Here is a 72089-nt window from a genome sequence, read left to right as displayed (position 1 = left end):
AAAGTTCTCTGCCTCAAAGACAGCACTCTACCAAGTGTCACGACGCAGCTGCACACGCCACATGACAATAGGCGGAGTGAGTGAATCTAAGTAGACACTGGCCCTGTCAAAGCGGATCCCATGTCTAGAGTATTTGTGGCTGGTGCTACACATTTCTATGTGATTAGCCATTTCGCTGATCTATCATTTGTGGAAAGGTCGCTTCTGAAAAACAGCCACATAGCTCAGTGGGTCTCACCTGGTAAAATAAAAATAGTTTATGGAGTTCGTTCTGCCTCAACGCGTGTTTTCATAACGCCATTTGGATATGGCACGATGGATGTAATAGGGAACACGTTTTATAACGCGGATGCTAAGTGGATATAACGCGATTGAGTCAACAGAACCACGTCGCGCGAGTAGGAATGTGCGGTTGTTCGGCTGCCTGGGCACAGCGTCACACGAGGCATTGGGATGCTGCTGGATGCTTCCTGATGCTCCCCACGCGCCTCAGTCTTTGTTCAGCCGACACACGCATCTCACGCTGTTATCACGGACTGTGCTTTACCCTGTATTAGTCATTGTAACGAGGGAGTTTACACAACGCGGTGTTATTCAGCAACGCAACTACCGCGTTATAGAACACTGCAGTAAATATTGTCGCGGTGTGGAAGGAGCAATGAACGTCATCTTGTGGCATGGAAAGGCATCGCAGCCCTAGCGAGCAGCCAGAGACAAAGCCTGCACGCACGGCAAAGTTGTGATTGACCCGGGGACTATTAGCAAGTGACACGTATGGACTAATGGTTACTCTAAATGACGATGTTGACGTTGGTTAACGTGCTACAAATATGCTAAACGCACATCGCATTAGTTCTGGCAAATAGCGTACGTTTTATAAAAGTTATAATCGTTTAAAATGGTTAATTTGTATATCATGCCAAGTGAGTAATTTGCGTGTGGACCCTGACAGCGGCACTCAATGTCCAACTCTTGCGAATGCTCTCAGGGGATCTTTACCGTGCGCTGCGTTCACTCACTCAGCCCCAATCTCCCTGTCGTGAACTCACCACTCACCCACTCACTCACCTCACCCTTCAACTCACTCACCCTCCTCACCTATTAATTCTCCTCATTAACTCACTCACCCTGCAATCCACTCCCTCACCCCCCCGCTCCATCACCCGGCACTCACCGCCTGTCCGTGACCACCTCTCCCGTGCCTACAACCACAAACACCACCACCACCTCTCCCGTGCCTCCAACTACAAACACCACCACCACCTCTCCCGTGCCTACAACCACAAACACCACCACCACCTCTCCCGTGCCTACAACCACAAACACCACCACCACCTCTCCCGTGCCTACAACCACAAACACCACCACCACCTCTCCCGTGCCTACAACCACAAACACCACCACCACCTCTCCCGTGCCTACAACCACAAACACCACCACCACCTCTCCCGTGCCTACAACCACAAACACCACCACCACCTCTCCCGTGCCTACAACCACAAACACCACCACCACCTCTCCCGTGCCTACAACCACAAACACCACCACCACCACCTCCTGCTGCTGCTGCTGTCGCGGTCTCCGCGTGGCGCCGCGGGCCCAGGGGGAGGCCTCGCGGCCCAAGAGCGGCGCCACGGCACCCCCCTCCCGCTCCTGGCCCCTCCCCCTCGTCCCTCCTGGCCCCTCCCCCTCGTCCCTCCTGGCCCCTCCCCCTCGTCCATCCTGGCCCCTCCCCCCCGCCTCCCTCCGCCCCCCACCCTGCGCGGCCCCGCCGCCCATTGCAAGAATGGCGGGAAGCGGACGCGGGGCCGACCGCGCGCCGCCTCTCGCGTGATTGGCTCGCTTCGCGTCACGTGGGGAAGGCGGAAGGGGAGTATGGGGGAGGAGCTGCACGGTTAGGGGCGGTGCCGTGGAGTCACGTGGTGAGCAATGATTGACAATAAGTGGGCAGGGATGGCTGGTACGTCATAGTGTACGTCACATCCGGTATTGACGTTGGTATAAATATCACGCCCCTTCGTGACGTGTCTCACACTTCCTTCCGTCCCGCGTGCCGTCAACACGAGCTGAGCATGGTGCTGCTGATCGTTGGCGTTCTGGTCTTGGCCATGCTTGGGATGGAGATCTTCATTTATCGTCGTTTTACGCTTTCCATCTCAGACTTTTGCCGCGAGACCATGACGCTGCAAACGGAGAGGATGAGCCTGCAGAATGTGGAGCTCTGTCAGAAGAACAAGATGCTCCGTCTGGAGCTACAGCAGCAGCAGGAGGAGTTGATGGAGAACCGAGAGACTCTCCAGAGAGAGAACAGGAGCCTGGTTCAACAGCTTAAAGAGTGCCAGTTGGAGCTGGAGTCCACGAGAGTGCCTTGCAGGGAGAGCAAGTCTCTCCATGCGGATTTTCTCCGAGACTGCAATGCAGCACAGCGGCAAATGTCGCTGCGCTGTGAAAACAAAGATCTCCGGAGGTCGCTGCACGCCCACCTGACGGAGTTGACATTCCTGGATCCGCAGAGAGGCCAGGAACAGTTTAGGCTACGCGGGAAGCTGGTGCGTCACGAGGACATGTGGCATGGGGAAAAGAGGCTGCATGAAGAGAACCTTCATCTCAGTAGCCAGCTGAAAGAATTGAAATGCACCGTGTCTCAAATGTACCATGATGCCACCGATGCCCCTTCCACCGCCGCTGCCACAGCTTCCACCACCACTTCTGCCACCACCGCCACCAAGCCCAAGAAGAAGAAGAAGAGATTTATCCATTGGGTGCGAAAATTGCTGACGCGCAAGTCGGCCAATGTAAAAACATTGGGGAAATTGTGAAAATGACACCGCCCCAATTAAAACATTACTCAGAAAGACAAACATACCCCATAGAACATCAACATACCATTGGGGAAAGTGCTGTACAATATATATGTATCTATATTTAACTTTCTTTGCATCGTATGTAGTCAACCATACCAATGGAAGGTGCTGTTAGCGAATAATACAACTTATCGGTTCCATTCCTGAGAACTGTCCGTAAGTCGAACGGTTCATAAGTCTGAATACAATAGTGTACTGTATTTAAATCCACATACTGTAAGTTTTTTAAGATGTTATCACGGTTCAGCAAAACATAGAAACATTGTCAAAGTCATATGTAAGACAAAATATCGTACATTTGCATGCAACAATGTAATAAATACTGTATTGTGAGCAAAACAAAGTTACTTAAATGGAAAAAAAATCTGTTTTTATTGTCACCTTTAGTTCGGATGCTGGCCTGCTTGTCGGGAGGGGGCGTAATGAGTCCCTAAAACTGCACACACGGGGGCGGTGGGAGGGGGGTGAACGTCCATACACACACACACAACAGCGACAATCATTTGCCGTATAGCCTTACCAGAATGTTGGGGCAAGTGCTGTTAGCGAGCAGCGCCTATGAAGCTCAGAATGGCACACTGGCCAGCACAACGCACGGCTGCCTCTCTTTCTCTCTCCATACACGATACTCACAGGCGTACATGCGTCCGTGCACACACGCACAACAACAACGCAACAACTGTCGTTCACCCCTAAGTGGCGGTGACATCACCACAGCAGATTTAAAGCTTTCGCTGTCCTCCAGACAGTCTCGTCCCTTCACCTGATGAAGGCCGCTTGTGTTGTGGCCGAAACGTCGTGATTTTTGTTATTTTATTTTTTGCCTACGTGACTTTATCCAATAGAACCAAAGAGTGTCACCACAGCACTTGTGCCATGCTCGGTGCATTTGGAGGCCACGTGAAGTGTCGAAGGCTGGCTGGCAGGAGGTCATGTAATAGACGCAGGTGCCATGGATTGACTGAGGAAAATGATCGGCAGATGCAACAGCCGTGCTCCCCACTGTACCAACTTTATTTGTGTCAGTTGTTTGGCGCTCTGCTCGTTGTTTTGAGCCTCGCTCCTCTGCCCTATGCTGTAGCTGGAGGGCAACTGCCTCCACCTCCCAGGAAGCGCTTTTCATGAACCTCCTCCACAGAAGCCGATCGTGACACTGCTGATACCAGTCATCAATAAGTCCAATCAGCTCCACATCCTTCTGTACCACATCAGTCCATCTCTTCTCTAGCCCGTACCACGCCCATTTAGCACCATCTATCCAGCCAAATTGAAGCTGCTTGGGGATGCCGTGGCTGTGCATACGGACTGCATGACACAACCAACGCAGCCTCGCTTGCTGGAGGAGCCCCACAGATGGGCATTTGTCCAGATATTCCAGGAATCTGAGCTCCTCACAGAGTCCAGTCTGGTTAAACCCTGGATAGATCGTGGGCTAACCAAAATGTTTCAAACCAGCGCAGATGTTCCTTTCGAGAGAGATACGGGAGCGCATAACTGCGGTCCAGAAGACATGAAGGTTTGTATGGAGTGACATGCCAGGTAGCTTCCACACAGTGTTCAGCAGCTGATGAAAATATAATGCCGCTCGAATGATTCGAAGTGAGACCTCGGCTACTGAAACAAAGTTGGTCATCAGCACACTGCCCAAGTACGGAAATATCTCCACTCTCTCCACAACTGCCCCAAAATACATGGGGAATTGAGGGAGGGGAGCATTTTGATGAAGTAAAATACCCAGGGAGGTGATTTGTTTTTGTGAGGCTGATGGTAACGGCCCATAATTTAGGAGCATGCTCCATGTTTAGCTGTAGTGTCTCCAACTTCTCCTTAGAGTGGGAAGTAATCACCAGATCATCCGCATTCATAATATGGTTTAACAATAGAGAGCCATACCATGACCGGACTGGGGCATCGATCAGCCTCCTATTATATCTATACCAGATATAAATTGTACTGGTACATCCATGGAAATCGTCTCAAACTACGTAGTCAAAAAAAAAATGTTAAGTCGTGAAAGGGCCAGAGGACATCCGTGTCGCACCTTACTCACATATTCTATCATCCCTTAACTCCATTACGTCGATTTCCCATGTGACGCATCAGTTGTTTTGTATTATTTATATTTGCTTTCATTACTGTAACTCTGTGTTTTTATTTAACTTTGGTCATTTGGGTGATCCAGGTCTCTCTTGCAAATGAGACTCATCCTGGTCGCTTTAGTTCTCGCCTTGTTCAACTCAATAAACTGGTACTCACTCACTCCATTATGAACTCACCCACTTCCCTTACTCTATGACTTACATAAATGCTCCTTCTCCCTCCTCATGAGTCATATATTTACCTGATCATTCACACAATCACCTGATCATTCACTGTGTCAACCTCATTCACGCACTTTTTCATGCTCTCAAGAATGACCCACCCATCCTATCACTCAGTACCTTAATCACCATCCCCTTATCTCATTGACCCACTGGTAAAATGAAAATACTCTACAGCAACAACACGTGAGATTGTACTCAGGCTTACACTCACATGTGTAAAGAAGCTCCTTTGCAGGTTCCAATTTCTTGATGATTTATTTCACGATAAAGTATTTACAACGCAGGAATACGACTTTTACGAGCCTTCCCCCGTAAAGTACCCTGTACCTGTCTCCACCCATCAACACTGACGCCACTATAACCTTTGCCATCGAAGAGAAGGGAAGCAGATGACGATAGAGTTTGCTGATAGAATCTACCGGTGGCAAGTGCTGGAAGTTACCAGGGCGTGGCCGTAGGGGTATATAAGGGGGAGCGAGGCCCGCAAATGGGTTGATTCCTTGGGGACTGAAGAACAACTGCAGGTGGACGACATCGGGGCCGACTGTTGGAGATCTACATGGTGGAAACCATCAACAAAGACTGTTCGATATTACTCTATTAGAAACCACCAGGACTGCGGTAGTTATAGCCTTGTGGAACGTGTGAGTCGTACTCTCGCCTGTAAATATGTTATCGTGAAATAAATCATCATGAAAATGTACCCTGCGAATGAGCTTCTTTACACATGTCGGAATAGAGGACATGTTTCATCGCAGGCCGTTTTTTGTCTACAACAGACCTAAACACACGAAATATGAAAAATGGCATTTGATTAGGATTGCCACCTGCTACCCATTCTGAGATCGCCCAACTAGCAAAACCCTTCTCTCAATTATACCTAAGACTTTAGATTTGTACATTCCGTAATTTCAAGACGACGAGTTGACCAAAGTGGCAATGTTATTTTGTCATTTTATTCACAGTAAGAAAAATGGTATAGTTTTTTTTTCCCTGTTAACTTATGCATACGAGTGTAACGGTGGCACAATGGTTGGCCATTGCAATATGAATCAGACCACTTTAGTTTGATTCTCAGTCATAGTTACCATCAAGCAAACTGGCCTTTGCGCCTTCTCGTCATCAACCCACGTTGACAAGCATGATGGAGTATGGTCAAACAATCTCCACGACTTATCCAGTATGGAAAGACTTCACCCATAAGTGGTATGACAAAGGGTAACAATTATTATTATTATTGTTGTTTATTACCACCGAAGGAATAACTTCATATCTGTCAGCCAGCCTATATATACTCATAGATAAATGCTCTCCTAAACACCACCATTGGGTTGAAGCTGATTTGGTATCTTCCACTTTGAGAGCCTCGCCACAAGAACCATCCTACTCGATCCAGCGGTGTATCAGCGCTTTGTCACGAGCGAAGCAGTCGGCAGTATTCCGGCTGTGAGACGTGAACAACGTTAGAGCGTTATATCATCCCCATTAATATTTCAGTCATGCACTCAGTCAAGAAGGCATGAAAACAGTAGCCAGGCAGCTCCAAGGGCAGAGCGTGATGCTGGTACTGCCAATATCCTTCATCTGAATCAAGACATCTTCCTGTTATTGAGCGACTTTTCTAGTGCAGATATTTCATGGCCTCAGCCAGGTCATCAATGACTGCACAAATAATGAAATTACATTTGCATCTGCACTTGATCTTACTAAATGTCACATATACGAATAAAACATTGGCTTGCCGATGGTATAATGTGCATTGCTCTCTGTAGCAGCCTCGTTGTGCGTGAAATTTTCAACGAGATTCAAGGCAAGACGCATTCTCTTTTGAGCTAAAATTGGACAAAGAATGGAACTGACCAACGGCAAAAAAAGTTTTTTCAGTAAAAAATCCTATATACAAAACTAGCTAGATAATCACCTGCCAACTAGAGTTGGCAGGTGATTATCTAGCACATCAGATGTAAGGTCAACATTAACAATGCAATGGTGGCCAAATTCTGGAAGGGAAAAAGGAAGCAGATGAAAAAAAATAGTTGAGATGAGAAGATTTAGTGGAACACAGTGAATTAAGGTTGACACGAGATTTCTGCATTCTCTAAATTATTCATCTGTTGTCTTCAGAAATGCTTCCAGTGGGCAGTTATTCGTTTGAACCATGTCATATTGTTCCAAATGATTTTGATGGCCATTGTCAATAGTTTTTGGAGGGTGAGGAGTCCAATAAGACAGAAAGCTAGCATTAAAGATCATAAGATAATATCTCGATAAGGTACTGAATCATCCTTTCATCCCTCTGGAGTTGATGAGTACCTCTTTGTGGGACATTAACATGAGCTATTCCTTGGAAAGTGCCAACTATGATAGGCATTCATAATTGCCATTGACCTGGTGCCACTGCCGCAGGCTCTTTTAAACAAAGATATTTCATTTTTAATATTTACGAGATGGTTACCCCTCCGATTGCCTTTTTTTCTCAATTACTGTATTTTACAGTATTGAACTGATACAATGTGTTTTTCTGTTCACTAAAAGAAAGGCCATGACCATCATGAACGTCGTCAGTCGGATGTCAGAAGTCCTCCAACATGATAATGTCAGATTAGACATGAGCCTGAGAACACCATGCATAGTACTGGCATCCGTCGAATTAAGAAATGGATGAGTTCTTGAGTCAAACACAATTTTTTTATCGGAAAATCTTTTCCCATTATATTCAATACAAAAAATTAGTGATGAATTTCAGGCAATCATTCCACCCCACTCCTAACCAAAAATTGTTCACATATTGACAAATCAGAAATAATAAGAAAGTACATAAATGTTAATAAGATTGAATAATAACTAATTTAAGACTAATAATTAATTCTAGATTTCAAGCTTTCGCGACTGCAAGGATACATACTTTTAAGGGAACTCACCAAACGATCTGCATGTTGGAATGCCTAGAAAGGCGATGTGAGGCGTTACTGGTGAGCTGTAGGGATATACTGTGACAGTGTCGCGGATGGATGACGCATCCTCCTGGGTGCTTCTTCTTTGATGCTTTCATTGCGTGTGCCGTGTAAAATTTCGTTAACATGGAAATTCGATTTCGTAAATAGAAAAATGTCCATCATTTGTCAATTGCATGAACGCGAAATTCCGTAATCCGAACGTCTGATAATCTATGGATATCTGTAGAGCCAACATCTGGAATACTCAGAATGTAATTGCTTCATCAGTTGGAGGCACTGTCTACTTCAACACCGTAGGAAAAATGTCACTGCTGTATTAAGGTGATGAATTTGCAATGATTATTTGACGGTGGTACCATGGATCCAGGATGGTGCAAGTGCACAGAGAAATATACAATTGTTCATAGCATTACCTGAACAGGATCAGGGAAATAATTTATCACAACAAGGCTGGGAGAGGGTTTTTCAATGCCAAGTGTGTTGTCGATTGTTGCTTTTTCATCATAATTCACCTTGCTGGTGAGTACGGATTGGAGAATGCAGAAGGAATATATGTGAGAGGATAGAAGATGTGTTGACTATAAGCAGTGACATTGTATTTGTATAGGGGACTGTAAAGAGAAAGTTCTAGAGCATACACGTTGAGATAATTAGAAACAGGTGGCCGGAAGGTACTGTATTGATGATGATAAATTATCCAATAAACAATACACTTGCCACAGTGGAGTGGGGGCACTGTCTGATAGGGGCGGGGCCAAGGGGGTATATTAGGGGAGCGAGGCCCGCGATCTCCGCACTTGCCCGGGGATGCACAAAGAACAAGGTGGACGAGATTGGGACAAACTAATTGCGGAGTGATAAGGTGGAAACCATCAGGGCTGACTGATAGCCGTAGTAATAATGCTCTAAGTTGTAAATGTGTAGTGAGTTCAACTGAGTCGCAGACGTAGACTTGGAGGCAACACATTTATTTAACTCCAACACACAGGGTAACTTCCCCTTAGAATAACAACCTATGGTGGTGACCACCAGGCTAACTACACTAATTACAACGTAACTAGCTACTACAGACCGGGACCAACAGCTCGGGTCCAGGTACACGTGTTGGAGACTCGTTGAACGGAGAACGTAGATCATAGAACGTAGACCGTCGACGAATGTTTCTTCCAGGATGAACAACAACAACAACCCTGGTCCCTCTCGGGACCCGGCTTATATTCTCTGTGGCGTGGCTGCCTCCACCCTTGGCCATGACCACCTTCCAGAATCCTCGAGCAGGATCTGGATCCCAACCACGTGACTTCCCTAGCCCTCACTTGGGGCCCCTTTGTCAACTCGCCCTTAAATAAAAGAACAAAACAAACAACCCGTTAGTGTGCACCAACAAATAAATACTTCAACCCATCTATACAATATATACAATATATACAAAAACCGATGAGTCTTTTATCGAGTCCTTGTGGCCAGGCTCCCAGGAGAGGTGGGCGTACTCTCCTCGCGGGTCGCAGGGGGAATTTCAAAATGTCCCATCGAGCAAAGAGCAGTCGGCCGGGCAGACGAGCCTTCTGCTCCCGAAGCTTGTTAAGACGGCGCAGGTGGCGGCTTGGGGGATGTTAAACGTGCGGCATCTGAGGATGGGATCACATGACTCCCCTGAGGACCAACCTCAGTGGGTACACACCTCAGCTCGCCAGACACATATGACACTTGGCCCCTGTGTAGTGTAGATGGGATGAATTCACGCAGCGTGATGAAAGGCTTGAGGTGAGAGGGATGTACAAACCAACTCCGCCGACCCAAGCAAATTTTTTTCACACTGGAGCCAAACGACCCAAATCACGCCAAACGGCCCCCTCCAGGGTTTAAACAATTTCGGTGATGTACCCACCAGTATGTGGGGACAGTGCAGCCAGGCTCTGTCGCCTGAAGCCCACTCATGTCCGGAAAGATGGAGACCCCTCAGCTGCTCATTTGACAATTCGCATGAATTGGAATTTTCTCTGGAAGCCTCGCGTGCTTCTGAAAGCCTCTGAAGAGTAAAGCGCATGGACTCCGAAATTTTTAATATTTAGCCTTGTTTAGCTCGGCTCATAATTGGACATAAATCTGGGGGTCGTGTTCTCTTCCATACATTAAAAAAATGGTGGGAAGCCGGTGGATGGGTGAGGGGCCATTCTATAGGCAGCCAGGACCCCGGTAACATGCAAGTCCCAGTCAAGCCGGGACTCGCTGACTTGATGGCTCAACATGGAGGTCAGAGTCCTCTGCAGCCGCTCCACCATTCCATCCGTCTGAGGGTGGTATGGTGACGTTCGTATTTTATTTGTTTCCAACAAGTCATACACCTCCCGCAGCAATTTTGAAGAAAATTCATTGCCCTGATCGGTCAGAAGATGCTCAGGGCCCCCCTTGTCCATCACATAGCAATCAAGGAATGCCTCGGTGATGGCCACATCCGATTGGTTGAGCGGCGGCCAAGCCATCGGCCAAAATATTCGATGCCCACCAGTAAATACTTATTGCCACGAGGGGTGGTAGGAAATGGACCAAGGATAACAAGAGCGACCAGCTCATTTATGCGGGAAACCTGAATGGATTGCAATGGTGGACAGCAGAGTTTGGACGGGGGTTTCCGCCGTGCACACTGCACACACCCCTTGAATACAATAGCGACATCTTCCACCATGCCAGGCGAGAAAAAGTCGAGCTTAAGTGTGGCTAGCATCTTATGCACCCCAAGGTGCAACAGTCGCTCATGCACAGCCCAGATGACTTTACTCCGTAGGGCAGTAGGCACGACAATGTTGTAACGTGTCAACCCTCCATTCCAATGCATGAGCAATCTGCCTCTGAGGATGACAGAGGCTACACCCCATCGATTCCAACCCCCGTCCACCTCCTTGACATGGCGTTGTAACTTGAACAGGGAAGCGTCTTCCACCTGAAGGGGTCCGAAGTCTGCATGGTTCATGCCAATAACGGCGTCATGCGCCACAGGACCGTCGGCTTTCCTCAGAGATGTCAACCTCAGCCAATGCCGGAAGGGGATGAGGCGAGTCCTCAGCAGGTGCCTTACAGCGCCCCAGCCCGAGAAACACGTTCACCCGTCGCTCGTTGGTAATCGCGACAGGGCATCCGCGTTCGTGTGTTGGGTACCTTTACAAAAGGAAACAGTAAAGGAATAGTCCTGGAGGACTTCCAACCAACATGAAAATTGGTCAGATGGTTGCTCAATATGCAGCGCGTACTGTAGCGCTGCATGGTCAGAGAGCATCTCAAAGCGTCTGCCATAAAGATAGGCGCGATACTGTTGCATAAAAAAAACAGTTGCCAAAAGTTCCGCCGGAGACATCACTCTGCTGCCATATACTACAACACTTTCCATGCCATAACGACTTGAGACAGAACAGCGCCAATTCCGGAGTTGCTAGCATACGTATCAAGGATGAACCGCAAGGAAAAGTCGGGGTAGTGGAGGGGAGAGGCGTTCACCAAGCCATCCCAGAGCACAACAAATGTGCCCTCCTCCTACTCCCCCCAATGGAACTTCTGACCTTTTGCCGTCAGGGCGTGGAGAGGTTTGGCGATCGTGGCAAACCCGGTGACAAAACGGCGGTAATAGGATGCAAATCCATTGAAACTCTGCACCTCCTTCCCCACCGACGTGGGGGTCAGCCAAGTACGGACACATGTGGTTTTGTTCAGGTCCATCGCTATCCCTGATTTACTGACTATGTGGCCAAGATACCGAACCCAGTTTTAGAGCAGGTTGAAACTTCTGCAGTTTAAATTTGAGATTCGCCGCAGGCATTTTAAGAAAGACAGCACGTAACCATTCCAGATGTTTTTTAAACGTACGGCTAAAAATGATAACATCGTCCAGATATATTAGGCATGAGTCCCACTGAAGGCCTGCCAGAACTAGTTCCGTCAATCGCTGGAACGTAGCCGAGTGGAGTGAAGACCCATCGGAAGCTGATTTAATTCAAATAAGCCTTCTGATGTGCAAAAAGCTGTCTTAGGTTTAGAGGATTCATTCAAGGGCAACTGCGAAAATCAAGATAGGTCAATAGTCGAAAAATAATATGCCCCTGCGAGAGCGTCCAGGGAATCGTCCATCCGAGGAAGAGGGTACGGGTCAGCTACAGAGATCTTATTAAGCTTACGGAAGTCAACACAGAAGTGCAAACTACCATCCTGCTTTTTAACAAGAGCAATCGGGGCTCCCCACGGGCTGGTGGACGGTGAGATAATATTGGCGGCCAACGTTTCATCAACTGCCAACTGTACGTGTTCTTTTTCCTTAGGGCTCAGCCGGGAGGGGTTCTGCTGGATGGGAGCGGCGTCGCCCATATCGATGTGGTGACTCTGGGACTCATACAATTCCGAATTTTCAGAACAAAGCGTATCCATCCATTTTTCATAAGAAACCTGTTGCGGCTTCGTATTCAACGTGACCCCCACACCGCCAACGATGTTTCCCTCGTGAAGCATGGACGACACGTGAGCTAGCACGGTGCCCTCCTGAATGACAAACATGTCCAACCCTGCATTCAGGACTTGAATGAGCGGTTCCTGGTGATTGGATATGATAGTTTGGGCCCCCACCAACGGCAAACCACGAATGTCTTTGTTTGAGGATCCTAGAAGAATTCCCCCCTCAGTCGCCTCCTGGTCTAGCGGCCTGCGCAATCGTAAAGGAACTAACATTTGTGTGCCGGGGGGAATCTTTACGGTCTTACTCGCAAGCGCTTGTACAGTAGTGTTGGCAAAGAACAATCGAGTGGGAGAAGGCAAAAGGCCATTCGATGACCCAATGGTAACTCAAGGGAACCTTGATCGATCAAAATTTTCAGGGGCATCTTCCTCAAGAAGTCAGTCCTGAGCAAGCAAGGAACAGCAAGCGACGTTGATAAAAGAACTGGCCCCGTCAATTTGATATCTCCAATACACACCACCGCTGTTATTTTCCCAGTGAGGCCCAATGAGCATCCATTTGCATAAAAGCACGGAACTCTGACGGGACATAGGGTACGACATTTAGGGGGCAGAATGTTAAAAATCAACTTGGAAATGATAGTCGCGGATGCACCAGTATTGACGAACATTCTGATTTCAACCCCCTCTATCAATCCGATAATAGCGGATGAACCTGCGGTCACAGCAATCGCTCTATGGACCAACTCCGATCACCGACCCGGTCGGAGCGGCCAGTCAGCCTGAGCAAAATCTGAACCCTCATGCACCGACACACGACGGGAATGAAAACCGACCGAACGTGATGAGTGCGGTGGATTCAGGAGCCGAAGGCGACTTGCCTTCGGGTGCAGTGGAGTGGTGGACAGTCAGGTGGATGACTGTGGTGCCCGCTCTCAGGATGATGAGAGGTATCTTGCCGTCAAAGTTGTTCATCCTGTCACACCATGCCGCCCCCCCCCCCCCCCCCCCCGCCAGCCTCCGCCTTGGGTTGAAGCACAGGCTTGGATGGGCTCTACATCTTTGGGTGTATCATGCATCTCACTAGGCACAGTATACACCGCCAACCCCTCATGTCGTTGCAAGAGCAGGTGCGCCTGGATGCATCTTGCAACTTTGAGAGAAGACAAGTCGTCTTTGTCGACGGATGGCAGGACGATGTGGAGGTTGTTGTATATATGGGTTATGAAAATTTGATGAAAATAAAAATATTAAATGAAGTTAGAAATGTGCATAATTTATCTGCAATTATGTTAATTTGGGTAATCATGCATATAAATTATGCTAATGTTGTATTAATTTATGCGAGTGGGTGTGGTTATGTTAATGACAGCCTTTATGATAATCAGGCCCCGCCTCGTTGACGAGGGTTGGTTATCAATCGGGATAATATAATTAATCGTATGCAGTTATGCTAGTGTGATGCGAGTATGCCAGAGTCAACTCGGCTTCGTTGTTTAACTTCGTATTATCGATCAGTATAATACAATTATTCTTGCTTTAACATTTACTGACTATGGATTACAGTGTTTATGTAAGGTCACCAAGTTCATATCTCAACGCAGAACCAGTTTTTATGCATAGATTTCAGGAAAGAATCACACAATCACTTATGCGTTAATCAATTTTATTTTCTAACTAAACTTTAATTCTAACATAATATGTGAACTCTCGATCTTGGAATTTCAACACATTATCATCACAGTAACCATCACGACTGCGTTGTTTCACTTTGACAACAGCACCTGTGGTTAATTCCGCCGCATAACGCGAGCTCAGTTGGTGAGAGAGAGAGTCGTTAAACATCTAAACAAAACAAACCTTGATAACTCTGTTATGAAAGATTATACTGGAATTTGCACACACAGTATGGCGTTCATTCAGAGATCCATAAGAAACACTTATCACGTTGTTAGCACATTGGGTCATGGAACAGTTGAGTATTCTGTAGAGTACGCGAGTACGTGCGGCGATCATTAACGAAGGTGCTTAAAGATTATATGACGAAATTCATACGAAAAGGCGATCAAAACAGTTATTATTCCCAAAGGCACAAATATATCAATAGATCCATTGGCAAGATGAGATGATTACAGAAATGGCTTGGATTGAGGTTGTGTGATGGGGTGCATGCTGTCTCACGGGAGATTATTTAATTCGTGGACGGAATTGTTTAAGGAAACCGGTTTAATACGATTTCTCCCCGTGAGCGAAGCTCCGTGGCGAAGGTGTCAGGAATTAATTGGGATTGATGGATCTGTTGGTAATTTATGCGATTAGAAGTACAATCCAAAACAAATAGTTAAGATGGAAAAATTATTACTATACTTATAAACGACGGATGGTTATCACTCGGTCTGTCACGATACCTTCACGGCCACCGATGGTTCCCGTCTTGAGAATTAGGCCTTTGTCAATGACGCGTGTGTTTTTAGTGATATGGATGGTGTACAGTAGGCCAGTGTTTCGCCACGGAGCTTCGCTCACGGGGAGAAATCGTATTAAACCGGTTTCCTTAAACAATTCCGTCCACGAATTAATTAATCTCCCGTGCTGCTGCTGCTGTCGCGGTCTCCGCGTGGCGCCACGGCTCCCCCCCCTCCCGCTCCTGGCCCCTTGTCCCTCCTGGCCCCTCCCCCTCGTCCCTGCTGTCCCCTCCCCCTAGTCCCTCCTCCTCCCGCTCGCGACGTGGAGTGATCTCGCCCCCCCACCGCCCATTGCAAGAATGGCGGGAAGCGGTCGCGGGGCCGACCGTGCGCCGCCTCTCGCGTGATTGCCTCGCTTCGCGTCACGTGGGGCAGGCGGAAGAAGAGTATGGGGGAGGAGCTGCGCGGTTAGGGGCGGGGCCGTGGAGTCACGTGGTTGGCAATGATTGACAATAAGTGGGCAGGGATGACTGTTACGTCAAAGCGTACGTCACATCCGGTAATGAAGTTATATAAATAACGCCCCTTCGTGACTTGCCTCACACTTGCTTCTGTCCCGCGTGCCGTCAACACGAGCTGAGCATGGCGCTGCTGATCGTTGGCGTTCTGCTCTTGGCCCTGCTTGGGATGGGGATCTTCATTTATCTTCGTTTTACGCTTGCCATCTCAGACTTTCACCGCGAGACCACGACGCTGCAAAGGGAGATGATGGGCCAGCAGAATGTGGAGCTCTGTCAGAAGAACAAGACGCCCCATCTGAAGCTACAGCAGCAGCAGGAGGAGTTGATGGATAACCGAGAGACTCTCCAGAGAGAGAACAGGGGCCTGGTTCAACAGCTTAAAGAGCACCAGTTGGAGCTGGAGTCCATGAGAGTGCCTTGCTGCGAGCGTGCGTCTCTCCGTGCGGATTTTCTCCAAGACTGCAATGCAGCACGGCGGCAAATGTCGCTGCGCTGTAAAAAGGAAGGTCTCCGTAGGTCGCTGCGCATCCACCTGAGGGAGTTGAACTTCCTGAATCCACAGAGAGGGCAGAAGCAGTTTAGGCTGCGCGGGAAGCTGGCGCGTCACGAGGAAAAGTGGCACGGCGAAGAGAAGATGCGCAAAGAGTGCCGGCATCTCAGTAGACAGCTGAAAGAGCTGAAATGCGCCATTTCTCAAATTTACAAAGATGCCACCACCACCAACGCCACTGCCACCGCCGCTGCCACAGCTGCCACCACCGCCACCAAGCTCAAGAAATGAAGAGATGTATTAATTGGGTCCGAAAATGGCTGAAACGCAAGTCGACCATTTAAAAACATTGGGGCAATTTTGAAAATGACACCGCCCCAATTAAAACATTATTCACTAAGACAAACGTTCCCCGTATAGAATCAAGAGACTATTGGGGCAAGTGCTATTAGCAAGGAGCAGCACCGAAGAAGGCCTCCACAATACAATCACAAGCACAAACACAAAGGTCCCCCATGTAGCCTCAACACACTGTTGGGGAAAGTGTTGTACAATATATATTTATCTATGTTTGACTTATTTTGCATCACATGTAGTCAACCATACCAATGGGAGGTGTTGTTAATGAATAGTACAACTTTTGGATTCCATTACAGAGAATTTTTTAGTAAGTCGAACAGTTCATAAGTCTGAATAAAATAGTGTACTGTATTTAAATTCACATACTGGAAGTGTTGTAAAATGTATTACGGTTTAACAAAAAATTGGAAGCATTGTTAAAGTCATAACACTGAATATTATACATTTGCAAATAATACTGTAATAAATACTGTATGGTAAACAAAAAATAAAGTTACGTAAATAGAAAAAAAAATGTTTTTATTGTCACTTACCTTGAGTCTGGATGTGGGCCCGTTTGTCGGGAGGGGGCATAATGAGTCCCCATAACTGCACACGGGGGGGTTGAGGGTGAACGCCCGCAAGCACACACACACACAACAGCGACAGTCATCCCCCGAATAGCCTAACCAGAATGTTGGGGCAAGTGCTGTTAGCCAGCAGCGCCTATGAAGGCTGGAATGTCGCACGAGGGGGTGCGTGGACAGAACCACGCCTGGTGTTGTATACGGCCCTTTTTCCACAATTAATATCCATAAGAATATTTACGGATGCATACACCTAGATTTCTTTTTCCTTTCTTTCATGACAAACAATATATATATTTTAATGAATCAAACCGGTAAGCCAGAAACACGAAAAACCAGATGTCGGTCATAAACAGACCATTAAGAAATAAAGAAATAATAAAACTCTCGAGGCGAGGATGTAACAGCTATCGACGAAAATCTCCAGATGAACAAGAGTTTGATGGGCCCCTTAGGAAAGGTCCCCCCGAGGTCAGAACACCAAGAGAGCAGACACCAGACGCCAACAGGGTAAATCGTATACATATTCTTTTCCTTATTTTCCAGTAAAACAACAACAAAAAATTAAAAGGCAACAACAAGAATAAGATAAAAGTAGCGAGCCTAACGCTCACTCCAATTAAGAACAGGCCACCAGACACATCAGTGAATTATTATCCAATGATTAATTCGCTATCAAATGATTTTCACCTTTAATACTTTTACTGTTAAAGCAAAGCTTGGAGACAAAATACCGAGTCACATCAAAGGTTATCGAGAAGGAATGAGGCGAACGGGCAAACTTACGAAAGAGTTTAAACAATATCCCAAGCAACCCCGACCATCTTTGTCTCTCTCACAGCGCGGAGAAGCAGGAATTACACCTTATCACAAGGGGCCATCTGGAAAAGCCAGCCGGGTTTGATGAGGAGACACACCCCACCCCACACACGGCAACCAGACAAACAAGTTTTAAAGAAATTGCAAAATAACATTAATAATAATGTGTTAACCTTAAACGATATTCCATTATAGAACCTTACAGAACCAAGGGATATGGATTCCAACAATCTGGAAACGGACCTCTTAAACTCAGGATGAAAATTATTTTTCTTTTTAATAATTCCATCATAACAATTCGAACCTCGGTAAACCGAGAGGTGTCGGGAGGACGTAGTTACAAACACGAGTCGTGGCGAACATGGAGTCGAAATGATATTTGCAAAGTATAGAGAGATGGGAAGATCCCGGCCACCTTTGTCTTTCCCTGCAGCACGTGATAAAATGTATACGCTCGGAAGAGCATCTTCACTTGGAAATAAATCAAATACTATGAATCACAAGCAGGATCATAACTGTGTATGATAAGATACCAACTGTGATGTGAAATGTTAAACTTAAAAAAAATCTTAACCATTTCTTTGTGCGTCGGAACGCGAACGGAAAAGGGGGGGGGGGGGGAACCCGCCCCTCTCTCTGGGTGGAGGGATCAGACAACCAGACGCCACCGAGATGAATCGAGGTGTCTGTTGTCTTGATGTTTATGGCTTGAGGAAAGACCCGAACAGGACCGTGTCATAAATGACACACACACAAACATACACACTGACACACGAACCCCCCCCACCACCGACACACGAACCCCCCCCACCGACATACGATCAGATCAAAGATAGCTCCACCTCGTGAGGGGGAGCCGAGAAGGGGAGAGATTTTTGGCATAAAAAGGAGCCGTTTCAGCATTGAAACCAGCTCGTCAGCCCTCGGGGCCAACTCATCAGCCCTCGGGGGCAGCTCAACAGAAGAAGACTCATCTCAACTCAGCTCAACAGAAGAAGACTCATCTCAACTCAGCTCAACAGAAGAAGACTCATCTCTACTCATCTCAGCAGAAGACCCGCTCAACTCATCTCAGCAGAAGAGCAGCCATCACCGACGCCGGAGACGTCTCTACAACTCGCCGAATTGGCGAGTGTCGCCGATTGGCGACCCGCTGCCGCTGTTAGCGGCCAGCGCCACCACGAGCGAATCGTGAGCCTGCAATCTACAACCGCCGACGACGGAGCACCAGCGCGCCGCTGCGGGCGTGCTTCTAACGCCGTCTACCAGACGGTCATCTCAGCTACAACAACGCATCTACTCGTTCACCAACGTCCGTCGAGTCCGAACCAACTACTGAAAGAAGAATCAACTGATACGTATGATACACTGCCCCCCACTACACACAAACCAGACGTCTGCTTGACGCAAAGAATCGATTCCGAACATTGGCCTACTCTTCCACCACTCACACCCTTCAACACACACACACACGGGTCATTAACAAAGCCTAAAAACCTCAAGCCATTGAACCATCCGTGATTGTGGAAACATCGCAACGACCGAGTGAATAATCCATCGTTTTTAAGAGTGTTCATAATTTTTCTCTGTAATATTGTGCTGGGGCTGTACTTCTAACCGCATAAATTACCAACTGACCCATTAACAAGGATTAATTCTTGACACCTCACCACGGAGCGCCGCTCGCGGGGATAGAGAACGTGTTCAACCGGTTCCCTGTCAGGGGTCTGGCCACAATTAATTAAAAGATTGGCCCGAGATAAGGATATCAAAAGGAAACATCGCCACCCATTGAGTCGCGTTGAGAAGTTGATTAGGAATACTTGAGTCGTTCGTTAATATTTGTCTTTCTGCATAATCTTGCTGGTATCCACGAATGAAATAACGAATTGAAACGCATAGTTGTGCCTCCAAGAATAATACTGGTTGTAGTGCCCTGTCAACGAGTAGCGTTGCATAATAATCAGTCATCCTATTGTGAACAACGTGACAATAATTGCATTAAGGGCCGCGCATGATCAATGACCGAATGCTGTGTTGTGTGACAATTCAAGTAACGAAGCATTGTGGCCATCGAGTGGTGTTGATAAGGCAATTCGAAGTATTTCAGTCGAACGCTTTAAATTCACAATCGTTATGAATCAATGAACGAACATCAACGTGGTACTGTGCTGACGATTTCAAGCATAATAACTTCGCATATCAGAATGTATTAAGGATTGGATACGAATCAGAGACCAAGTGCCATGTTGTGTAACAATTCAAGCATACGAGTTTGCATATTATAAAGTTAAGGTTTGATAGAATAGTTCGCATGTTTTTAATCTCTCGCTCTCAACAACCGATCGATTGCGTTACGCGTCGGGAATTAACCACAGGTGCCGCTATCGAGGTGAAACAACGCAATCGTGATGGTATCATGTTAACGCTGTGTTGAAATTCCAAAATCCCGAGATTGAGTTTTCATATTATCCAAAAATTAAAGTTAGCTAGAAATAAAATTGATTAAAGCAGAAGGTTTGCGTGTGATTCTTCCTGAAATTCTGCATAATATTGTTCTGCGTATGAGATCTGAATCCTGGGGACCTATCATAAGCACACAATCACCACACATAATCCATAACACACATAATTCGTAATGTTCAATCGAGAGTAATCGTATCCTTATCGATAATACGGAATTAAAGAGCAGAGTTGAATCGACTCTCTCTCATTCACGCTCACAACGCCTGCGTCACTGCATACGATTAATTGCGTCATTCCAATTCATAACACAATCCTAGTCACCGAGGCTCGACCTGATAATCCATAACGACCTTCATTATCATAACCACGCCCACTCGCATAAATTAATACGATTATCTCTCGAATCAGCATAATTTATGCACCTAATTACACTGATTAACATAATTTCGGATAAATTATGCAAATCTCAAATTTCATTTAGTTTTCATTATTTTCATCAATTTTCATAACACCTATATATACAACAAATTGGGCGCGTCGTCCGGGATCTCTCGCAGACAGTTTATGCTTGAATTAAGGAACAAATCACTGTTGTATTAACCAAGGTTTTATGATCTAACGTTGCCCTGTGACTGTAACGGGTGTAAAACAAACACAAAAACGCACTCTGAAGGGAAATTCCAGAGTAGCAGGGTATAACAAAGACAGTTGAAGTAAGATTATTTGCTCGAGTCAAACTGACCATATCCTGTGATACAATTGTTTATACGTGCTCCGAAGGGAATTTCCAGAGTAACTCACACCACAAATGAAATGTCAGAATTAAGATACACTCTTAAGTCTATCAAGTACACCACATAAGATAGATGGAACTGGATCTGCAACATTCGGAGGCTGACACCCCAACGCATACCACTGACTCAGAGGGGACCTCCCCGGAGGAGATGGAATCTATGGAAAAACAATATCGTGAACTTGTGTTAAAACGTACTGGCCGGACTGCTAAAGAGCAGGCAGAACAGAGAGACATATGGGAGGGGACACATATCGAGAACATTAAGGAACATCGGAAAAAAACTTCTTAAGGACGTGATAAAATGTAACAAATCCGAACGTGATGTAAAAATTGCGGAAATAGCAAGGTTAGACTCACACCTCCTCATACAGACAGACAGGGAAAGGGCATGGAATGCGGAAAAATTTGAAAGAGAAAGAGAGGATAAACTGTCCCTGATGGGGGAGGTAGAACGTCTGCGCGCCCTCGTGGGAGAGAAAGGATCAGAGCTAGCTGCACCAGTGAAACCCCCAGACGTTGATACACATAACACATACGGGAGTAGCAGTTTACCATACTCCGAGCCACGCATACGTAGCCCAGGGCCAAAATCCCCAAAAAGTATGACCACCAAAGAAAGCAATTTTGACAGAGAGACCCCCTTGCAATTCGAGAGGAAGGAAGGAGAAACAGGGATAAAAGTGGAAAAACATGCGGATGACAACCTCGAAATTAGAGAGACACAAAAACCCAAAATAAAATTGCCAGGATACGCAGTACGAATAGCACCAAAAGGGGCGGAACCAGGGCGGAATGAGCGGCACAGAGACAATTCGCCAGAAAGACGCACGCTACGCAAAAATGACCGATATGATGCAGAGGACAGAGACAGCTCACTAGGAAGACACATCCCACACAAGCCCGACCGACGTAGAACCCACAGCTCTCCAGAGAGGCGCACAGCACGCAAAAGTGACCAGTCAGACACAGACGGCTCACCAGAGGAACGCACCTCACGTAAACATGACCGACATGACACGGGTACCAGGACAACACATAAAACTCACCAACGCAAAACAACCCGCACCACAGAAGACAGACACAGGAATCCTGACAGTCACAAAATACGAGACCAACGTAAACGCAGCATATCACCCAGCAGACACCACGCACATGATAGACGGTATGAAGGTCAAGGACAAAGACACTCACCACATAGACACAGCTCAAGGAGATCACACACACCAACCCACAAGCACGATTCACCAGACCCACATAGGAAAAACAAAGGACACAAGCCACGGGACAGATACAAATCCTCGGACAGAGGGAGACCACGGCACAGGCAAGGGAAACATGACAGCAGTGATAGCGAAGACAGGGACAGCTCGAGTGAGCACTCCTCAGGAACAGACACCACTGACGACGAACAACACACTTTTAACAGTAAAACCCTCAAACGAATGGATAAAGCGCTCGTGAGAATTCCCTACTTCGATCCACACAACAAGAACAGGGATATCCACACTCACATAGCCACAGTGGGACAGGAGGCTAAGATCCGGGGTCTGTGTAAATCAGCAGAAAAAGCATGTCTATTATCAAGAAGCTTGCATGAGTCAGCCAGACCATGGGTAACCTCCCTGCCCAACAGGGTCAGGAGCGATTTCAAGCAATTAAGCCGAGTAGTAGTTAAGAGATTCGGGGAATACTCCACACTGTCTGAAGGATTGAATGCGGCAAAATTGATGACTCAGCGTGCAGACGAGGACCCACGAGATTATCTCCTACGCCTCAAGAGAGCGTATTACGCAGGTGACGTGGATAACGCCCAAGAAGAAGGGAAAATATTAAAAGTTATGTTCTTCCAATCCCTAAGACCTGAAATAATGAAGATAGTAAGAATGATGTTGGATCCCGAGACTGCCTCCCTGCGCCAGATTGAAAGCAAGGCTCACACGGCCTGGGTGAACGGCCGAAGAACCACAAACATAGCCAAAACACACATCATCACCAAAGATAAAGAACGACTTGATCTGGAGGGAAGCGAATGTCCCAGAAATAATAACAACACCATACGGGATGGACATGAAACCCCCCTGGAGAGGGCGCCTAATCAACTACAATCAACACCCATCAACGGCATGCTGAATAACACTCCACGTGGGGAGAGGAGCGAGGCAAGAGGGACTTGGCATCCACGGACAACACAGCCATGGAATACCGAAGGAGGCGGATCCTGGAACTATGGAGGAGGAAGAGCGAGTGATGAATCATACCTACACCACGGGGGCCGACGCCCACCGAATCAAACACCATATCGTCTTCCACTGCCGCCTCCACTAGCAATCGAGCATAGACCACAGTCAGCCAACAGGAGTCGATACGCCCACCACATTCGGATGGAAAGAGGACACCAAGAGAGTATGAAGACTCCGATACCAACACCAAAGACAAGGAGACCAACAGAACACACACAGGAAGAGGGCACACCCAACGCCAGAGTAGACCAAGTAAACATAGGAAACTCAAGAAACACCAAAGCAGTCGCCGAGGTGATACCAGAGGGCAAAGGGTACCATCTGGGAGAATTAATTCCCGCAGGACCGGTCGGGCGAGTCCACATGGAAGTAACACTGCAAGACACACTGACCAGCCAGGGCCTTTGTGATACTGGAGCAGAAATATCAATGATATCCAGGGACCTATTTGACGAACTCCAGACTGCCCTCCAGAGGAAGAATGAAGCACTGCAGATGATGCCAAGCAAGCTTACCTACTCTGGATGCGAAGGGACCCACATGCGACCATTGGGCAAGGTCACGATGAAGCTCAAGTTCAACGAAGTCAACATGAGCCATCCATTATATGTCGTACAGAACCCAGGAAAAGAGCTGATCATTGGGATCGAACTACTGAATCGCCTTAAACCCATTATGAACCTTGAATCCCGACAAATATGGGCACAGTCAATGCCGGAGCAGCATAGGGATCCAGAAGAGGAAGAAGTCGCAGAAGACTCTATGGGAATTCAAGTAACCACACCAGAACTCAACGACCTATCACAGACAACCAAGAACAGAACCAAGCGTCCAGCAGGAATACGAACCACTCAACTGCTGACAAATAAACCGGGAAAGGACCTTGAGGAAGCAGACCTACGACCAGCAGTTCCCAAGGACTGTCCCCTCGTGGGGTATATACCGCCTACTAGTGGTCAAACAGGTGAACAGGGGACTTTTGAAGGACAACACAAGATCAAGAGCATATTTCACTCCAGTGAAGCAAAGGCAATTCAACCGATAATAACGCAAGGGAAACAACCCACTGAGCTACCAGGAATCACAGAAGCTTTAGACCCAGACCAAGGAAAAAGAGTCCCTACAATAGAAGAACAAATTGAACAACAAATTGAAGCGGCAGACGCCCTTGAAAATGACACTCAACGAAACGAGCTCCGACAACTGCTCCAGAAATACCACTTCCTGTTCTCAGAAGACTCCTATGACTGCGGCAAAACCGACCTACATGTGGTATCTATTCCCACCCTGGAGGGAGCACCAGCGGTATACGTGAAACAATACAAGATTCCACTGGCCGCCTACGAATCAATCCAAGAAACCTTGGGAAACCTACTCAAGAAGAATATAATTCGGGAATGCAATTCAACCTACAACTCACCAATTTGGCCTGTGCTAAAACCCACTGGCAAGTGGCGACTCACCATCGACTATAGGCAACTCAACAAAACGGTTCCCCTATCTCAATGGCCCATGGCGGAAATCGACCAAAGTCTCAACCAAATAAAAGGCGCAAAAATACTCACCACAATGGACCTATCAAATGGTTTCTGGACCATGCCCGTGAAAGAAGCAGATCAATACAAGTTGGCCTTCACATTCAACGGGATACAGTATACTTGGAACCGATGCCCATTTGGATACTCAAATTCACCTGCAGACTTCAACATATTCCTACACAAGGCAATGGGTGACGCAAAAGAGCGAGGCACCATCGTCTATGTCGACGACATTCTGGTCAAGGACTCCTCATGGGAAGAACACCTCGAGAACCTCCAGCATACCCTCGAGCAGTTAAAAGAAGCAGGTGCAAAGATATCAATACAAAAGGGACAGTGGGCACGTAAAAGGGTGGACTACCTCGGGTTCCAGATCGGCACTGAAGGAATGTTACCCCAAACGAAAAGACTTGAAGCCCTCCACGTGCTCAAACCGCCCACCACAGTCACGACTCTTCGGAGCTTCTTAGGGATCTGCAACTACCTTCGACAGTTCGTGGACGACTACGCAGGGATCGCTCGACCCCTAGTCAAACTACTTCAAAAAGACGAACCATGGGAATGGGGACAAGAACAGGAATCTGCAGTAGAGGAATTAAAACGACAGATCACAGGGGCATCCTGCCTGGCATACCCAGAGAAAGGAAAATAATACTACCTAGAGACCGCATACTCAGATCATAGTATCAGCTCGGTACTATACCAGATACAGGAAGCAGGGAAACGAATTATTGCCTATGCCAGCAAGGCCCTCCGTGGGGTAGAGACAAAGTTCTCTGAGTGCGAGAAGGCAATATTCGGAAACATCTGGGCTATACAGCATTTTCGGAACTTGTTGAACGGAGAGAAAATCATCCTAGAAACGAATCATGAATCCTTGGCGTACCTCAACAGTAAGAAGATTCGAGAGGGCCGCGTAACCAGCAGCCGGATAGCCAATTGGGCACTGACACTCCAAGGCCTACCAATCACAGTAAAATACGCAAAAAACAAGAAAAGTCCAATGGCCAAAGGTCTGGCTGACTTACATGATTGCACGCTAGACAGCATAGAAGCATGTGCCGCAAAGGTACCTCCGGAGGACAACAGGCACCTGCCCTTCAAAAAGGAAACATGCGCCGACCTACCAATGGTGTACATCGATGGATGCTCCAAAATGAAGGAAAACAAACTCCACGCCGGATCAGGAATCGTTTGGGAAACTGGCCCACTCACAGGGATTCAAGCGGGATTTCAACTGGGACCAAAGTCCAACCGGTATGCAGAATTGGCCGGGGTACACATCGCCGTCCAAATGGTATCCAATAACCAAATACAGACCATGGTGGTGTGTACTGATTCCAACTACGTACAGCACAGCTTCCTACACCACTTGCCCATATGGAAAAAGAACGGTATGAAGAACCATAGAAATAAACCAATTCACCATCAAGAACTGTTCGAGGCCATAGATACGATGGTTCAGAACAAAGATATGAAGATATTTTGGAAGAAGGTCAAAGGGCACTCCAAGATACCTGGCCAAGAGAAAACTGGAAATGACCAGGCAGACGCCCTCGCAAAAGCGGGAAGCCTGGAAGGCACACCGTGGAAGCTAGAAAGCCAAACCGAAAGAGACGGACAACAAGAGTCGACGAACCAAGACCCTGCCGTAATAAGACTGATCACCAGGAGTGGGAAGAACCCTGCAGAAGCTGGAGTCAGAGCCCAATTGAACAGTGCACAGCCTTCCGAAGATCTAGTCAGAATGCAACAAGAGGACGAAACCCTAAAAACACTGGCTGATCATATCCAGGATCCAACAGGAAAACCAATCACTACCGACAACCTGAACGACAACAAAGAGCTCGAGATCATGCATAACCAAATCAAAAGGTTCTCAATACGAAAAGGGCTACTGGTATATACGAACGAAAAAGACGGTAAAACTAGATGGGTAGTCCCCTCACAATATCGAGAGATAATGTTACAACATGCCCACGACGAACCATGCAGCGGCCACCGATGCGAGATGAACACAGGACAGATGCTGCGGCAGGTGGCCTACTGGCCTAAAATGAGTCAAGACATACACGAACATGTGTCCAACTGCCTCGTGTGTTGCAAGTTCCAGCCAACGACTTCACAGCATAGGGCACCCCTACAGAAGAGGGGAACAGACTATCCATGGTCCAACCTACAAATCGACTGGATAGGACCTGTCAACCGATCAACCAAAGGAAATAAGTACATGCTGACTGTGACCTGTGCATTCTCCAAATGGATAGAGTGTTTACCAGCACCCAACAACACCGCGGAAACGACAGCTATCCTACTGATCAACCAAATATTCAGTAGGTGGGGCCTACCGTCAACAATCGATTCAGACAAAGGAAGCCACTTCACAGCCGAAGTCATCACAGAAGTGTGGAAGATGTTGGGAGTAAGAAGACAACTACACATCGCCTACCATCCACAATCCTCAGGACAGGTGGAAAGAGCCAACAGGACCATCGTGAGCCTCCTAAAGAAATATGTGTCCACCACGGGACGCGACTGGGATACGAAACTACCCCTAGTATTGATGGCCATGCGAGCCACACCCAACCGAGCTACAGGCAGGACACCATTCGAGATCATGACAGGGAGACTAATGACCCTCCCAGTGCACCTGCTGTATGTCCCACTGGAGGACGAGACCCCGACGGCAATGACGCCCACTGAATACCTAGCGGGACTGAACAGTCACCTACAGAGCACATTCGCTATGGTCAGAGACCAGTTGCAAGCAGAGGCTCAGGGGAGCAAAGCATACTATGACCAAAAAGCCAGCCACGCAGAATACCAGCTCGGAGACCAGGTGTTGTACCTCAATTACGAAAAAAGAAAGCAGAAGTGCAGGAAATTCCTCCCTTCCTGGACAGGACCACACGAGATTGTTGACAAAATGTCCCCAGTTGTATATCAGCTAAAAATCACAAAGACAGGAAGAGAGCAGCAGTACAAGTGGGTACACATCAATCAAATCAAACCGTACCCTGTGCTGGGAGAACTAGAGGAATAAAAAAAAAAAATCAATCAACAACTTCCCCTATAACATGTAGTCAGTAGAATACTTCCTTATCTTATTACAAAAAAAAATCCCTTATTAATTCAAATATAATCATGCTAAGTTGTGACACGTACGCGCGCGTTGTATGGAAAAATCACAAACTTGATGGTTCATGGTGGAAAAAGGCATTTTTCTTTAATATTAAAAATCACCGGTGGCAGACCACCGATCATTTTTAAAAGGGCGGAATGTTGTATACGGCCCTTTTTCCACAATTAATATCCATAAGAATATTTACGGATGCATACACCTAGATTTATTTTTCCTTTCTTTCATGACAAACAATATATATATATTTTAATGAATCAAACCGGTAAGCCAGAAACACGAAAAACCAGATGTCGGTCATAAACAGACCATTAAGAAATAAAGAAATAATAAAACTCTCGAGGCGAGGATGTAACAGCTATCGGCGAAAATCTCCAGATGAACAAGAGTTTGATGGGCCCCTTAGGAAAGGTCCCCCCGAGGTCAGAACACCAAGAGAGCAGACACCAGACGCCAACAGGGTAAATCGTATACATATTCTTTTCCTTATTTTCCAGTAAAACAACAACAAAAAATTAAAAGGCAACAACAAGAATAAGATAAAAGTAGCGAGCCTAACGCTCACTCCAATTAAGAACAGGCCACCAGACACATCAGTGAATTATTATCCAATGATTAATTCGCTATCAAATGATTTTCACCTTTAATACTTTTACTGTTAAAGCAAAGCTTGGAGACAAAATACCGAGTCACATCAAAGGTTATCGAGAAGGAATGAGGCGAACGGGCAAACTTACGAAAGAGTTTAAACAATATCCCAAGCAACCCCGACCATCTTTGTCTCTCTCACAGCGCGGAGAAGCAGGAATTACACCTTATCACAAGGGGCCATCTGGAAAAGCCAGCCGGGTTTGATGAGGAGACACACCCCACCCCACACACGGCAACCAGACAAACAAGTTTTAAAGAAATTGCAAAATAACATTAATAATAATGTGTTAACCTTAAACGATATTCCATTATAGAACCTTACAGAACCAAGGGATATGGATTCCAACAATCTGGAAACGGACCTCTTAAACTCAGGATGAAAATTATTTTTCTTTTTAATAATTCCATCATAACAATTCGAACCTCGGTAAACCGAGAGGTGTCGGGAGGACGTAGTTACAAACACGAGTCGTGGCGAACATGGAGTCGAAATGATATTTGCAAAGTATAGAGAGATGGGAAGATCCCGGCCACCTTTGTCTTTCCCTGCAGCACGTGATAAAATGCATACGCTCGGAAGAGCATCTTCACTTGGAAATAAATCAAATACTATGAATCACAAGCAGGATCATAACTGTGTATGATAAGATACCAACTGTGATGTGAAATGTTAAACTTAAAAAAAATCTTAACCATTTCTTTGTGCGTCGGAACGCGAACGGAAAAGGGGGGGGGGGAACCCGCCCCTCTCTCTGGGTGGAGGGATCAGACAACCAGACGCCACCGAGATGAATCGAGGTGTCTGTTGTCTTGATGTTTATGGCTTGAGGAAAGACCCGAACAGGACCGTGTCATAAATGACACACACACAAACATACACACTGACACACGAACCCCCCCCACCACCGACACACGAACCCCCCCCACCGACATACGATCAGATCAAAGATAGCTCCACCTCGTGAGGGGGAGCCGAGAAGGGGAGAGATTTTTGGCATAAAAAGGAGCCGTTTCAGCATTGAAACCAGCTCGTCAGCCCTCGGGGCCAACTCATCAGCCCTCGGGGGCAGCTCAACAGAAGAAGACTCATCTCAACTCAGCTCAACAGAAGAAGACTCATCTCAACTCAGCTCAACAGAAGAAGACTCATCTCTACTCATCTCAGCAGAAGACCCGCTCAACTCATCTCAGCAGAAGAGCAGCCATCACCGACGCCGGAGACGTCTCTACAACTCGCCGAATTGGCGAGTGTCGCCGATTGGCGACCCGCTGCCGCTGTTAGCGGCCAGCGCCACCACGAGCGAATCGTGAGCCTGCAATCTACAACCGCCGACGACGGAGCACCAGCGCGCCGCTGCGGGCGAGCTTCTAACGCCGTCTACCAGACGGTCATCTCAGCTACAACAACGCATCTACTCGTTCACCAACGTCCGTCGAGTCCGAACCAACTACTGAAAGAAGAATCAACTGATACGTATGATACACTGCCCCCCACTACACACAAACCAGACGTCTGCTTGACGCAAAGAATCGATTCCGAACATTGGCCTACTCTTCCACCACTCACACCCTTCAACACACACACACACGGGTCATTAACAAAGCCTAAAAACCTCAAGCCATTGAACCATCCGTGATTGTGGAAACATCGCAACGACCGAGTGAATAATCCATCGTTTTTAAGAGTGTTCATAATTTTTCTCTGTAATATTGTGCTGGGGCTGTACTTCTAACCGCATAAATTACCAACTGACCCATTAACAAGGATTAATTCTTGACACCTCACCACGGAGCGCTGCTCGCGGGGATAGAGAACGTGTTCAACCGGTTCCCTGTCAGGGGTCTGGCCACAATTAATTAAAAGATTGGCCCGAGATAAGGATATCAAAAGGAAACATCGCCACCCATTGAGTCGCGTTGAGAAGTTGATTAGGAATACTTGAGTCGTTCGTTAATATTTGTCTTTCTGCATAATCTTGCTGGTATCCACGAATGAAATAACGAATTGAAACGCATAGTTGTGCCTCCAAGAATAATACTGGTTGTAGTGCCCTGTCAACGAGTAGCGTTGCATAATAATCAGTCATCCTATTGTGAACAACGTGACAATAATTGCATTAAGGGCCGCGCATGATCAATGACCGAATGCTGTGTTGTGTGACAATTCAAGTAACGAAGCATTGTGGCCATCGAGTGGTGTTGATAAGGCAATTCGAAGTATTTCAGTCGAACGCTTTAAATTCACAATCGTTATGAATCAATGAACGAACATCAACGTGGTACTGTGCTGACGATTTCAAGCATAATAACTTCGCATATCAGAATGTATTAAGGATTGGATACGAATCAGAGACCAAGTGCCATGTTGTGTAACAATTCAAGCATACGAGTTTGCATATTATAAAGTTAAGGTTTGATAGAATAGTTCGCATGTTTTTAATCTCTCGCTCTCAACAACCGATCGATTGCGTTACGCGTCGGGAATTAACCACAGGTGCCGCTATCGAGGTGAAACAACGCAATCGTGATGGTATCATGTTAACGCTGTGTTGAAATTCCAAAATCCCGAGATTGAGTTTTCATATTATCCAAAAATTAAAGTTAGCTAGAAATAAAATTGATTAAAGCAGAAGGTTTGCGTGTGATTCTTCCTGAAATTCTGCATAATATTGTTCTGCGTATGAGATCTGAATCCTGGGGACCTATCATAAGCACACAATCACCACACATAATCCATAACACACATAATTCGTAATGTTCAATCGAGAGTAATCGTATCCTTATCGATAATACGGAATTAAAGAGCAGAGTTGAATCGACTCTCTCTCATTCACGCTCACAACGCCTGCGTCACTGCATACGATTAATTGCGTCATTCCAATTCATAACACAATCCGAGTCACCGAGGCTCGACCTGATAATCCATAGCGACCTTCATTATCATAACCACGCCCACTCGCATAAATTAATACGATTATCTCTCGAATCAGCATAATTTATGCACCTAATTACACGGATTAACATAATTTCGGATAAATTATGCAAATCTCAAATTTCATTTAATTTTCATTATTTTCATCAATTTTCATAACACCTATATATACAACACCGGCTGCCTTTGTCTCGCCAGTGGTGATATTTACACACCACACCAGGCACTTATTTGAGGCTGAGTCGATCGACGGAAAGCCCAGCAACCATTAATATAATCGTTAAAGGTGTTGGTCGTGAGTGGGAATCGAACTGGGATCGGTGGGATGGTAGACAGTGTTCACCATTGCACTATCTCTCCCCACACACACACTCACAGGGGTATATGTGTCCGTGCACACACGCACAACAAGAAGACAATAATCGCCATTTGCCCCTAAGTGGCAGTGACATCACCACAGCACTTTTGTGCGGTGCTTGGTGCATTTTGAGGTCACTTGAAGTGTCGAAGGATGGCTGGCAGGAAGTCATGAATAGACACAGGTACCATGGGTTGACTTAAGGTGATGACGGGCAGATGGAAAAGTCGTGCTCCCCACTGTGCCAACTTTCAGTGTTTCAGTCGTATAGCGCTCTGCTCATTGTTATGAGTGTCGCTCCGCTGCCCTACGCTATTGCTGGAGGGCAACTCCCAGTAGAGTCTTTCATGAACCTCCTCCACATAGGCCTATCGCGACACTGCTGCTACCAGTCATCAGCAAGTTCAATCAGCTCCACATCCTTCTGTACCACATCAGTCCATCTCTTCTGTAGCCCATGCCGCGCCTGTTTAGCATGATCTATCCGCCCAAATTGAAGCTGCTTGGGGATGCGGTGACAGTGCATATAGACTTCATGACCTAGCCAATGGAGCCTGACTTGCCGGAAGAGCCCACTGATGAGCCTTTGTCCAGATATTTCAGGAAATTTTGGCCTCCTCACAAAGTCCAGTCTGGTTAAACCCTGGATAGATCGTAGGCAGGCTAGACCAAATGTTTCAAACCATTGCAGATAATCCTATAGAGAGAAATAAGGGAAGGCATAACTGTGGTCCAGAAGACATGAAGGTTTGTATGGAGTAACAGATCAGGTAGCTTCCATACAATGTTACGCAGCTGATGAAAATATAATGCCGCTCGAATGAATCGAAGTGAGACCTCGGCTCCCAAAACAGAGTTGGTCATGAGCACACTGCCCAAGTACGGAAATATCTCCACTCTCTCCACAACTGCCTCAAAATACATGGGGAATTGAGGGAGGGGAGCATTTTGATGATGTAAAATACCCAGGGAGGTGATTTGATTTTGTGGGGCTGATGGTAACGGCCCATATTTTTGTAGCATGTTCCGTGTTTAGATGGAGTGTCTCCAACTCCTTAGAGTGTGCAGTTATCACCAGATCATCCGCATTCATAATATGGTTTAACTATAGAGAGCCATACCATGACCGGACTCGTGCATCGATCAGCCTCCCATTATATCTATACCAGATATAAATTCTACTGGTACATCCATGGAAATCGTCTCATTACTAAGTAGTCAAAGAAAATGTTAAGTCGTGTAGGGGCCAGAGGACATCCATGTCGCACATTACTCACATATTCTATCATCCCTTAACTCCATTATATCGATTTCCCATGAGACACAGCAGTTGTTTTTCTATTGTTTATATATGCTTTTCATTACTGTAACTCTGTGTTTTTATTTAGCTTTTGTTATTTTGGTGATCCAGGTCTCTCTTGCAAATGAGAATCATCCTAGTCTCTTTAGTTCTCGCCTGTTTTAACTAAATAAATTACTACTTACTCCATTATGAACTCATCCACTTCCCTTACTTTATGACTCACATAAATACGTCCTCTCCTTCCTCATGAGTCATATTATTGACCTGATAACCCAGGCAACCACCTGATCATTCACTGTGCCAACATCACTCACGCACTATTTCACAATCTCACCAACGACCTACTCATCCCATCACTCACTACCTTACTCACCATCCGCTTCCCTCATTGACCCACTGGTAAAATGGAAATACGCAGTCTAACACTCACGTGTTTAAAGAAGCTCCTTCGCAGGTTAGATTGTCTAGATGATTTATTTCACGATAACGTATTTACAACGCAAAAGTACGACTCACATGAACCTTCCCTCGTACAGTACCCTGCATCTGTTTCCACCCATCAACACTGACACCACTATATCCTTTGCCATCTAAGAGAAAGGAAGTAGAAGACGGTTGAGTCTGCTGGAAGAATGTACCAGGGAAACTGCTGGAAGCTGCCAGGGCGAGGCTGAGTGGGTAGAAAAGGGAGAGCGAGGCCCGCAATTGGGGCGCTAGCTCGGAGACTGAAGGACGACTGCAGGTGGATGACATCGGGGCCGACTGTTGTACATGGTGGAAACCATTAAGAAAGATTGTTCGAGATGAATGTAGTGGAAAACACTGGGGCTGCAGATAGTCATACCCTTGTGAAGCGTGTGAGTTGCACTCTCTTCTCAAAAATGGAACCTGCAAAGAAGCTTCTGGTGGCAGTGGTGGGATACAGTCTACAAGTTCAAGAAGGAAGACCCGCCGAAGAGCTCCTGCAGAGGACGAGTTATCAACCCTAAGCGCTCCAGGTTTTTGAGACTCGGCAAATGGCGGGAGTGAGAGCCGGACCCCGTTGGCAGCCAAGTTCCCGATGGAAGTGGATGCTCCGCCAAAGACCCAAGAACCAGCATCGCCGAACAAAGAAAATTGGCGGCAGCTGTTGGACAGGTTGGACCACCTTACCTCAGTGGTGGATCGACTGATAATTTCGATGATGAAGAAAAGAGAAGAGGAAGGAACAGGTAGTGCGCGGCTGAAGCCAGATCCATCTCCACCATGGACCGCAATGGCGAGGAGAAAGCGCCATAGGGCAGCAGCCATCGCTTCCCCCCGTCGAGCAGCAGGCGGGAACCAATCAAATGACTCAACCACAACTAGAAGCTGTTCAACAGACCTTGACCACCATGCATAAAAATACGGGAGGTGATTGTATTGCATTCATCAAAAGATTTGAAGCAGCTGTCAGAGTCAGCCGATTGATTGACGATGAAGTGCTACGACTGCTGCCTACGGTGTTGGATGACAGAGCACTATTGGCCTTCTTTATGATCCCGGAAAATCAACCTGCCACAACCCAACAAGGTTGTCAAGGGATGGCCGATGTTTTCTGTCCTGCGTCCAGCGCAAGGCAGCAATTTTCATCCTGGAGAAGAGGAGATAGCGAGCCACTGATGGCTTATAGAAGTACCTTGCATGCGGTTGCAGATGTGGCATTTCCAAGGATGGACATGACAACCTGAGATGTGCTAGTGGCGGAGCGGCTACAAATTCTCCTCTATCAAAGTGGCATTACATTGCCGATTTTGCCAGAGAGTGAGCAAACTTCAATGTAGTTTGCTAAATGCCTCTGGGCACACACAGATCCCAGGGCACCATGTGAAGTAGCAGCCCATGTGACAAGGGTGATGGAGAATGGAGGAGCAGGAGGACCAACGGAGCCAACAGGGACAGCAACAACAGGGACCGCCGCAATGCCCAGCATGGAGGGTGATCTGCAGGCGACCTTGGAAGAGATGGCTGTGGCCATCCAGGGGTTCAACGATTCAAGGTGTCAACTACAGCATCAGCGACCATGGCACAACCACGGAGGAATTCAGGACTATGCGGTGATGTACTGCTACCACTGCGGGAGGTCGGGCCACATCGCGAGAGGTTGCCGAGGGGAAGTCATCCCGAGACAACCAAGAAACACCCAGGCGTGTCGCCTGTACACCCAGCCAGATCACACGTGCACCTCATTTCCAAAACCCTCATCACCAACATCACTAGCACACCACTCGATCACATCGACCTGGAGTGAAACAACAGGGGAAATTGGGCCAACATCTCGGGCTAAGTGGAAAAAGTTAGTGAGATCGGTCGTAGCAGCAGCGACAGGAGCAGCACGGTGTAAACCGACCCTCCTTGACTCGCCGAGACAGGTGATGTCAATAAACACAGCAACGATAGAAAATGATGTACCACCCGCAGATCATGATCTTGGGCTGATAAGGACCGAATGAATCTGATTGCAAAAATAGGATGAAATTATACAGTCATTGGCTGCACAGGCAGCTGAATGTGCTCAAACTGGTCAAAAGGGGGAGCCATTCATCCCATGGCGAGGACTCCTGATGAGGTGGGACATGACGATGCAGGGTTGTTGCCTAGTGGTCCAAAAACCCTTGCAAAAACAGTTGCTACTAGAAGTGCACGCCAAACAACAAATGCACTTGGGCCACCGAAACACATTGCTCACACTGCAGGCTCGATATTTTTGGCCAGTGATGTCAAAAGATGTACGCGAGCGGGTAATCATTGTCAGGAGTGTGCAAATAGCAAACCTGCTCCCCATCCTATGCAGCCTCCACTGCAGTCGATCGCAGTGGTGAGGGTAAACGAACTAGTAGCGTTGGATATCCTGGGTGCATTTCCTAAAACAGCAAGGATAAAATAAATATTTGCTCGAGGGGATGGAGTATTGCACACACTGGCTCGTTGCATGGCCAATACATGACCAAACGGCTGCAATAATAGCAGAAGCCTTTCTCCATGGCTATGTATTGGACAAGGGCCCCACTGAGAAACGTCTAACAGGCCAGGGTCAGAATTTTTCTACTAATCTGTTGCGAGAGGTTTGTAATATCGTGGGCACTAAGAAAAATTCGAACGCCACTGTACCACCTGCAGTGTGATGGACAAGTAGATAGGCTTAACCGCACGCTGTCCGCAATGTTGTGCCATGTTGTAAATGGTGATCAGATGGACTGGGACTTGCACATCCCAGGGGTCCTAGGGGCATATTGTAGAGTGCCACATGCATCGGCCGGGCTCTTCCCCTTCTTTTTGATGTATGGGAGAGACCCTGAGCCACCTATTGAGGACCAACTGGTGGCTTTCCCTGCTAAAGTTGTGTCGTCGCCAGCCTCCCTCAGACTGCCACTAAAAAAGCTCTGTGAAGCTCGTGAAGCCGCGATAGCGGAGTCAGGCAGATCGCAAATAGCAAACAAACGGTTGCGGAAAAGAACGGAGACGCCTGTACCCTTTGAACAGGGTGATCGGGCCTGGTTACACTGTCCTGAGGTCCGGGTTAGAAAATCCGCCAAACTACACCATCCTTGGCAAAGCCCAGTGGAATTGTTAAAATCCTCTGCCCGCAAAGTGTTCACATCCAAATGGGACACCAGAGATGGGTGGTTAATCCGAGTCGCCCTAAACCATATAGAGAACTGACGTCACAAGGGATCGTTCAGGCTCAAAAAGGCCGTGTCCAGGGGCGTCATGTCGAATGCCAGGGAGGGGAGCATCCTCCTCACAGAAATAGTGCCCCCGCACTCTCCTCTCAGGATCGACCGGAATGAAGATGGCCACGATGAGGGAGGCCGACGGACTAATTTAGAGGTGCCGAGAAGGAGTGTCACCGAATCGAATGTGCTGCTCGACCACACCTACAGTACATATTGATGGCTTGTTGTAAATGTAGGGCTAATGATGTTGCGTATTGTTTGCCTAAGAATGTACACCTTCAATAGGGCAGCCCACGTAAGAGTTTGGTGATGATACTGAATGGTCAAGTTGGGTTGTAATGCCTTCCCCCCCTTGATTCAAGCGCCTATGTTAAGCATTAACCCAGAGGTTAAATGTTTTGTACTCCATGCCCACATCACTGAATTCCTTGTGCGATCCCATTGATTCCCACATAGAGTTCCCTATTACTGGTAGGAACGAAGTTGTAAACTGAGTGTACCAGCCTGCAATAGATGAGTGTACCAGCTTGCAATAGATTAATGCGTCCGTCCGTCCCCTTTCAATACTTTAACGAAGTGAAATCTCGTGCTATTGGGGTGTAAAAATAAAATTGCGCAAAATTCCAATGTTCCTACCAGCCCACCCTGCAGGGACCTGTTAAATTAGAGTTTTAGCCGGGACAGATATTTTTATGGGCAGAAGAGGGTGATGTAGGGTACTGTACATGGCAAAAGTTATAGTGGTGTCAGTGGAGATGGGTGGAAACAGGTGCATGGTACCATACGAGGGAAGGTTCGAGGTATAAGACGGTAAAGTTTGCTGGAATAATCTTAAATTTACCCTTTCATGAATGCAGGGATTCATACTCTTTGGTGGAGACGATAGCACAGAGTGGTGTACCTTCTTTATGATTCTGATATTTCCATCCTACCTGCCTATGTCAGCTGTTATTTCCGACTCTTTGTGTCTCTCTCTATGCCTCTCTCTTAGATCTCTCATGCTTACATGTCCTTTGGATTGCACTCTCATGCCTTTGGATTCCACCACTCTTCGATATTACTTTAACATGCTAATCTCTCACATTAACATAGCCACTTTGATGCCCTCTATGAGGAGGCCGCTCTCCGTTCTTACATTTACATGCTAATTTCTCACATTAACATCACTGGCCCCGCCCACTTATTTATGGCCCTTGGGCTACACCCATTTCAAACTCTTTTAAACATTCTGCCTCAACAGCAGATCATGCTTTGCCATCTCATGACGGACGCTTGTGTTGCACCCGAAACGTCGTGATTTATTTTATTTTATACCTACGTGACTTTACCGAAAGAACCAAAGAGTATGGAAGATACCAAGTCAGCTTCATCCCAATGGTGGTGTTTAGGCGAAAGTTTATCTATGAGTATATATAGGCTGGCTAACAGGTATGAAGTTACTCCTTTGGTGGTAATATACAACAAAAACAATAATAAATGTATAAGCATTGTCATGGGTGAAGTCTTCCCATACGGGATCAGTCATGGAGATTGTTTCACCATACGCCATCATGCTTCTCAACGTGGGTTGATAACGAAAAGGCTCATGGCTAGTTTGTTTGATGTTAACTATAACCGAGAATCAAACTCAAGTGGCCTGATTCATAGTGCAATGCACAAACCATTGTGCCAACGTTCCACTCGTATGTACAAGTTAACAGGGAAATTAAAAACTATGCCATGTTTTTTGTTTACTGTCAATAAAATGAGAAAATAACATTGCCACGTTGGTCAAGTTTTAGGTATAATGCAGACAAGGGTTTTGGTAGTTGGACGATTTCAGAATGGTTTGAAGGTGACAATCCTAATCAAATGCCATTTTCAGGATGCGTGCATAGGTCTGTTGTAGACAAAAACAACAGCCTGCTGATAAAGCATGTCCTGCATTCTTACATGTGTAAAGAAGCTCCTTCGCAGGTTTCATTTTCTAGATGATTTATTCCCGACGATAACATATTTACAAGGTGAGAGTACGACTCACACGTTGCACAAGGCTATGACTATCTGCAGTCCCGGTGGTTTCTAATAGAGTAGATTAATCTCGAACAGTCTTTCTTGATGGTTTCCACCATGTTGATTTCCAACAGTCGGCCCCGATGTCGTCCACCTGCAGTTGTTCTTCAGTCCCCAAGGCATCACCCCATTTGCGGGCCATGCTCCCCCTTATATACCCGCACGGCCACGCCCTGGTAACTTCCAGCAGTTTTCCCCGGTAGATTCTCTCAGCAGACTCTATTGTCTTCTACTTCACTTCTCTTGGATGGCAAAGTTTATAGTGGGGGCAGTGGAGATGGGTTGAAACAGGTACATGTTACTGTACGGGAGAAGGTTCGTGCGAGTCGTACTCTTGCGTTGTAAATACGTCATCGTGAAATAAATCATCTATCAAATGGAACCTGCAAAGGAGCTTCTTTACACATGTGAGTGTAAGCCTGAGTACAATCTCACGTGTTGTTGCTGTCGAGTATTTTAATTTTACCAGTGGGTCAATGAGGGAAGGGGATGATGATTAATGTAGTGATAGAATGGGTGTGTCATTCTTGAGAGCATGAAAAAGTGCGTGAGTGAGGTTGACACAGTGAATGATCGGGTGATTGTGTGATCAGGTAAATATATGACTCATGAGGAGAGAGAGGGAGTATTTACGTGAGTCATAGATTTAAGGAAGTGGGTAGGTTCATAATGGAGTGAGTACCAGTTTATTGAGTTGAACAAGGCGAGAACTAAAGCGACCATGATGAGTCTCATTTGCAAGAGAGACCTGGATCACCCAAATTACCAAAGCTAAATAAAACACAGAGTTACAGTAATTAAAGCAAATATACTATTTTCTTCTTTCGATAAAGCATATATAAACAATATAAAGACAACTGCTGTGGCTCATGGGAAATCGACGTAATGGAGCTAAGGGATGATAGAATGTGTGAGTAATGTGCGACATGGATGTCCTCTGGCCCCTACACGACTGAACATTTTCTTTGACTACGTAGTTTGAGACTATTTCCATGGATGTACCAGTAGAATTTATATCTGGTATAGATATAATGGGAGGCTGATCGATGCCCGAGCCGGTCATGGTATGAATTTCTATTGTTAAATCATATTATGAATGCGGATGACCTGGTGATTACTGCCCACTCTAAGGAGAAGTTGGAGACACTACAGCCAAACATGAAGCATGCTACTAAAATATGGGCCGTTACCATCAGCCCCACGAAAACAAATCACCTCCCTGGGTATTTTACATCATAAAAATGCTCCCTTCCTCAATTCCTCATGTATTTGGGGCACCTGAGGAGAGAGTGGAGTGGGCAGTGTGCTGATGATCATCTCCGTTTTGGGAGCTGAGGTCTCATTTCAAATAATTCGAGCAGCATTATATTTTCATCAGCTGCTCAACACAGTGTGGAAGCTACCTGGCATGCCACTCCATACAAATCTTCATGTCTTCTCGGCCAAAGTTATACCCTCCCTTTTCTCTCTCGAAAGGAACATTTAGGTTAGCTTGCCCACGATCTATCCAGGGTTTAACCAGACTGGACTTTATGAGCTCACAGATTCCTAGAATATCTGGACAAATGCCCATCTGTGGGCTCCTCCAGTAAGCGAGGCTGCGTTGATTGTGTCATGCAGTCCGTTTGTACAGCCACGGCATCCCCAAGCAGCTTCAATTTGGCTGGATAGATGGCGCTAAGTGGGCGTGGTACGGGCTAGAGAAGAGATGGACTGATGTGGTACAGAAGGATGTGGAGCTGATTGGACGTATTGATGACTGGTATCAGCAGTGTCATGATCGGCTTCTGTGGAGGAGGTTCATGAACGGCGCTACTGGGGAGGTGGAGGCAGTCGCCCTCCAGCAACAGCATAGGACAGAGAAGAGAGGCTCAAAACAACAAGCATAGCGCCAAACAACTGAAACAAAGAAAGTTGGCACAGTGGGGAGCACGGCTGTTGCATCTGTCCATCATCTTCCTAAGTCAATCCATGGCACCTGCGTCTATTACATGACCTCCTGCCAGCCAGCCTTCGACACTTCACGTGGCCTCAAAATACATCGAGCATGGCACAAGTGCTGTGGTGATGTCACCGCCACTTAGGGGTGAACAATGGTTGTTGTGTTGTGCGTGTGTGCACGGACGCATGTACGCCTGTGAGTCTCTTGTATGGAGAGAGAAAGATAGGCAGCTGGGCGTGGTGCTGGCCCGTGTGCTATTCTAAGCTGCATAGGCGCTGCTCGCTAACAGCACTTGCCCCAACATTCTGGTAAGGCTATACGGCGAATGATTGTCGCTGTTGTTTGTGTGTGTATGGACGTTCACCCCCCTCCCACCGCCCCCGTGTGTGCAGTTTTAGGGACTCATTACGCCCCCTCCCGACAAGCAGGCCAGCATCCGGACTAAAGGTAAGTGACAATAAAAACAGATTTTTTTTTTCCATTTAAGTAACTTTATGTTTTGCTCACAATACAGTATTTATTACAGTGTTGCATGCAAATGTACGATATTTTGTCTTACATATGACTTTGACAATGTTTACATGTTTTGCTGAACCGTGATAACATCTTAAAAAACTTACAGCATGTGGATTTCAATACAGTACACTATTGTATTCAGACTTATGAACTATTCGACTTACGGACAGTTCTCAGGAATGGAACCCATAAGTTGTACTATTCGCTAACAGCACCTTCCATTGGTATGGTTGACTACATACGATGCAAAGAAAGTTAAATATAGATACATATATATTGTACAGCACTTTCCCCAATAGTATGTTGATGTTCTATGGGGTATGTTTGTCTTGCTGAGTAATGTTTTAATTGGGGCGGTGTCATTTTCATAATTTCCCCAATGATTTTACATGGCCGACTTGCGCGTCAGCAATTTTCGCACCCAATGGATAAATCTCTTCTTCTTCTTGGGCCTGGTGGTGGTGGTGGCAGAAGCGGCGGTGGAAGGGGCATCGGTGGCATCATGGTACATTTGAGACACGGCGCATTTCAATTCTTTCAGCTGGCTACTGAGATGAAGGTTCTCTTCATGCAGCCTCTTTTCCCCATGCCACATGTCCTCGTGACGCACCAGCTTCCCGCGTAGCCTAAACTGTTCCTGGCCTCTCTGCGGATCCAGGAAGTTCAACTCCGTCAGGTGGGCGTGCAGCGACCTCCGGAGATCTTTGTTTTCACAGCGCAGCGACATTTGCCGCTGTGCTGCATTGCAGTCTCGGAGAAAATCCGCATGGAGAGACTTGCTCTCCCTGCAAGGCACTCTCGTGGACTCCAGCTCCAACTGGCACTCTTTAAGCTGTTGAACCAGGCTCCTGTTCTCTCTCTGGAGAGTCTCTCGGTTCTCCATCAACTCCTCCTGCTGATGCTGTAGCTCCAGACGGAGCATCTTGTTCTTCTGACAGAGCTCCACATTCTGCTGGCTCATCCTCTCCGTTTGCAGCGTCATGGTCTCGCGGTAAAAGGCTGAGATGGAAAGCGTAAAACGACGATAAATGAAGATCTCCATCCCAAGCATGGCCAAGACCAGAACGCCAACGATCAGCAGCACCATGCTCAGCTCGTGTTGACGGCACGCGGGACGGAAGGAAGTGTGAGACACGTCACGAAGGGGCGTGTTATTTATACAAACGTCATTACCGGATGTGACGTACGCTATGACGTAACAGCCATCCCTGCCCACTTATTGTCAATCATTGCCCACCACGTGACTGCACGGGCCCGCCCCTAACCGCCCAGCTCCTCCCCCATACTCTTCTTCCGCCTTCCCCACGTGACGCGACGCGAGCCAATCACGCGAGAGGCGGCGCGCGGTAGGCCCCGCGACCGCTTCCCGCCATTCTTGCAATGGTCGGCGGGGCCGCGCAGGGTGGGGGGGGGGGCGGTGGGGGCGGGGCCGAGTTCACTCCACGTCGCGAGCGGGAGGAGAAGGGACGAGGGGGAGGGGCCAGGAGGGACGAGGGGGAGGGGCCAGGAGCGGGAGGGGAGGAGCCGTGGCGCCACGCGGAGACCGCGACAGCAGCAGCAGCAGGAGGTGGTGGTGGTGTTTGTGGTTGTAGGCACGGGAGAGGTGGTGGTGGTGTTTGTGTTTGTAGGCACGGGAGAGGTGGTGGTGGTGTTTGTGGTTGTAGGCACGGGAGAGGTGGTGGTGGTGTTTGTGGTTGTAGGCACGGGAGAGGTGGTGTTTGTGTTTGTAGGCACGGGAGAGGTGGTGGTGGTGTTTGTGGTTGTAGGCACGGGAGAGGTGGTGGTGGTGTTTGTGGTTGTAGGCACGGGAGAGGTGGTGGTGGTGTTTGTGGTTGTAGGCACGGGAGAGGTGGTGGTGGTGTTTGTGGTTGTAGGCACGGGAGAGGTGGTGGTGGTGTTTGTGGTTGTAGGCACGGGAGAGGTGGTGGTGGTGTTTGTGGTTGTAGGCACGGGAGAGGTGGTGGTGGTGTTTGTGGTTGTAGGCAAGGGAGAGGTGGTGGTGGTGTTTGTGGTTGTAGGCACAGGAGAGGTGGTGGTGGTGTTTGTGGTTGTAGGCACGGGAGAGGTGGTGGTGGTGTTTGTGGTTGTAGGCACGGGAGAGGTGGTCACGGACAGGTGGTGAGTGCCAGGTAATGGGAGGGTGGAGTGAGTGAGGAGAATTAATAGGTGAGGAGGGTGAGTGAGTGAGTTCATGAGGAGAATTAATTGGTGAGGAGGGACCTCCTGCCAGCGGGCGTTCGACACTTCACGTGGCCTCAAGGTGCACATGGCCTGGCACAAGCGTCGTGGTGACGTCACCACCACTTAGTGGCGAATGGCAGTTGTAAACGCATGTACATGTTGTGTGTGTGTACATGTGTGTGTAAACGCGTGTGTGTACATGTGTGTGTAAACGCGCGTGTGTGTGTGCATGTGTGTGTCGAATCAGCCTCAAATCAGTACCTGGTGCGGCGTGCAAACGACGCCATTAGGGAGGTAAAGGCGGCCGGACGTGGTGTTGGCCACCCACCCCATCGTGTGCCGTGTAGGCCTCTATAGGTGCTCGCTAACAGCACTTGCTCCGACAGTCTGTTAAGGCTACACGAGGGGTCTTTGTCTTTGTGTGTGTAAGCGCGCGTGGGGAGCGGTGGCGCCGTGGTTGGCGCACTGCGCTATGAACCACTCATGTTCGACATTGTTGACGAATATCTGAACCTGTCTCGGGCCTCCCCTAAGTCGACTCGGCATATTATCACAATTGAGGAGCCAAAGGCGGCTGGGCATGGTGCTAGCCAGGTATCCCCTCGTTCGCCATTCTCTCTTTAATATATACTCACTACTCTACGGGACGTCTGGCAAAATATTACCAAGCTGCAGCATTAACAAAACTCTTTAGTACGTGTCGTGACCCGGTAGTGCAAGATCTGACCATGTCTGTCCAGTGCTCGCCAGGCCACATTGGTTTCCTGTTGCCGAACGAATCGATGATAAGGTCGCACTCATTACACACAGTGCTTGCCACAAATGAACCACAATACCTTGCTGATCTCGTTAAGGAGCATAATCTATCACGCGAACCCCAGTCACCATCGCAGCAGCTCTTGACTCACCATCGAACAAAGACGGTCACTGCATCGCGCGCTTTTAAATGCACTTCTACGGCCGTCTGGAACGCTCTTCCGTCCGATATTCTGAAACCACTGGGAGCTATGCACTTTTAAATCTAGATTGAATTCTAATTTATTTAGAGCTGCTTTTTGTGTGTTAGTTTGTTCTTACCCTGCACCTCCAATTATCATATGGTGCGAAAGAAGTTCAACATACATACATAAATACTCACGAACTGAACTTTCACAAATATCATGTTCAAACTATACGGGGTATCTTTGTCTTTTGTGAATGTTTGCGTGTGTGTAAATGAGTGAAGCGAGTTTGCACTTACACCACTGAGTGATGCTTTTTGCATTGTTAATCATAACCCCTGCCGGACAGATTTCCATGATACCCACTAACAGAAGCTCTTGCAGTAATGCTCACTAAACGCCACGGTTATAGTGAGCGTTGTGAAAAATGGTCAAAATGTAACCGTTTTGCGCTGGAGTCGTGAGGTGTGCACGTTGGGGGGGGGGGGGGGGATTTATAGCCATGCACGTGAAGGACGCATACACAGCTACACGTATAACACAGTACACACACTCACACAGTGTGGGGGGTGAGACTACTTAATAGCCAAAAACAAATCAGCATTTTGTCTTAAATCGCGGTTGCCGAGTGCAGGCACAAAGGCCAATAACGCAAGCGGTCAGCAACAAACAGCACAATTCAAGTTATAATAGATGAGAGTTGACACGTTTCTAGACATTGACTCATGATATATCAAAGAATTTGGGACAAAGACGATGGGGGGGAATTTCCAAGTGGAGCAGTGCGAGGGACGACGTGGACTATGGTGAGGCCACGTTGGTCTAATGCAGACGACATCAGCTGGGATACAAGTTCTGTTTTGTAGAGGCACAATGGGCTCAGATATTCCACATTTAATATTTAGCGTCATTTAGAATATAAAAAAATAATATGTTAATTAACTGGCCTGCTATCTCCGTAGTCGAGTAAGCGGCATTGCAATCAGAATGTTGAGCTCAAACCCTGGTTGGGGTTGACTCGTATCATCATCCTTTTTGGGTCGATAAATTGAGCACTACTTTGTGGGGAAGTCCAGTCAGGTGAAGTCAAGTCAGTCTCATTTGCAAGTAGGTAGAGGTCTTGAGAATAAACTCGCCCCCATCATAGGAACGCGGAATTATCATCACCGGAAGAGGGCTGTAAGCAGGAGGTAAGCACCGCCTGAATGATTATTTTAGGAACAAATCACTTTGACTTTAGACATATGTAATGTGTCTATGACTGAATCAGTGCATCACACGAGTTGCGTGACAGGTGAGATGATCACATTGGTGGTTATCGTGAGGTAAGCTCACTAATGAATGACAAATCACCTGGTGAGGAACTCACAATTAAAATAACCAACATTGTCCCAGTACAATGTAAAACAGGCGTGTCTCGCTTCACGAGCGAGATACTTCACGCGGAAAATGGTAGATAGGCAAAAACTCGTCAAACAATCATCGTTACCCCATTGATTCTCATGCTAAAAGTTTAGCTTTGTTTCAGTCCCAAAATGTTCCACTCTTGAGAAACTTTGTTACCGTGAGAGCAACAAAAATTAATTTAAAAATTAAGTATTAAAACATCAAATGTAACACACGCAAAGAACCGCAGTGCTTGCATGTGCCACCGCTCTCCACACCCCGCACCCCTCCCCTCAACCTTCCCCCTCTCATCCTTCCTCTCTCCCCTTCCCCGACCCCTCTCCTTCCTGCTGCTACTGGAGGAGACTTCTTGGTGCCATTGCTTGCATCAGGGCCTGAGACTGAGAAAGCAGCGGAGGAGGCGACACGGCGAGCGGGGCCGCGTCTGCACGTGTCAGGGATGAGAGACGCGGGCGACTCAACACTTCACGGCGTGGGTGAGTGTGGGGAGTTTGTGGTGCGTGGGGGACGGTGGGTGGTGTGACACTTCACGGCGTGGGTGAGTGTGGGGAGTTTGTGGTGTGTGCGGAACGGTGGGTGGTGTGACACTTCACATCGTGGGTGAGTGTGGGGAGTTTGTGGTGCGTGGATGACGGTGGGTGGTGTGGCCCAGACTATAAACCGCCTGTGTAGGCTACACGGGGGATTTTATTTATTGGTGCCTAAATGGCTGTGTGTGTGTGTGTGGAAGATGGTGTAGTGTGTGAATGTGTGTGCGGTGGGGGGTAGGGAGGTCAATGTGTGTGTGTAACGCATATGAGTACCTGGGGCGGTGTGTAAATATCACACATTCGGGAGACAAAGGCGGTCCAGCGTGGTTCTGACCACCTACCATTTCCTGTACTATGTTGGCCTTTATCGGGGCTCAATAACAACACTTGCCCCACCAGTCTGTGGAGCTACATGGGGGTGTTTGTGTTGGAGCCCGTGCTGTAGGCGTCAAAGACGCGTGACCGTGGATCTTCTGGAGGGAGCGCGCGTCTGCTGTGTGTAGCGTGGAGCTGCACGAGCGGACACCGACGCAGCGATTCCCATAGCGAGTCACGAGATAGGCGCTGGAAAACAATCAAACTGAAGTGTGTGGCTGGGTTGATGAAGCGAGCACCACCATGGTGTGCTTGGCTTGCATGGTCAGTCGTGACTGATAATGAATTATTATAATACATTAAGTCACACCTCTACACCGTGTTATGGCAGTTTTTATGTTTTACCTTTATTGCATTTTCATTCCAGAAAATGTTTCACCTGCAAAATCGATTGAATATCTGATGCAAAAGGGTGCCCAGGGCATGTGGGGGGTTGACCAATTGCACAGTGCTTAGCGCACATCACTACACACCTACAGTATGGACTAAATCCAGAGGCGAGTGACAAATGAATCAGTCCTGCCTCTGTCGCTTCACCAACCCGCACTAGGCAGCAAGGTGAACTATGGTAAAAAACAACACAACCGAAAGGGCATAGGGTGCCCATTATCCAGCAGTGCTGTACTTTATTATCACATCCACATATAATTGTGGATTTGGTTATTTTTCTTTAGATGTCTTTGTTGCATATATATGTGACTTGGCCAGATGTTTACTCTTGATTTTAAGCTTTCGTGACTGCAGGAATCCATACTCTTTGGTTCTTTCGGTAAAGTCACGTCGATATAAAATTAATAGATCACGACGTTTCGGTCACTTGTGTTGAGCCCACACTCCCACCCTCTCTTCCTACTATTTGACTTCACTCATACTGTACAACAGATTTGTATTCATTCATCCAACTCTCTGCATGTCAAAAATTACTCGAGGCGAATGTTTGCTGGCCAAATTCAGACGAGTGTGGAGTAGTATGGTCCAATAACCTCTACGACTGCCACGGCGTGCGGAGGACTGCCTGGAGCAGTGCATTAGAAAATACTTGTTTATTTTTATTGTTGTTGTGAGAATGAATTCACTGCCGTATAACATCTAGTTTGAACATTACAACCACCACCATCAACATAATCAGCGCCATTAAAATTACAACTACAATGAATGATTCTGAATATCAATTTCAATGTGTGCTTTTAAATGTAATAATCAATACATTTATAATAATCAGATTTTAACCAGCAACATCCGAAGTGTGATCAACACCATATATACCATAGCCACCACTTATGCTATTGTCTAACAAGTGTTGTGATGCCAACACACATTCTTGTGTTACTCAGAGCCTTTATTTCGGACACAACACTATTTATAGGCTTCGTTCTTGATTCTTGAACTTCGTCGTCTCTCCAATCATCCCGTCCCCTTGTGCTATCTCCTTTTATATCCTCTGAGCCCCCTTTCTGAAATATTTGCTCACTCCATTTCCTTTAGCCAACCTTCGTCCTCCTCCTCCAACAGTTGTCAACCATTGCCCCTACAGTCAATCCTCATTACCTGCCCTTTACGTTTGAATCTGTCCTCCAATCTCTGATTCTCATCTCTTGATCAATCCTCTTTGAGGCCTCCTTGCACCAACCAGAGACCTTTAATGATTTCCTGCCTGTCCGTTGACACATATGCTTATGTCAGGTAAGTGGTATGTTGCCTCGGGCATTACACAAGTAACAATTCTGGTAAAAAAACAAAAAAATATTATCCATGTGTAATGACGACTTCGACGCACTTGTCTTGAGATTTTTATTTAAGGAGCCACGTGCTCACACTTGGACAAGCAGGGACCCCACTCCAACAGCCACGAGTCTCCCGCCCATTTTCCTTAAATACGGTGTGTGGCCACGCCCCTGTCCCCGTGGCCACCTCCCAATTCCCAAAACTTCTCGCTGGACCTAGACCACTCGTTCTACCACTGTCCTCTTACGTCACCTGGCCACGCACCTATTCTCGATCATTCCCGTGGCCACCAGTCCATTTGCACTGCAGGCTGACTCCCCTGACATTACCTCCCGTCGCCACTTGTCCACTTGCACCGTAGGTTGACTCTACTGTCATTACCTCCCGTGTTTTTGTTGTATTGTTTAAGTTATATTTACTATAGTTTAAATTATGTCTCTTCCATAGACTCGATGACATGACGTCATCGAGCCTAAAATGGAAAGTTTAACATGACTAAAGCTATGGCTTGCATGAGCTCTTCAGAGGGGTATGACAGAGAGCGATTATGCAACTGGGAGGATAATAATGCAATTTATAACGCGCACAAATTTGCGGACGTAACGGCCGCAACTCAGAGGCGTGGAGCCAATCTCAGAGTCACTCGAAATCATGGTTATAGAGGTGAGTTTTTAAGTGTCTTTTGAAGGAGGCGATTCAGGTGATTCTGCGAATGTGCAGAGGGATCGCGTTCCAGACTGTTGGGGCTGCCACCGAGAAGCGGCGCATAGACATGACCATCCTGGATCTTGGTGTCAAGAGGAGGTCGTGAGTCGCGCTGCGCAGGCATCTGCCATGTGCTGAGCTGCAAGTCGTCAGTAATGAAGAAGGGTACGGCGGGCAGGCAGATGTAAAGGAATGGTGGCAGAGGCAGGCGATCTTGTATATGACCCTGCTGGCGATGGGTAGCCAGTTGAGGGTACGGAGACAGGCAAGTGAGTCGAGACGGGGATGAGTGTGGCCAATGACGACGCGTGCTAGGTTGTTTTGTAGTCTTTGAAGTCTTTTTAGGTTGCCAGTCGAGGTCCGGACTAGGACGGAGTTGCAATAGTCAAGGCGAGACCCAACTATGCAACATGCCAATGTGTTGGCAATTTCGGTGGAGATAAGAGGACGTAGGTGTCTGAGAGCCTTCAGGTGAAAGTTACATGAACTGATGATGTGATTGGTTTGACGGTCGAAGGATAAAGTGGAATCTAGGATGACACCGAGGTAGCTGATGTGATCGGTGAACCTTATGCTGTGACCATAGATGTGTATTTGTGTTGGGAGTGCTGATGAGTTGAGACGTTGCTTGGTACCTAACATGATGGCCACTGACTTTTTCGGATTAATGGCTAGGATGTGTGCAGTGAACCATTGTTGCAAGGCAGTGGTACATTCCGAGAGCCTGTCGAATCCAGATGCATTGTTATAATCGATGGCGGTGAATAGAATAGTGTCATCCGCGTATGAGTGGTGCTGAACACCGAAGCTTGCGATGAGCCAGCCGATCGGGGAAGTGTAGGCTGTGAAGAGCAGGTGACCTAGGACGGAGCCCTGGGGAACCCCGCATAATGCTTTTGTTTCAGGCGATGTGGACGTGCCCACCCTGACTTAAGATTGCCGGTCAGAAAGGTACGGAACTATCCACTTGAGTGCTGAGCCACATACAGTGAGGTAAAAAAGTATTTGATCCCCTGCTGATTTTGTACGTTTGCCCACTGACAAAGAAATGATCAGTCTATAATTTTAATGGTAGGTTTATTTGAACAGTGAGAGACAGAATAACAACAAGAAAATCCAGAAAAACGCATGTCAAAAATGTTATAAATTGATTTGCATTTTAATGAGGGAAATGAGTATTTGACCCCCTCTCAATCAGAAAGATTTTTGGCTCCCAGGTGTCTTTTATACAGGTAACGAGCTGAGATTAGGAGCACACTCTTAAAGGGAGTGCTCCTAATCTCAGCTTGTTACCTGTATAAAAGACACCTGTCCACAGAATCAATCAATCAGATTCCAAACTTTCCACCATGGCCAAGACCAAAGAGCTCTCCAAGGATGTCAGGGACAAGATTGTAGACTTACAAAAGGCTGGAATGGGCTACAAGACCATTGCCAAGCAGCTTGGTGAGAAGGTGACAACAGTTGGTGCGATTATTCGCAAATTGAAGAAACACATAAGAACTGTCAATCTCTCTCGGCCTGGGGCTCCATGCAAGATCTCACCTCGTGGAGTTGCAATGATCATGAGAACGGTGAGGAATCAGCCCAGAACTACACGGGAGGATCTTGTCAATGATCTCAAGGCAGCTGGGACCATAGTCACCAAGAAAACAATTGGTAACACACTACGCCATGAAGGACTGAAATCCTGCAGCACCCGCAAGGTGCCCCTGCTCAAGAAAGCACATATACATGCCCGTCTGAAGTTTGCCAATGAACATCTGAATGATTCAGAGGATAACTGGGTGAAAGTGTTGTGGTCAGATGAGACCAAAATGGAGCTCTTTGGCATCAACTCAACTCGCCGTGTTTGGAGGAGGAGGAATGCTGCCTATGACCCCAAGAAAACCATCCCCACCGTCAAACATGGAGGTGGAAACTTTATGCTTTGGGGGTGTTTTTCTGCTAAGGGGATAGGACAACTTCACCGCATCAAAGGGACGATGGACGGGGCCATGTACCGTCAAATCTTGGGTGAGCACCTCCTTCCCTCAGCCAGGGCATTGAAAATGGGTCGTGGATGGGTATTCCAGCATGACAATGACCCAAAACACACGGCCAAGGCAACAAAGGAGTGGCTCAAGAAGAAGCACATTAAGGTCCTGGAGTGGCCTAGCCAGTCTCCAGACCTTAATCCCATAGAAAATCTGTGGAGGGAGCTGAAGGTTTGAGTTGCCAAACGTCAGCCTCGAAACCTTAATGACTTGGAGAAGATCTGCAATGAGGAGTGGGACAAAATCCCTCCTGAGATGTGTGCAAACCTGGTGGCCAACTACAAGAAACGTCTGACCTCTGTGATTGCCAACAAGGGTTTTGCCACCAAGTACTAAGTCATGTTTTGCAGAGGGGTCAAATACTTATTTTTCTGGATTTTTTTGTTGTTATTCTGTCTCTCACTGTTGAAATAAACCTACCATTAAAATTATAGATGATCATTTCTTTGTCAGTGGGAAAACGTACAAAATTAGCATGGGATCAAATACGTTTTTCCCTCACTGTAGCTAAAAACCAGGGACACCATCACCAAGGCTGCAAACAAAAACTTTGCCGAGAGCACCCACCCCAAAATGGACTGGCTCGTGGAGAAATAGCACAAACTAGCATAGGCGTGCCATCACCTTTTTGTGTCTCTGTGCTGTCTCTGCCTGTGTGTGGGCCTTGGTGTTTCCGAGTGTGTGCTGCTGCTCGGCACTTTCCGCGCCCCCCTTTGCTTCCATACATACCTCATGCTAATTTGTCCCATTGTCTCTCAGCCTTCTCTGCCGAGTGTGCGCTGCTGCTCCGCACTTCCCACGCCCTCCCCCCTTTGCTCCATGCATTCCTCATGCTAAGTTGTCCCATTGTCTCTCAGCCTTACCTTCTCTGCCTATTTAAGGCGACTTCACTCTGTGCTGGTTCGCTCTGCTTGGATATCTATGTGTGTGTGTGTGGTCTGTATTTTAAAATTTCATACTTAACTAGCAATTTAGCAATCTTTGAAATAGCGGAATCAACCAGATTATGCGTTAATTGTGTTTTGACCGACCGTCTGTGTTGCTTCATATGGTTTCCAAATTTTGCTAAACCCTGTTTGTTTGGTGTGATTCTCTCTCTGTGTCCCCTGTTGTATCTGTGTTAGTTCCCCCTACTTGGGTGTCTGTATATACATCTGGGGTTATGTGTTTCCTCTCTCTCGTAAATTTAGCTCTTCTGTACCTGATGATGGCTGCTTGTGTTGCAACTGAAACGTCGTACGCTATCATGTTATTTTATTATTTCTTATTTATACGTGACTTTACCTAAAAAAACAAAGAGTAATTCCTGCAGTCACGAAAGCTTCGAATCAAGTCTAAACCACCTCTACGGGGAGGTATGAGGTCTGTGTCTTTGTGTTGTCTCTGCTTGTGTATCTGCCTTTGTGTCTTGGCTTGGATTTGTGTCTCTGTGCTGTCTCTGCCTGTGTGTGGGCCTTGGTGTTTCCGAGTGTGTGCTGCTGCTCCGCACTTTCCACGCCCCCCTTTGCTACATACATACCTCATGCTAATTTGTCCCATTGTCTCTCAGCCTTACCTTCTCTGCCTATTTAAGGCGACTTAACTCTGTGCTGGTTCACTCTGCTTGGATGTCTATGTGTGTGTGTGCGGTCTGTATTTTAAAATTCCATACTTAACTTGCAATTTTCCAATCTTTGAAATAGCGTAATCAACCAGACTATGCGTTAATTGTGTTTTGACCGACCGTCTGTGTTGCTTTATATGGTTTCCAAAATTTTGCTAAACCCTGTTTGTCTGGTGTGCTTCTCTCTCTGTGTCCCCTGTTGTATCTGTGTTAGTCCCCCCTACTTGGGTGTCTGTATATACATCTGAGGTTATGTGTTTCCCCTCTCTCGTAAATTTAGCTCTTCTGTACCTGATGATGGCTGCTTGTGTTGCAACCGAAACGTCGTACGCTATTATGTTATTTTATTATTTATTTTTATTACGTGACTTTACCGAAAAAAACAAAGAGTAATTCCTGCAGTCACGAAAGCTTCAAATCAAGTCCAAAGCATAGCTGCTTGTTTTGTCACGTACTTTGTGCCGATTGCCGGACTGGTTCATCCTTTGGAGCGGTTTTACTGGTTTCACCGGATGTTGGAACCCAGATAGGCACGCTCTGGATATAATCAATGATCATCTGTATTTAACGTCATAGATTACAATTAAGAATTTTATATAATGAACGGCTGCAATCTTGACATTAATTGCCCACCCATACGTTTACATTAATAACACCACAACCTGACTCTTATTAAAGCTATAAATCACCAATGGCTCTGATACGTCAATCCTATACATTTGAACATTATTTGATCCTTACCCAATATACAGTTTAAACCAGCCTTGGCCTCGTGATGGATAGCGTGGACATCTGTGAAAGAGAGCTTTTTAGATTTTCGGATTCTCCATTATTAATAAATATTCAGATTTAGATTCTGGCTCCTCTGCCTGTATCTAGTGGCCTTTCATGGACAAACGCGATTTTTAATACAAAATATTGCAGACCTCACCAAATGCGGTGGGTTACGTTCCTGTAAAATACCGTGTTGGACAAAGCCGCATAAAACAATTCATAGACAAATAGGTTTGCATTCCTGGGTCCGAAATGATTACTCCCTCTGTCTGTTTAGCCGATTCTACGAGATTTCCACCCTCATTGTGCTAAAAGGTGTTGAGTTGCTCTCCATTTCTTGTGAGTGTGTACACTTTTTATTTTCCAGTTTCACCCCACTCAGTGCCTCTTCTCTCCCTGTAGTCTGGAGGGCTGCTCACTGAAGGACAAATCGATGCCAGCTCTCCATGACATCATAATCACCAACAAGGCATTGAGGGAGCTCAGGTAAGTTATGCTGCTCGTGGCTCATACGCGCTCTGATTGTTGCTACAGACAAAACAACTTTGATTCGTCATTAACACTGTTGCCTTAGCAGAATAAAACATTAAAAAGGCAACGTTTTGGGCAATGGACCTCGATAGCATGTTTGTGTGCTATGAGAGCCATTGCCAGAAGTGTGGGGTGAGTAGTGGAGTGTATTCCAGTCCATTTAATATTCTCTTTGGTTCTTTCGGTAAAGGCACGTAGAAAATAAAATCAAATAATAATAGAATAGACGTTTCGATTGCAACACAAGCAACCATCATCAGGTAAGAATGAAAAAAAAACATAGTAAACTTATAACACAATGCAACACAATAGAGAGAGAGCTGGACAACACAACAGGAAACACACCACCAGGCTGACCCCGCTCCTCCAAATAATGACAATATTCATTATCAGACCAATGAACATGACCAAACGACTGAGGAATGTGCCTGATCTTAAATCTGCAAGATAAGCAGGGTTTAGCCTGGAGTGCTTAAATGGGTGACCACTGCACATAACCACAGGCGTTATAGGCAGCAGAGCTAAGTTGCGGGCAACAGACTGCAGTTTGCAACACAATCCACCGTTGAACTATTCTACGATCCTAGATCTGCAGTCTCTGCCATCACAGACCTGCACTGACCCGCGTTGTGAAGTATGTTAAAGTAGCTCTAATAGCATGGGGAGACCTTCATCCAGCGTGGTTGTTGTAGGCTGCGTGGGTCTCGAACTGTGAGGAGCTGCCCGAGTCTCCGTGTGAACCCACGTCAGCGTGAACCTCTCTCTGTGCTGCAGGGTGAACGACAATGACTTCAGTGAGGAGGGGAAGAAGGAGCTGAGGAGCAAATGGACTCCCAGAAGAAGCCTGCAGTTGTATATTTAAGCCGATAGGCGACGCTGGCCCTGCAACAGATGGAGCTGCCCCACGCGCGACTCGCACAGCAGCCTGGCGCATTTCACCTCAAGAGCTCCGATCACCGGCACCGACTCTGAGCTTGACTGAGATGACAATGAGCGGGGAGCTTTCTCTCTCTGTGAACCCCACACGAAGCCCAAGGGTGGACGCGGCTCCGAGATTCTGATGAGCGTGGTGATTCCGATGATGTGTAACTGTATTTATGAATGTTGTGTAGGGAATCGATGTTGGGGCTCGTGGGGGAGGGGTGGCAGGGGGAATGCGGAGGGTTGCGAGGCAGGGGGTGATTTTCAGTGGTCTGGCAGCTCACCTGTTACGTCACGTAGCTACAAACATTTTCATGAATTTTGCATTTGTCACAATGCCATACACACCATACAAATCGTACACCTAATATTTGTTGCTTATAACTTGCCCATTGCTTTCATCTTCATTCTTTTGTCAACTCACGTTAAAATATCTTCTTTGTTATTGTGTGAACTCACGTTCAAATACACCATTTTTTTTAAATATCACCTTCCTATTATTACATTACTTATCTTCACTTACAGCGTTTGTGACTGCAGGATTTAATATTCTTTGCCGCCTGGGTAAAACTGCATGGCCGGGAGTCGGAGCCATTCCCTCTACACCTTCGGGTGCGACAGGCATGTCCTCTGGCTCCCACATTAATTTCCATCTATTTTTACCACGTACTTCCTGAAGCCTTCTATCTGCTACAGCTACAATTGGAGGCAGATCAATGCCCAGGTGTGGTCAAGGGATTTCTCCCTATTGCTCAACCATGTTACGTTTGCCGATCTGGTAATTGCTGCTTGCTCAGAGGAGGAGTTGGAGGTGCTGCTGCTGAACCTTGAGCTTTCCTGCTAAGAGGTGGAGCCTTATCATCAGCCCCACCAAAACTAAGCTCAGGCGGTATTTTGTACCATCGGACACTCCCAATTGGTGATGGGGAAGTTGTGGGGAGTTTCCCATACCTGGGCAGTGTATTCATGATTGGCTTCGGTTAACCAGCAGAGGTCTCGCTCCGAATCAGTTGTATGGCATTATCTTTTCATCGGTTGCATAATGCTGTGTGGAAGCTACTTGGTCTGTCGCTCTGAACGAATTTTGAGGTCTTCTCGGCCACAGTCATTCCCTCACTTCTCTATGCTTGTGAAACGTGGAGAAGAGATGGTACAGGAGGATGAGGAGCTGAGTGGACTTGCCGATGACTGGTACCAGCGGTGTCATTATCAGCCTCTGTGGAGGAGGCTCTTGAAGGATTCTACTGGGCAGTTGGAGGCAGTCGCCCTCCAACAACAACGGAGAGGGGGAGGAGCGACGCTCACAACAATGAGCAGAACGCCGGGTGGCTAAAGCACAGCAAGTTGGCACAGTAGGGGGCACAGATGGTGCATCGGCCACTCATCTCAGTCATTCGACCCATGGCACCTGGGTCTGCCCCGTGACCTCCTGCCAGCAGGCTTTCAACACTTCACGTGACCTCAACGTGCACATAGCCTGGCACAAGCGTCGTGGTGACATCACCGCCACTTAGTGGCGAATGGCGGTTGTTGTTTGGTGAATGAGTGTGTGAATGAATGTGTGACTAAGTCACTTTGTGTGAGTTAATGTGTGTGTGTGTTAATGTGTGTGTGAGTGTGTGGGTGAGTGTGAGTGGGTGAATGTGTGAGTAAATGAGTGAGATGAGTGTGTGAGTGTGATTGAGTATGTGAATGTGTGAGTGTCTCTGGCCAAGTGAGTGAGTATGTGAGTGAGTGAGTGTGTGGGCGAGTGAGCGTGTGAGTGAGTGTTTGAGTGAGTGTGTGAGTGAGTATGTGAGTGAGTGAGTGTGTATAGCCTGTGGGGAGCCTTTGTGTCTGCGTATGAATAGATACACACTTAGAGTTAGACTCACGTAGACTCTGCAAAGACAAAGATCTCCCTATAGCCTGTAAAAGACTGTAGGGGCAAGTGCTGCTAGCGAGCAGTGCCTATGAGGGCCGCCACTGTGGCACACGAGGGGGTGGGTGCCCAGCACCAACACGCCCGACCGCCTTTTGTCTCCCCAGTGGCGATGTTCACTACACACTACACCAGGTTCTCATTTGAGGCTGAGTCGACCTAGGGGAGGCCCTGGACTGGTTCAGATAATCGTCACACACACTCTCACACTCTCACTCTCACACACTCAGTTTCACTCACACACACTCACACTCTTAAACACACACTCAGACAAACACTCTCACACACACTCACTCACACTCTCACACACTCAGACAAACACCGACTCACGAAAAATATCCCCCGTATAGTCTTAGACTGTTGGGGCAAGTGCTGTTAGCGAGTAGCAGCACCAATGAAGGCCGGCACTGTGGCACACGAGGGAGTGGGTGGGCAGCACCACGCCCGGCCGCCTTTGTCTCCCCATCGGCGATGTTTTTACACACCGCACCAGGTACTCGTTTGAGGCTGAGTCGACCTAGGGGAGGCACAGGATCGGTTCACATTATCGTCACTGGTGGTGTTAGCCGTGAGCGGGGATTGAACTCGGGTCACCGGGTTCGTAGCACAGCGCAATGCTAACAGCTACAATGCTGCAGCGACCGACGTGTAGAGGGCTCCTTGTTTATTCCTCACACTTGACAGGCACAATCACTGAGCGACGTATACACACTGGGCTACGCATGGCTGACCCACTCGTACGGCCCCATCGCTGGCGTCTAAACTACACAGCTGGCTGACTGATACAGCGACGACGACGATGGGAGACGTACAGCGGATCGGCCATGCGGCCGGGCGATGGCGAAGAGATGGCGGCGAAGACAGCGACGGCAGCCAAGACTCAGACCCCCACCACAGCCCCGAACCTCCGGTCACGCCCCGCTTATATGAACCTTATGGCGGTACCCCGGGGTACCATAGTACCTCGGCTCTCGAATAATGTCCGTGACGCAGTCATTTTCAGTCTTCATATTCTTTGGTTCTTTCGGTAAAGTCACGTAGATGGGAAACAACAACATAAAAACCCCAAAACTCACTTTAAAAATCATTTTTAGTCTGTTGATGGTCGGCGATGCGGGAATCGACTCATCTCGACGAGCTGTACACTATGCACCACCACAGTGCGTACGAGCGTTCAGGGTTTCGGCGCAATCGTCCTCGCTGCGTTTCGACATCATGGAGTAGCACTGATTTCAGATTGATTGCTACCCCAGTCGCAGAGTTCAGTAACAACCCTGGAAAAAAAATAGTGTCCCAGAAATAAAATACTTAATTTCGATTTAATGCTTTCGTGACTGCAGTGATTCATATTCTTGGTTCTTTCGGCCATTTTGTATTATTTGGTACCCCAGGGTACTGCTTGGCGTGGCCAAGCCCCGCCTCCGGCCACGCCCCTTCTAGAACCTTCTAGCAGGTTCCCGGAGCTTCGCGACTGATCCCCGCCTCTGACCTTTAGCGCCGTTACGCCCTCCATAATTAACAGATGGCACCCTGTCACTACACTACTACTCCCCACTCACACACACATTCACACACTCGCACTCCCTCACCCACACACCCACACACTCACTGACCTACTCACACACTCACAAAACACCCACAAAACACACTCACACGCACTCACAACAACAACAACCGCCATTTGCCACTAAGTGGCGGTGAAAACCACGACATGTTGGACAGGCTATGTGCACCTTGAGGCCACGTGAAGTGTCAAACACCCGCTGGCAGGAGGTCACGGGGCAGACCCAGGTGCCACGAGTCGACTGACTGAGATGAGTGGCTGATACACCACCTGTGCCACCTACTGTGCCAACTTGCTGTTCTTTAGCCACCTGGTGCTCTGCTCGTTGTTGTGAGCATTTCTCCTCTGCCCTCCATTGTTGTTGGAGGGCGATTGCCTCCAACTGCCCAGTAGCGTCCTTCACGAGCCTGCTCCACAGAGGCCGATCTTGAAACGCTGGTACCAGTATCGGCAAGTCCACTCAGCTCCACATCCTCCTGTACCACATCACTCCATCTCTTCTCTAGCCCGTGCAGCGCCAGTTTAGCCCCCTCGATCTGGCCGAACAAAAGCTGTTTCGGTATGCGGTGGCTGGGCATGCGGGCTACATGACCCAGCCAATGCAGCCTTGCCCGCCGGAGGAGCTCACCGATGGGACCTTGCCCAGATCTTTCAAGGATTTGTGAGCTCTTCACATAATCCAGTCTGGTTAAACCCAGGATGGATCGTAGGCAGTCCAGCCCCAATGTTTCTAACCGGCGAAGATGTTCCATTAGGGGGGTCCACGTTTCGCAAGCGTAGAGAAGGGAGGGAATGACCGTGGCCGACAAGACCTGAAGCTTCCACACAGTGTTACGCAACCAAATAAAAGATAATCCTGCTCGACTGATTCGGAGTGAGACCTCTGCTGTTAACCTGGAGCCGGTCATGAGCACACTGCCCAGGTATGGGAAACTCTCCACTCTTTCCACAACTGCCCTATCACCAATTGGGAGTTGTGGGAGTAGAGTGTCCGATGGAACAAAATACCCAGGCAGGTGCTTAGTTTTGGTGGGGCTGATGGTAAGTCCCCACCTCTTAGTGGCAAGTTCTAGGTTCAGCAGCAGCAGCGCCTCCAACTCCTCCTCTGAGTGAGCAGCGATAACCAGATCATCAGCATACATAACGTGGTTGAGCATTAGGAAGCCATCCCTTGACCGCACCCGGGCATCGATCACCCTCCCATTGTATCTGTACCAAATGGAGATTCCTCCGGTACAGCTATTGAAGGCTGCACGAACTACGTGGTCAAAATAGATGTTAAATAATGTGGGAGCCAGAGGACATCCCTGTCGCACCCCGAGGTCTACAGGGAATGGCTCCGACTCCAGGCCACGTAGTTTTACCCGGGCCCGCTCACCATCATGAAGGTCCTTAATGATTGTGAGCAGAGGGTCAGGTACTCCAAAAGCACGAAGAACGACCCAGAGCCCAGGCCTACTGATGGTATCATAGGCCTTGACCAGGTCAATAAAGCAGAGATGTAGGTCTTGTTGGAATTCCCTACACCTCTGCTGTAGCAGACGGACAGAAAATATGGCATCTGAGCAGGACCGCCCTTTCCTGAAACCGCATTGGGGCTCCGCAAGCCTCTCCTCAGCATACCTATCAAGGCGATGTTGACTAATCCTTGCCAGGACCTTTTCCGGCACACTGAGGAGTGAGATGCCCCTGTAGTTGTTAGAGTCTGTGCGGTCCCCCTTCTTAAAAAGGAGGTCCACCAGGGCATTCTTTCAATCCAGTGGTGCAGACTGTTGTTATGATGCCATGTAGGGCAGTGTTGGATATATAGGCCTTTTCCAAAATTGATATTAATAATATTTGCCGATAGATATGTTTTTTTAAGTAAATAACAACCGCTATGACAAGCGCAGCAAACACAGATGGAAATCGTAAAAAGACCAATAAAAATAAATAAATAGCACCTGGGCGAAGAGAGTTTAACAAATCTGCGAAATCTCCTGATGGCCACGGGAGGACGGTGACAAAGGGTATTTTTTTTCTCTCTCTCAAGAGTCAGCCAGAGAGAGAGCCTCCCGGCCGTCTATGTCTTCCCGCAGCACGAGAAAGGAATTTAACCCCTAGCGAGGAATTGCTTGGTGTTGCCGGGAGGGGGCCATCTGTGCCCCATGGGTGAAGGGATACCTTGGGGAGGGGACGATGATCAATGGGGGGGACGCAGAATGGCTTGATGGGATGACACACACACGAACGCACACACACACGCCGGCCACGCCCCCCACTGCGCAGAGTGGAGATTTTTTTTTTTCGAATATAACAGTTCAACCATCATCTCGACAAACCAGTTCAACAAGGAACAGCGAGTTCAACAAGTTATCAGCCCGGCGAGCTGCAGAAGAGTGCGGCGCGCGGCAGGCCTGGGGTGGCCCCGTGATCAACTGAGAATGGCGAGGCTCGCCGAGTGGCAATGTATCAACGAGTGTGACTTCAGAGCTGAAAGGCAAAGTATCGCTTAAAGACCCTTATTTCTACATCGAGTGTCAGCTTCCAGCTGCAGCGCTACCTGCGCGAATCAGCAAGAGCGCCTGCTGCCAGCGGCCAAGCGTGTGCCGACTTGGCCCATCCAGCAGCGGAAAGAGCCTGCTGTCAGCGAAACAGAGAGAGCGCGTTCGGGCATCTCCACAGAGAGAGCGCAGTCATCCAGCAGCGTAAAGAGCCTGACCAGCCGCCCACTGAGCGAGAGTGTCAGCGCCAGCGAGAGCGCTGTGGGCTCGACCCACACTCACCCCGACCACCACCAGCTGGTAACCACGACGAGGGTGAGGAACGGCGACCAGCGGATGGGCCGCTGGGGGCGCTATCCGACGACGGATCATCGCTCACCGACGGCGAGCGTCGTGCCGGCTCTTCCAGCCAGCTGTGGACAGAGACTGTGGCTGCCCGTGTGAAAGAGGGAGTGCCATGCTGTCCGTACGATACACACGCACACCCTCACACCCCCACCGCTCCGCAGGGAACAAACACATTTTTGATACAAGGGATGCCCAATCTCGGCGTTTGCTTAACGCCAGAAGACCAGCAACACTCACACATTAACACTCACAAGAAGACTCACGATAAGTGCGTCAACTACTAGCTGATAACGAAGAACATTGCGGCCCATTGAGTTGCGTGGATATGATCACTTAGAAGTATTTGAGTCGTTCGTTTTTTTTTAATTGCATAATCTTGCAGATGTATCCATGAATGAACATGACGAATCTATTGACGGATACTTGTGCTTTTGGGAAATAATAATTGTTCGATTGCCTTGTCATATGAATATCGTTGCATAATAATCAATCGGCCTGCTGCCCTGTTAGCAACGTGACAAGAATTGCATTAAGGGTTGCATATGATCAATAATGAGTGCAGTATTCCGTGGGCAATTCAAGTATAATCATTCATAATAGAGTATTAAGGTTTTTGTTAGAATAGCGTGCCTGTATATTTTAACGACTCTCTCTCACCAACTGAGCTCGCGTTACACGGTGGAATGAGTCACATGTGCCGTCGCCAAAGTGAAACAACGCAATTAATGGTTACTGTGTTGGAATTCCAAGCCGAGAGTTGCATCTTCTAGAGTTAAAGTTTAGTTAGAAAATAAAATTAATTAACGCAGAAGTGGTTGTGTGTTTCTTTCCGAAATTGCATGCATAAGAGCTGTATCCTGCGTTGAGATCTGAACTCGGAGATCTAACATAAACACACTCACACTCAGTAAATGTTAAAGCGAGAATAATTGTATTGCCGAGCGTTAATACGAAATTAAACAACAAAGCCGAGTTGGCTATGAGATGCCCACAGCACCTGCATAACTGCATACGAGTAATTGTCTTATTCCGATTGTATACGACCCTTGTCAGCGAGGCGGGGCCTAATTACCATAAAGGCTGTCATTAGCATAACCACACCACTCACGTAAAATTAATACTATTATCTATCGAATTAGCATAATTTATATGCATAATTACATCAATTAACATAATTTAGGATAATTACACACTTTTACAAAATTCATTTTTTTTTCATCAAATTTTCATAACCTACATATACAACAGCAGTCTGTGCACAAACGCCACCCTCCTTCAGCATTTCGCTTGGAAGATCATCTCTGCCCGGTGCCTTTCCTGGATTCAGACTCTGAAACGCCTTTAGTACTTCCTCAACAGATGGCACCTCAGCCAGCCACTCACAGGGGGTGACTTCCTCTTCCAAAATTTGAGGCACCGCAGCCTCGGCAGGGTCATCCCCACTTTGTCCCACGTTGTTATCCAGGATGAGGGATGTCGCCTCCCCCAGGACCTGACAGAAATGCTCAGCAAATCTGCAAACCTGTGTAGGGGTGCTATGGGGAGTAAACACATGGCACGGGAAGGTGTGGTTCACCCACACCTTGGTGGCTACAACAACGTCCGCTAAGGCTCCACACCCCCTGTGGGTATAAAGTGCGGGGGGGAGCCAGGGAGCTCGGGGCAGAGTGTTGGGCCCGAGGCTGAAGCAACCAATGAAGAAAGAAGGCCAGCTAGGTGAGACCCTGGAACTCCTGTGACCGCTGCCCTTTTCAGGGCCAGCACAGCAAGCCAGTGGTGCGGCACCAGAGCCCCAGAGTCCTTCTAAGGGCCGGTCTGGTCGGCGGGGTGCCGAGATCTGTGCCTAACCAGGTCCGGATCTGATAGCCTCCCTTAGAGCCCTACCCGGAGGAACTGGGAGCCTAGAGCTTAAGCTAGAGAGCCTGGGTGTGTTCCTGAGTTATACGGGTGAAGGGGCCGCTACCCCTTCTAGTGTAACCCTTGTTAAGGTTTAAATAAATAGTGCTGCTTCTACTCCGCCGTCTCTGTGTCCTGGAACCCACTACGACTGGTGTTAGGAGTGGTCTTAAAATGGACACAAGGAGAACAAACCGATCACAGGAACCCCAGGAGGAGGACGGCTCGCCTGGGATTGCGCCAGAGGCCGCGGCCGACGATCCTGGGATGCCCCAGACGCCCCAACAGCAGCCGCCGCTGGAGGAGTGGCCGCCGATGGAGGACGGGTTGCAGGCGGCTCACTCTCGACTGGCAGAGCTGCCGTACGCCGCGGCTTCCACGCTGGAGGAAATCAACCGCGCGGGGCTGCGGGCGCAAAGGCGGCAGAGAGACGAATGCCGTTCAACGGCCATTCCCGCCGAAACACAGCCACCAGATTTCGGATTTGCCGCCATGACAGTGTCCGCCACGGCGATTGGAGGGTCGCAGCACCACGTGGACGCTGGGCGCCAATCAGCGGTGGTGACGTCATCACCAACGGACGCCCGCTGTCAGGACCAATTGGCGGACGCATCGTCATCACCTGCGCAACCGCCGATGAGTGTCCCCAGCCCCTCCAACGCCGGCGGAGATGCCGGAAATGGCGCACGGCACCTCTCGGAGACGGAGCCGTCGTTTCAACAACGCCTGCCGGTGTTGAAGGAGTTCGTTTCAGACGGCGGCGACTGAGGGGCCTTTCAACGCTGCTTCCTCGCTCATCAAGAGATGGGCGGCTGGACGGGCAACGAGGCGTTGCGTGCGCTACCGGCCATGCTGGACGATGACGCCCTTGCTACGCTCATCACAGCTCCCAGGTCGACGCGATCTACGCTACAGCCGGTGCTCCAGGTCCTCACCATAGTCTACGGGCCACTGTCGGACTGCCGCAAACTCTTCCACGAGCGATGCAGGGGCCAGAAGGAGCCACCGCTGGCGTATCGCACGGCTCTCCTGGCCCTCGCAAAAGCGGCTTTCCCGCGGATGGACGGCGAAGGGGTGGACGCGATGGTGACGGAGAAGCTCCTGGCGTTGGCCCAGGAGCTACAGATCGTTATCGTCGCAGAGGACGACGCGGACATGTGCTCCTTGCGGGCAGCAAGACACATCCACGCGCACCTGATAGCGCAGCGTCGATCACCTCTCGTCCCCAAGGGCGCAGCTGCGGTGTGCGCTGGGACGCCGACCATCCCCCCTCCGAGGAGCTCTTCGCGGCGGGTCACCCGGTGGAGTGGAGATCCGGAAAAAGGCCGACTCGGACAACACCGGATCGCCAGGAGCACCCCAAGGCGCTCATCACGTGCTACAACTGCGGCGCAAGGGCCACGTGGCTGCGGAATGCCGGGCGCCTCGTCAACGACAGCCGGGACGGTCGGACGGCGCTCAGGCCTACAGGACTCCGCATCGCAACCCGGCAAGTCGCGGCACCCCACATGCTCGGCCCGTGCACACACCTGTCCCCACCTCGCGCGTTTCGGTGTACGGGCCTCGGGGTACACCCATTGGTTTGTTGGGTGGCGGCGGGGTCGAGAGGGTGCTTGGGCCGGGGCAGTGAACGGAATTGGCCCACCGCGTTGTTGCTGCGTCGGCAGGCTCGTCCGTGGTCGCGGGTCGCATTGACGGGGTCGAGGTGCGTATCCTCGTCGATACGGGAGCTTCGGCGACAATTGTGTCGGACTTGATTTATAATATTCTTCCCGTTCAAAGCCGCCCCTTGCTCCCAGTCACCGTTCCGTGTTACGCAGCGAACGGGGGTTCGCTGGCTATCATAGGCCAAATTCGAGCACAAATTTGCATTGGCGATATGAAACTCTCCGGGCCGATATTAGTCTCGTCCTCGCTGGCGGTTCCGTGCTTGTTGGGGACGGACTTTTTGGGCAAAATGCCGATTAAAATTCTCATTGATCAGGGTTGTATCGAGCTTCCCTCGGGCCGACGGGTAACATTCCTGCCTTTCCCTGTCACCTCAAGGGCAGCGTGCGCGTCGATACAAGCGTTCGTCACTCGGACGGTGCGTGTACCTCCCGGGGCGCAAATGCTCGTGCCCCTTCGCTTGCCTCGGCCTTTCGTGCCCGGTGTTCCGGACCAGGGAATTCTGTTAGGGCCCTCGAGGGCTGGGGAAAACGGGCTGGATCTGGTGGCCGCTCAAACGCTCGTTAAGGGGAGCGATGACCCGTTTATCCTCGTCCTTAACGTTGGCGTACAGATGGCCGTCGTTCCTCAGGGAACTGTGCTCGCGCACGCGACGCCAGTCCCCGTGGTAGACATGGTTATGGGTAATGTGGGGACCGATCCTCTGGCTCAACCGCATTCTGAGGGGGACGATAGTTGGATGGATGCACTATGTTCGGGCACGAGTGATCTGTCCGACTCCCAGCGTGCAAGCCTACGCACCCTTTTGGCGGAATTTTCCGATGTCTTTAGTAAACACAAATATGACAAATGGGTGCACGAAATTGTTGCGTCACCACATTGACACGGGTGACAATGCCCCAGTACGCCAGAATCCTTTTCGGTTAAATCCGGCCGAAAAGGATCATGTCAAATCGGCAGTGGATGACATGTTGGCTGCAGACATTATAGCCCCTTCCACCAGTCCATGGGGAGCACCCATAGTGCTTGTCAAAAAGCACGATGGGTCCTTGCGATTCTGTGTGGATTTTCGCCGCCTTAATAAGATCTCCGTGGCCGACGCGTATCCACTTCCCCGGATGGACGAATCTCTGGATGCTCTGGCTGCCACACGTTTTTTTTCTACGTTGGACTTGTTATCCGGATTCTGGCAACTCCCATTGGATGATGAGTCCAAGCCAAAGACTGCTTTTCGCACACCACACAGCCTATTCCAATTTAACCGGTTACCTATGGGATTACACTCCGCTCCGGCGACATTTCAGCGCCTTATGGAACTGGTTTTGGCTGGCTTACAGTGGAACGTCTGATTGATCTCTGGATGACGTCATCGTGTTCAGCAAGACATTTGACGAACACCTTTTGCGCTTGCGCGCCGTGTTCCTCAAAATGCGTGCTGCGAATTTGAAATTTAAGCCGCAAAAGTGCCACCTGCTACGGGAATCCGTACGCTATTTGGGGCACATCGTCAGCCGCTCGGGCATATCCACCGATCCCGCAAAGACGCAGTGTGTCAACTCCTGGCCAACCCCCACCTCGGTGGCTGAGGTCAGGAGTTTCATTGGATTTGCGTCTTATTACCGGCGGTTCGTCGCGGATTTCGCGACCATTGCTAAGCCCTTACACACTCTGACGGCGAAGGGAGTGACATTTCACTGGGGCCAGGACTAGGAGGTCGCTTTTTGTTCTCTTCGCGACGCTCTCGTGCGGGCCCCTCCATTGAGCTACCCCGATTTTTCGGAACCCTTCCTGCTCGATACAGACGCCAGCAATACGGGCATTGGGGGTGTGCTCTCACAGGTGATCTGTGGTGTGGAACGCGTCGTGGCTTATGGCAGTAGGGTTTTGTCTCCGGCGGAACAGAGATACTGCGTCACGCGTCGGGAACTCTTGGCTATTGTATTTTTTATGCAACAGTATCGCCCATACCTGTACGGTCGGCATTTCACTGTCCGTACGGACCATGCGGCATTACAATATGCCTTGCGGGTGACACAGCCTTCGGGGCAATTGTCCCGATGGCTCGAAATCCTTCAGGATTATGATTTCACGACCACATATCGGAAGGGTGCTCGGCACACTAATGCGGATGCGCTGTCTCGCCTGCCGCCCGCCTCAGATTGCGCTTGTCTCAGGGGATCGGGGCGTTGTAAGCCGCCAGACGATAGCCCCCCCTTAGATATCCCGGTTCTCGCTGCTGCCACTGAGGACCCCTTGCCTGAGGGTCCTGTCGGGGAGGGAGGTGCGGACTCCTTGCTGGGGTTGTCCGTTGCGGAATGGGGGCGCCTCCAGATGGAGGACGCATCCCTCCTCGCGTTGCGTCGTCGCGCAGGGGGTTCCGTGCGGGGGGGTCGCGGGGATTGATTCGTACGAGCTGCTCCAGGGGCTCCTGATGCATTGGGATGGGAGGGCCTGCCGTCACAGGCTTGTGGTGCCATCCGCTTTGCGGGGTAAGGCCGTTTGGGCCGCACACGAGCGGCTTTTTGCACCTGGGGACCCACAAGACCCTTGCCGTGCTCCAGCTGGATTTCTTCTGGCCGGGTATGGCAAGGGATGTGGATGACCTCCTGGGTGCATGCACTCAGTGCGCCCAACGAAAACCACCAGCGAAAGGCGCCTGCCCACCGCTACAATCTATCACGGTCTCTCGGGTTAACGAACTCGTCGCACTCGATATATTGGGGCCCTTCCCTGCGACCCCTTGGGGTAACAAGTACCTGCTGGTTGGCGTGGAATATTTCACCCGATGGCCTATGGCGTGGCCTCTTGCTAACCAGTCAGCAGCAGCCGTTGCCGAGGCCTTTGTCCAGGGCTATGTCCTCGACAAGGTTGCTCCCGAACGGCTGCTGACTGACCAAGGGAAGAACTTCTCTGGCGTCCTTCTGCACGAGGTGTGTGCGCTCCTCGGTACGAAAAAGATTCGCACTTCCCACTATCACCCACAAACCGACGGCATGGTGGAGCGGCTGCATAGGACGCTCACATCTATGTTGTGTCACCAGGTGTGTGACTCCCAGACCGATTGGGACCTTCACATTCCGGGGGTTTTGGCCGCCTATAGAATGGCTCCTCACGCGGCAACCGGCTTCTCGCCGTTCTTTTTGATGTAGGGTCGCGACGTTGACCCACCAATTGCGACTCAGCTCCGGGTCTCGGAAACCAGCAGAAAATCGAAATTGGCCGACCACGTTAAATTTAATATCCTGAGGTTGACCGAGGCGCGGGAGGCAGCGGCCCAAAACTCTTCCTCTCGGCAGAAGGCCAACGAGCGGTTGCGATCGCGCCAATCACGCACACATGCGTGGAAGCCAGGCGATAAAGCCTGGCTGCACTGCCCTCAGGTGCCGTTGGCGACCTCGGCGAAATTGTTGCGGCCTTGGAGGGGCCCTGTGGTTATTGTGAAGGTTATGCGGCCGCAGTGCGTTCGTATCCAGTGGGGGAAACGCCGCTGGTATGTACACCCCTCGCGTCTGAAGCAGTTTGTGGCGCCGCGCGTTGCTCCACCACATTACACGGGCGAGCATGTGATGTGTCCGCTGACTCCCGGACGGCGTCTTCGTCACCTGCCCCTGATGCTTCGCTAACTGTTCCACCTTCAGGCGCCTCAAGAGTGACGGCTTCCAGCGCGCCCGCGCCACCTGGTGGGGACGGAGTTTGCCCTCCCGGGTTGACGGAAGACGGTGCACCTGCACAGCCAGTGCCCACTGCCGGGCCGACCGGGCCCTCCCCCTACGATGGACCCGCAAAACGGACTCGCGCCAAAACGCGCTGCTTGTTGTAATAATGTTTCTTGTTACTCTTGTTCTTCACTGTTAAGTTTTCTTGCTGCGTTGATGGGGGGAGGGGGTACAATGTATATGTGTATATAGTGTAATTTTGTATAGGTGGGTTGGGTTATTTATTGGGGTGTTCCTTCTTATGAGGCACGCACGGGTGGGGGTTTGTTGTGTTTATTGTTCGAGTATCGTTGCAGCCGGGACGGCTGCGGGTTACACGGGAGGGGGTGATGTAGGGGTGCTATAGGGAGTAAACACATGGCACGGGAAGGTGTGGTTCACCCACACCTTGGTGGCTACAACAACGTCCGCTAAGGCTCCACACCCCCTGTGGGTATAAAGTGCGGGGGGGGGGAGCCAGGGAGCTCGGGGCAGAGTGTTGGGCCCGAGGCTGAAGCAACCAATGAAGAAAGAAGGCCAGCTAGGTGAGACCCAGGAACTCCTGTGACCGCTGCCCTTTTCAGGGCCGGCACAGCAAGCCAGTGGTGCGGCCCCAGAGCCCCAGAGTCAGAGTCCTTCTAAGGGCCGGTCTGGTCGGCGGGGTGCCGAGATCTGTGCCTAACCAGGGCCGGATCTGATAGCCTCCCTTAGAGCCCTACCTGGAGGAACTGGGAGCCTACAGCTTAAGCTAGAGAGCCTGGGGTGTGTTCCTGAGTTATACGGGTAAAGGGGCCGCTACCCCTTCTAGTGTAACCCTTGTTAAGGTTTAAATAAATAGTGCTGCTTCTACTCCGCCGTCTCCGTGTCCTGGAACCCACTAAAACTGGTGTCAGGAGTGGTCTTTAAATGGACACAAGGAGTACAAACCGATCACAGGAACCCCAGGAGGAGGATGGCTCGCCTAGGATTGCGCCAGAGGCCGCGGCCGACGATCCTGGGATGCCCCAGAGGCCCCAACAGCAGCCGCCGCTGGAGGAGTGGCCGCCGATGGAGGACGGGTTGCAGGCGGCTCACTCTCGACTGGCTGAGCTGCTGTATGCCGTGGCTTCCACGCTGGAGGAAATCAACCGCGCGGGGCTGCGGGCGCAAAGGCGGCAGAGAGACGAACGCCGTTCAACGACCATTCCCGCCGAAACACAGCCACCAGATTTCGGATTTTCCGCCATGACAGTGTCCGCCACGGCGATTGGAGGGTCGCAGCACCACGTGGACGCTGGGGGCCAATCAGCGGTGGTGACGTCATCACCAACGGACGCCCGCTGTCAGGACCAATCGGCGGACGCATCGTCATCACCTGCGCGACCGCCGATGGGTGTCCCCAGCCCCTCCAACGCCGGCGGAGATGCCAGAAATGGCGCGCGGCACCTCTCGGAGACGGAGCCGTCGTTTCAACAACGCCTGCCGGTGTTGAAGGAGTTCGTTTCAGACGGCGGCGACTGGGGGGCCTTTCAACGCCGCTTCTGGACGGACAACGAGGCGTTGCGTGCGCTACCGGCCATGCTGGACGATGACGCCCTTGCTACGCTCATCACAGCTCCCAGGTCGACGCGATCTACGCTACAGTCGGCGCTCCAGATCCTCACCATAGTCTACGGGCCACTGTCGGACTGCCGCAAACTCTTCCACGAGCGATGCAGGGGCCAGAAGGAGCCACCGCTGGCGTATCGCACGGCTCTCCTGGCCCTCGCAAAAGCGGCTTTCCCGCGGATGGATGGCGAAGGGGTGGACGCGATGGTGACGGAGAAGCTCCTGGCGTTGGCCCAGGAGCTACAGATCGTCATCGTCGCAGAGGACGACGCGGACATGTGCTCCTTGCAGGCAGCAAGACACATCCACGCGCACCTGATAGCGCAGCGTCGATCACCTCTCGTCCCCAAGGGCGCAGCTGCGGTGTGCGCTGGGACGCCGACCATCCCCCCTTCCGAGGAGCTCTTTGCGGCGGGTCGCCCGGTGGAGTGGAGATCCGGAAGGAGGCCGACTCGGACAACACCGGATCGCCAGGAGCACCCCAAGGCGCTCATCACGTGCTACAACTGCGGCCGCAAGGGCCACGTGGCTGCGGAATGCCGGGCGCCTCGTCAACGACAGCCGGGACGGTCGGACGGCGCTCAGGCCTACAGGCCTCCGCATCGCAACCCGGCAAGTCGCGGCACCCCACATGCTCGGCCCGTGCACACACCTGTCCCCACCTCGCGCGTTTCGGTGTACGGGCCTCGGGGTACGCCCATTGGTTTGTTGGGTGGCGGCGGGGTCGAGAGGGTGCTCGGGCCGGGGCAGTGAACGGAATTGGCCCACCGCGTTGTTGCTGCGTCAGCAGGCTCATCCGTGGTCGCGGGTCGCATTGATGGGGTCGAGGTGCGTATCCTCGTCGATACGAGAGCTTCGGCGACAATTGTGTCGGACTTGATTTATAATATTCTTCCCATTCAAAGCCGCCCCTTGCTCCCAGTCATCGTTCCGTGTTACGCAGCGAACGGGGGTTCGCTGGGTATCATAGGCCAAATTCGAGCACAAATTTGCATTGGCGATATCAAACTCTCCGGGCCGATATTAGTCTCGTCCTCGCTGGCGGTTCCGTGCTTGTTGGGGACGGACTTTTTGGGCAAAATGCCGATTAAAATTCTCATTGATCAGGGTTGCATCGAGCTTCCCTCGGGCCGACGGGTAACATTCCTGCCTTCCCCTGTCACCTCAAGGGCAGCGTGCGCGTCGATACAAGCGTTCGTCACTCGGACGATGCATGTACCTCCCGGGGCGCAAATGCTCGTGCCCCTTCGCTTGCCTCGGCCTTTCGTGCCCGGTGTTCCGGACCAGGGAATTCTGTTAGGGCCCTCGAGGGCTGGGGAAAACTGGCTGGATCTGGTGGCCGCTCAAACGCTCGTTAAGGGGAACGATGACCCGTTTATCCTCGTCCTTAACGTTGGCGTACAGACGGCCATCGTTCCTCAGGGAACTGTGCTCGCGCACGCGACGCCAGTCCCCGTGGTAGACATGGTTATGGGTAATGTGGGGACCGATCCTCTGGCTCAACCGCATTCTGAGGGGGACGATAGTTGGATGGACGCACTATGTTCGGGCACGAGTGATCTGTCCGACTCCCAGCGTGCCGGCCTACGCACCCTTCTGACGGAATTTTCCGATGTTTTTAGTAAACACAAATATGACATTGGGTGCACGAAATTGTTGCGTCACCACATTGACACGGGTGACAATGCCCCGGTACGCCAGAATCCTTTTCAGTTAAGTCAGGCCGAAAAGGATCATGTCAAATCGGCAGTGGATGACATGTTGGCTGCAGACATTATAGCCCCTTCCACCAGTCCATGGGGAGCACCCATAGTGCTTGTCAAAAAG

The 72089-nt window shown here is 49.0% G+C and overlaps 1 long non-coding RNA gene across 2 annotated transcripts; it reads left to right on the top strand.

Moving 5' to 3' along the window:
- Positions 1-42865: 42865 nt before the first annotated feature.
- Positions 42866-55589, top strand: LOC116936896 (uncharacterized). Of its 2 annotated transcripts, none has more exons than XR_012931744.1 (4): positions 42866-42938; positions 46242-46376; positions 54051-54134; positions 54954-55589. It is a non-coding gene; the product is annotated as an uncharacterized LOC116936896 (long non-coding RNA). The 2 variants fall into 2 exon arrangements; XR_012931743.1 differs by lacking the exon at positions 42866-42938 and adding an exon at positions 43278-43631.
- The last annotated feature ends 16500 nt before the right edge of the window (positions 55590-72089 follow it).

This window comes from Petromyzon marinus, assembly GCF_048934315.1.
Source record: "Petromyzon marinus isolate PM22_M1 ecotype Great Lakes invasive population chromosome 84 unlocalized genomic scaffold, UKy_Petmar_22M1.pri1.0 chr84_unloc.3, whole genome shotgun sequence".
Lineage (NCBI taxonomy): Eukaryota > Metazoa > Chordata > Hyperoartia > Petromyzontiformes > Petromyzontidae > Petromyzon > Petromyzon marinus.
The sequence above is the reverse complement of the archived record's forward strand: the minus strand, read 5'-3'. Positions and strand labels throughout refer to the sequence as shown.